Consider the following 62,641-nt stretch of genomic DNA (forward strand, 5'->3'; position numbering starts at 1 on the left):
TAATCATATGTCAAAATATACTTAATTTTAAAAATTTATATTATTTAATTAAGCATTTAGTGAAATCTAAAAAAATTACTTATATTAATACTAAAATAATAATCATATCATCATTATTGTTTTTGTATTTATTTCATCATATATAGGAGTCATAAGAGTTTTTTTTGATGACAGCAAAGGGCGTCAAAATGCTTTTCGTTTTAAATTGTTAGAACGAGATAAAATATTGATTCTTTTAATTTACAATACAAAATAAAATACTTACACTATGGTATACGAATAATTACTTCTGGTACAGACAACCTCGTTTTAAACTCTATAATACAGTGAAACGCCGAGCATAGACAAGATTATTTGTAACTAAATGCTATAAAGATACATTATCAATAGACCACTTTCTTCTCTTCAACATTTACACAGCTTTCTACATTTAATATGCTACTTACAAATTATACAGAACTGACATATTATATATTATGATGATAATAATCATAAGCGTAAAAAACAACAAAAGCTGAGAAAATAAAATATGTAAATAATAAAAAAAAACCAGCAAAAGCTGAGAGAATATAAAAAAAAAATAATAATCCAGAACAATTTCAATAACTTCATCTAATCTTAATCTAAGCAGAGCTGGTGTTATGGATACTGGAATTTATAGATATATTTAAATGCATAATCTTATATGTATATAAAATTCTCGTGTCACAATATTACTTACTCCTCTGAAACGGCTTGGCGATTTTTATGAAATTCTATATATATTCAGTAAGTCTGAGAATCGGCTACTATCTATTTTTCATACCCCTAAGTGATAAGGGTCCACCTCTAATATTATTTTTTTATATTTTGGGCAAAATTTGTATGTGTCATTAAAAATACATACAACCATAAATTTTCACCCTTCTATCACCAACCTCTATTTTTTATAGCATTATTAATTTATATCGCAAAACAACGTTTGCCGGGACAGCTAGTATACATATGAAACACCCAGACTGATACAATAAAACATCATATATACAAATGTTTATAACATGCGAGGAATCGAACCCGCGATCATCAGATGTAACGCGGTGTGCTAACCAGCGAGATTAATGAGGTTGTCTAAAATTAATATAATAATATATCTCAGGACAAACCACACAGCGCCATCTAATCTAAAGGAAAGCAGAGCTTGTGTTACGGGTACTAGACCACTGATTTAAATAGATAGATATATTTTCTTTAATGTATATAATTATACATATAAACACCCAGACTAATACTACCAATCATCATGAATACGCAAGTTTGTACCGTGCAAGGAAACAAACCCGCGATCATAGGACGTAAAGCGGTGAACTATACTACTAGACCATTGAGGCCGTCTAAAATTGAATACGTACATTAATTTTAATGATTTTGTATTAACTATTAAACATAAATTTCATGGCTCGCATTCACTGTAACCCGTACCAACAGACATAAGTAAGCATCTAGGCCATCTGCAGGCGTTAAATACCTGTATAGGAATTACAAATGTACTGGGAAACTCTAGATTTTAGATTAGGCCTTAATCACTGCAGTAAGCTGTGTCGTTTAGACTTCCTATTACTTTAGTTTTTCATTCAGTCTTTACCGTTATATAGAAAAGATGATCAGTATATAATATAGTTGAACTAGCTGCGGTCAGCGACGCTGCTCACATGGATATAGCCAATGACATTAAGGATGTGGTTAAGTGGCGAAATAAAAACAAATAGTATTTTCGAGTACAGATCATTCCAGAAGAAATTCCCTTATTTACAAAGAAAACCGTATCAACATTAAATGCCTGCGTTAGAAAAAGTGTTCGGACAAATAAATAGATTAAGAAAGGCAAATTTTACTTTCACTAGTTGGAGACTTATTGATTTTATAGGCATTAATATTGTAACAAACTATTGACCATTGATAAATATGTCTAACATTGATATATATGAAAATTATGTACCTCACAACAAAAGTTATAATTCTACATAATTACTCCACGCATTATAGTTATTCAATCGTTATTTTATCTTAGACGCATGTGTGTTTTTATATATATCTTAAATTTCCTTTAATTCCGTCCTATTGCATCAATTATAATATAAATTTACAATACCCATCTTATCCAGTTTAGATACAGCTTCACTTCCTTCTTCCTTCTTTCGATATATGAGTATATTAATATTCTTATAATCACAAGTCTCCAAAAAAATAACAGATCTTCTAACACTACAACTAATAACATACTAGTACTTTATTACACACTGTTTACAGGAACAATATTTCAAAGTAAAAAAATAACGGATTAATTAAAAGTCGAAAACAAAATACGTATAGGAGTTGTACACATAAAAAGTAATGAAATAGGTACACCTCAAGCTGAACAGCGTAGTAATATTAAAATTAGCAACGAAGTGAAAACAAGTGTCATAAAGGAATCTTATCAATGCATTTTACGTTGCAAACTTTGCGTTGCTTAACATAATATCCATTATAGAGCTGAATAATTTACTTGCATCTCTGTCGATTTCCCTACGCGAAACTGCCGACATTGGATAGTAACAGAGAAAGTTCAGTATTTAATATTTCCTTCGTCGTACAGATTTTGTTTGCATACATGTTTGTACAATTAGTAGTAGCATTAGAATATACATAGGTAACACATGTTGACACATATTTTATCGAATTGCTATTTTGCGGAAGTTCATTTTATTATATACTCTTTTAAACATTTTTTTACCCGTGATCATGGCGGTTGAAACACTGTCGAAATATCGGGAACTCAATAAAAATAAAACGTGGTAAGGTCCCGTGATTTTTACTAATTATCCCTTTTTCTAGCCTAGTGTAGACTGTTTGGCGACTATTCTGTCGCGGTTTGGTCGTCGAACAATCAACACTTGGCTTCCAAGCTACATCCGAACTCTGTTCAATGCCTAATGATGCCTCATCCAGAGACTAAACATGTATTATAATATGGGTATGAGCTCGATAAGGATCGGAATTTAATAATTATTAGAGAAGGGCCTAACGGTGCAAGTTTCCGCAATTGATATTTGTGGCCTCACACATCCTAATTGTAGCGAAATTAAACAAAATAATATAAATCTATCAACATGAAGAAACGTTATAACACTAACACCATTATTCATACCTTCACGACTATTATTCCGAACAGGGCAGGAATGTTAAAGGTAACACTCAATATGCCCATATTTCTCTAAGTATATATAAATATGTATTTATTTAAAGAAAATCATATAAATAAAAAGAAGTCATCTCAGCAAGTGTAAAATCCAGAATATCTAATCTTGCAAAAGCTTTCTACGAAATATTTGCTTATTATAAATTTGATAAAAATCTGCATTGGAAATTACCTCGCCATGGTATCGATGTCTTGAGATCAATTTGAGCATAAATCAATCGGCATAATCTAATAGATGCTTTAGTTTCCGCACTCTATCAACCTAGATCATGAATCTGTCTAATTTGATAATGTTTGTTTACAAAGTTTCTGTTGGCCTAATTAGTTTTAACATGCAATACTAATTTATGTCTTGTTAGTCAGTGAATTCATTTGGATCTAAATTTAAATGTGTATGAAAGATTTTTCATTGGCTACAAACTTTCACTACAAACTTTAATTTGTTAAGTCGTCATAATAAACCTTATAAAATTTAGTAATGTTCATATTAGTTTTCTTTTTTAATTATATTAATAAATACAGATATTCAATAATATTGTTTATCATTTTTTTATTTAGCTTTGTTTAATATTGGTTTTAAATGAATATTTTATATTTCATTCTCCCTTTAAATTTGAATATTGATTAATTCTAATTTATCCAATTTATTATTAATTAATTCTAACTTGCATTGTTATAGAGTCACAAGTTGCGAAACATATGTAAATTGCAGGTTTGTAATACGTTTTTATTATAATGACTTCTTTCATAATTACATTTGGGTAGCAAATGATATTAAAAAAAACACTAGCTTCGATTTTGTAGTATACTTGAAATTCAGAGTAATGGACTAAATCACAAATCAATTTGGCATCTTACAACTGGCTAATAAAATTATTTTCATATTGTAAATTTGTATTTAGAATTCTGATCCTAGACAATTTTGACTACGTTATTTCTTATTCATTCTCCAAATATTTTTCTTTTTTGTTACTTACCATAATAAATATCAGAAATTACAACACATTATATTGTTTTCCATCTTTGATGTCCACCATAATATAATCAATTTATACTTTTTTCTATGGCAATGTTATAGTAACGCTATATTCGAATTATTAAGAACATAAATAGTATTTCTATGACATTGCAGTTATTAAGGAAAATAACTCCACTGTCATAGAAACACTATTTGTGTCTTGAATAATTCCAATTGTATCATCATACACATTAAATAAATTAGCAAATAAAATAGTTTTCGATTTTCTAAAAAGATTAAAACAAGGCTTTGACTATAAAACATCTTAATCCATTATAAAACAGTAAAAATTTGACATAATGGTTATTTAACGTCAACTTAATAGCCCTTATGGATATAAATCAGCGGACTTCGTAATATAAGCATCATGTTCTTTCATAAAAATATAATATACAATATTTATTGGTGTACTTCTAGGGTTAATTCTAGGTCCCGATTTTGTAATACAGTCACTATTGGCTTAAGTACATCTTTTGTATTGTATTGTATTGAATGTAGAGTTATTATTCTATGTTAGCAATTCTAAATCTAAATACATAATGCGACCTTTTCCGCGTGTGTTGGTGGCCACACGCCATCTTTCATCCCGCGGTGTAATGTTTCATTGTGTGCAAGCGAGAAGTGAGAATGTGTAATGGACACGGCATAGTTAGATATTTGCTTGTGTTTATCTTTTACAAATTAATACAGAGACACTTAAAATATACCAACCGCATTAAATTGTTTTTACTTTAAGAACTTTTGCAGTATTTTCATCATTCCTTAGATGAATCATAATGAGAATATTTATAGATCACATATAAAACGTTCATTATATTAACTGGAAAGATGATATATATTATTCTCAATAAAATGTATGGCTGTTAAAGAAATGAAGACAGCAGATATTATTTATGGCGGCGTAATAAATAATTCAGTGTAATTTATTGTGAAATTTTTTCGCTGTAACCGTTATAAAACAATTAAAGTGAGTTACGCGTCCATCGGTATGTTTGTTGACATTAAGGAGATAATTTTCGATGTTCTGTAAAAAGTTGTATATCCAGTAATTGGTAAACTATGTAATGACATCAGGAATATAAATAAATATTATGACAATAGTGTTATTAATAATAATGATGAAGATCATATAGCTTTGTTTCTTGTAATATACATTGACAATATGCCGCATCATTTTATTAATACTCTGTTTTTCATCACAGCAATGCGCGAGCGCAACCCAGCTCATTCTAATTAAGCAGCCAGCTAAAGATTTATAAGATATGGAAGCATTAGCGAGATTTATACCTAGTACTGAATAATGAGATAACACTAATGGCTTGCTGTGTACTCGGATTCCAAGAGCTGCGATATTTGTTTAGAAATCCAGAAATGATAATTTCGTTATATATAATTAATTTGAATTATGAATTATGGAAATTGATAATATAGATTTTAAACTTTATAGACAAGTTAAATTATAATATAAATGTAATGTTGAACTAAATAAAATTGACAGTCTAAATCCGTTGCATACAAATTTGGCTATTAATAACACTAATAGAACCTCACTTGTCCAGGCAGATATTATGAAGATACCAATAAATATTACTACTTACATAATATTCCAATTACATTTAGAAACCACAGTTTATTATCACTTGCTATATTGAAGTGACAATTTAGAATAAAGGAAGTTGTTCATATTCAAATAAATCCCACACATTTACAATTATCTGGCTCTTAACTGGATACAGTTAGCTTCATATATGTAGATAGTAGCTTCAAGTATGATCTAAATTATTTTTGTGACTATAAATGTAATATTATACGTTGGTAGAATAACCGTATTGTTGTTACTATTCATAATTGTCAAATTAAGTTTATCTTTCAATCGTCTTGATGCGATAGTTTTCGATACTTCGTCGGTGAAATAATTGTTCGGATGACTTATTTAGATGTTTTCGATATAGATTCTTTACTATTAAATACATTATATTCAGTCTCTCTACCAACATCTTTAAATTAGGCTTTTCATGCACTATTTCGTTTGATTCTGTTTCTACAATCGAGTCAGTCGGACCTCAACTGTTCTCTTCCTGAGCCATTTTTCACGATCTAATTAATCAATTACCAATTGAATCTTATAAATTAAATTTGAAATATTCCTTTTTTCTTAATCAATAAGTAAATTATTGATTATTTAAAGCAATTTAATTAATACATAATAAATCATATTAAAACTGCTTGTTATCTAACTTCTGTTATTGACAATCCTGTAATCTAACTTCTTAGAACTGACTGTACCATTGGAAACCGAACAAGCAACGTCTGATTGCGCAACCCAGTAACCTGAAGCCGAGATATTATTTATGTGCACATATGAAGATTGTAAAAGCAAATAGATAGGAGGCGTTAATAGTATTTTGTTCTTTAGTATGTGTGTGATAATTGTTTGTAAGTGTGAAGACAAACAATTTAATATCCTCAGCTCAATGGCCCCTGGTTTATTAATGATGTATCTTTCAAATCACCTTGATATATTTCTTTAACTTTTATTTAAAATCTGGTTTTAAGTTGTCTATAAACAACTACAATACTATACTATAACTTTTGACTTAAATTTGTAGTATTTTAGAAAAATCTCGGAAGATCTACAATACTAAAAACTAGTTCTGTAATCTCAAAGAATCCGCAGCATAAAATTGAATTGTAGATGACGATTTACGAGCATTTTGTAAAGTATAGAGGGATAAACTTCCTGTTTATCGTAGTATCGGTGTATTGGCCGATACAAATGTTAGGGCATTTGTAATAGAGTCCAAATATCAGGAGCTTCAAAGTAATATTAGTATGTATAAATGTACCGTTTGTAGAATCTGTTCAATTGTAAACAACCACGAAAAAAGTTTAAAACAGTGTCAATGTAAAGTGTTAAAACACGATATAAAAATTGTAGCAACTAGTCAGTAATAAATGTCCGTTTTGATTCTAATCATTCCATTCAATCTCAGGATTGAATCATTACAATTTAAAAGGTCATCAGATGCTACAGTTCTGTTATAATAATACTCATTTCCATCTTATTTCTTATGCTAGGCATTACTTTAATAGACAATGTCCCACGTCACGAACTCGGCATGTGGTAAATTATTACATATATAAAAATCGTCGTGGGTGTACGTGTCAACAACAAATACTCCCATATCAGCCCGACCTAAATACAGACAACGGTTCTTTCTAGTTTTATGCGATTAACTAATAATCAGTATCACATTAGCGTCTCGTTTATAATTCCAAAGATTATTGGTTGCATCATACCCGTTCAGATCGGGAAATGTGGATTCTTGTTTGAGCTGGTCGATTGCAGCGAGCGTGTTTTGATTTACTAGGCTACATGTTATATTTTTCAAAATGAATGAGCATCTCAGTTGAATTATATTTCAATACTGTCTGTTATCCTATACTTCGCTTTTTTACTAGTAGTGTATTCTTGTCGTATTCTGAACTGATCAGTAATTAAATTTAAATCAATTTATTCTGTTGAATAACAGTTTTAATTATTTATTGAAAGTTTATTCCTCTTAGTATTTATGTTATCTTTTTTTTTCGGACTACATTAATGCTGTTGGCCGCAGCTGGCCTTTACAGCTTCACCGGACGTTAAGGGGCGAGTGCAGATGGTACTCCAAACCCGCGGAAGGACTTATGGAGCGGCTGAAGGCCAGCTTTAATGTGTTGGTATTTATATAATAAAATAAATTAATCCTAGCCATTTCTGGCGAGTTTACTCGCGTGCAACCCAAATTATCCAAATCTCTTCGAATCTTGACTTGCGTAAGTTAATCCGGATTAATTTGAAATCATAAATATATAAAATACCTTTCATATGGAGCAAAACAGACTGTAAATATCAGTGATGGATTTCTATAAGCAATGAGCACGTGAATAAGTCATAACTGCCATTCTGTCAGCGTGACAAAAATCATCTTTGATGCGCAACCTTTTAAATTGCATTTCCTATGAACGCTAAATCTTTGATCCTACACTATACATTCTAGGGCTATCGCACCGGTTGAGTCTTGTAAAGTTAGTTTTTATACTAAGTTGCTTCTATGATACAGTAGTACCTGTTATGAAAAACAGTGTTCTCCACGTAGGCTGGCTGACGATTTATCAGTCGGATTTCTTGATTTCTCACAGGATTGACGAGCACGGTGGTTTAGCAGTTTGGCACATCGCTTTACTTCCGATGAACGCGAGTTCGATTCCTCACACAGTGCAAACATTTGTATTCTTGAGTATGGTAATTTTTATCGGTCTGGGTGTTTTCTAAAAATTAATATAAGTTATCTAGTACCCATAATACTAGCTCTGCTTGCCATGGGACTAGATGGCTGGTTAACTGCCCAGGATTATTGATTTATTTAATTCAAAAAGTGCTTAGTATAAGATAAAAACCATCTGTAAATTGATAAATGTATTGATTTTCGACACGTTTTTATGTAATTGGAGTAATTAATAAGCTGACGGCTCACCCGATGGTAAGTGGTAACCGTCGCCTATATACATGAATAGCACTACGGATATCACGTTATCATGTGACACCCATGATACCACACGTTTGTTGCCATTCCAGAGAACTAAAATGTTATACATGTAATTTTATCATATAGTTTTTCTATCCTGTGAGTTATATTAGCAAGCATTAGTGAGTAATCTATATTGTTAATTTGTTAACGGTGTTTCCATCACCAGTTAGAGAAATCAGTTAGAAACATGAAATAACAGTTTTTTAAAGTCTGCCCGATTTGAACTTGCTACCGTTCAGTCTAAGTCGGTGAAGTAACCACTAAGTCTCAATGCTCTCTTTATGTTTAAAAGTTACTTCTGCATTTATTATTACTGAAATTTAGATACTCACTGTTGTAGTACTAATGGAAGTTTATTCTTATTGAGCGCGACACTTATAGTGACAGAAGAGAGGTAGGAACAGTAAGTGAACAAAGTAACAGTACTCATTCCATCTCTATTCTTAATCTACAACTGTTACATCTTAAATTTTATTCAGTGATACTACAAAATGTTATAAGTAGTTACATACCTGTTTAGTTTCGCAGCATGCCTTATTAATCTCTAGAATCCTGTCATCGATGACTAATCTAAGAACATAAGGAAAGAAAAAACAAATCACCGTTCATAGCATTTGCATATAAACAGTATTCAGTTTAGCGTTTTTATAATACTCTTAATCACTTTAGTATTAATTAATGCAGTTCTTTGACCTTTATTAACTGCTAATAAAGTAGTAATAAGAATAGGGATGTGGATGATATGGCGATTGGATAGGGATGTGGGCAATATAGTAAGACTGATGGTAAATAGAGAGTAAAAGATCTCGAGGCCGAAGTCCCATTCGATGGTCAGATCAGATATCCAGTCAGCTGCATATAACTGTCAGCGCCGTACTACACCAGCCGTTTGAGCATAACCGATGGCGACAGCTGCTCGACAAGATCATGTTGAGTCTCGATCCTCAGTAGTGAGGGAACAGTCTATAACGCCCCTGGTACTTCTTTCGTTTCATTAGACCATCGTCACAAATTCACCAGAAATTTTCAAGAAGGGTATATTAAGGTTTCTTAAGGGTCGGCAATGCGCACGTACCCCTGGTGTTTCAGGCGTCCATAGACTACAGTAACCATTTACCATCAGATGGGCCGTATGGTAGATTGCCACCATCTTAGTGTAAAAAAAACGATCATGAGACAATAGAATGGAAAAGAAAAATCTTTATTCAAACAAACTTACATTGACTATTTTAACTTTTCTAACTTACTTACTGATTACACTTTTGTCTTTAGTTTTTAAGCGATTTCACTCTCTCTCCCACTTCGACCGCATATAGATTAATTACATGCCCATTTTCAAATACGTGAAAGAACAGAATAGAAGAGAATTTTTTTTATTCAAATAATGTAAGTTATTGAAGCACATTTAATAATATAATAATAATTATTTATTTATTTGCTTGCTGCATGGCAGTTTCGGATCTTACTAATTAATTAAAGTACATGTCGTGCAGCATCCCTCAGTGGTATGCAAATATTCAAATTAAATTATATTCAATTTCACAAATACATTTAAATATCTATATTAATTAATTAATATTAATATTTACAGTTATTAATAAAAAAATATATAATGTCATCCATTTTGCATGTAAAATAATATTACACTGAGAAAAAACACTTATTTATCAACCATTTCATTAACTTGTCTTTGAACCATTTTAAACAGAAGTTTATAAATGTTATTACTTATTTTTTTAATTTAGTGCTCATTTTGAAAACTGTTTCATCACAATAATGAGAAAGAAACTGGCATGTTGCTCTTTTAAATAATTAGTTGTAACTTTACATTTTTAATTAAATATTGGAACACAATATAAATATATATATAAGTTATTGACATTGTTAACTTTTGCAACATCACCTCAGTTAAAAACCGTTAGTTAAAATATAAACATCAAAATTAGTTCTATATTGGTGGTGGTGGTATTGGTGATCGTATAACCATCAGATTACAATAAAAATGTATTAAAACCTTTTCAAAGTCGGTTGAAAAGAAAGCGACACACTGAGATGTATATTCGAGTTGTACCCACTCTTGTCCATCAATATGGGGCATTCTTTTGTGAACCGAAATTCAAAGGTCACGCCAAATTTCAATTTAATGTTACACAACTATAACGTTCGCCTGTACAGTTGTACGTTTGCTCTCACAGAGAACTGGTATCAACTCGGATGATAGGTGTAAATCTTGAACTTAAGCGGAAACTAAAATATATATATATAAATGTAGTGTATAACTATAGTTCATAATTATGATAAATGCCTGTAAAGGTTATAAGGAGTTAGCCCCTATAGGCTCTAGTGTAGGTTCAACATTTACATTAAATACATATGTCTGAAATTGTTAGCCCAGGCTAAAAGTTAAATCAAATCAAATCAAAATTATTAATGTAAAAGTCACTTATTATACGTCTTTATATAATTATGCATCAGATTTTAATGCAGTTATTAGCAATACATAGTGATTCAAGATGTAGGTTTATACCGTACGAAGCCGGGTGCGTAGCTAGTACATTATAAGTCTATTAAAAATATCATTTCACTTATAACTTAAACCGTAGAGTAACACAGTAATTTATGAAATGATAGCAGCGTCAATTAGCGGCCTGCGTACGGTCTCGTCACTTTTTGAGTTTCATTACATGGGCAATTCTGGCCGAGCCAACCCATCAGTGGTTGTGGTCGACCGTTAGACATATCCGTTGCAAATCGTGGGTTATTATTTTTTTTATGTATGACTGTATAATGTAATCCCCCCACGTTAATACTTTACGATTAGAAGATAGAATAGAAAATTCTTTATTCAAATAAAGTTACATTGAAGTATTTTTGCATTGTCATATTTATTTTTTTAATCTACCGCTCATTCGGGAAGCTGTCTCTTCACAAGAGGAATGGGCAACTTATCTTTTCAATCTTCAATTTTCGTCAACTGTACTATATATATATATATATATATATTTAAATGATATGTATGATGTGTATTTAACAAAAATGTAATAGTTTATAAGGAGAATAACTGTAACTACTTAAATGTCAATAAAATATATTATTATTATTATATATTTAATTTAAATCTCTCAAAGTTTCCAATTCCTTTTTTTCGTCAACTGCAACTCTCTTCATTTTTCTCATCAACTGTAACTCTAACTCTTAAGATTGCCTATTCTTTTTTTTTCGTCAACAGTACTAACTATCAAAATTATCAATCCCTTTTTTTCGTCAATTGTACTATCTCTCAAAATCGCCAATTCTTTTATTTCATCAACTGTACTATCTAAGCAGTGTATTTGATTTAAATCTCTCAAAATTTCCAATTCCTCTTTTTCGTCAACTGTAACTTTCTTCCTTTTTCTCGTCAACTGTGACTCTAACTCTCAAAATTGCCAGTTCCTTTTTTTCGTCAACCGTACTATCTAATCAAGGTATTTCATTTAAATCTCGCAAAATTACCAATTCCTTTTTTCTTCACACGGTAGATATATCGACGATTTCAAAGTTCAAACGTGTTATATCGTTAAATCATTCATCGGCGGTATTTGTGCATCGAAAATATCGAGTTACAGTCTCGGAGGTGTCAATGTTTAAAAAAAAAACTGAAGTAATGCCATCTTGTTGTTGTTGTAAAATATATTTAATTATATTTATGCCTCGATGGTTTAGCGGTCGGTTCGATTCCTCACGCGGTAAACTTTGAATTCATGAGTATAATTGTTTGTATCGATCTAGGCGTTTTCTATGTATATTATGTATGTATTTACAAAAAAACAGTACTCATAACACAAGCTCTTAGCTTGGGACTAGATGGCGTTTTGTTAATTATTCAGGAATGTAATTATTATTATATTTTGCTATTCCATATATATACATATATGGATTTTTATATGAGAAAAAAAAAACTCCGTACTCCCTTTTTTTCAATTACATTTACTTTTTTTTATTTCAGAATATTAGTATATATATATATTAATAAAATATTAAATACTTAATATAAATAAATATCTCTAGATTACAATAAGAAGAAAGCTTGGTTCTTACACATACTCGTACCTTGACACAAATGCACTGAACTTAATCTGTATGTAATATCTATATATAATTGATACCTTTCACTTAAATATGAACATAATGACTGTCAAATACAACGGTAACTTATATTTATATCTTTTATAATGTATGATTTATGATAACTTCGTATGGAGCTACTGTTATAGCCGCTAGCTATTTTGTTTAGAAGAGAGAATCTGGAAATATTTATCTAGTATTATTAAATTCACAAAAATGACAACTTTGTGTTCTTTATTTTGCTTTGCTCTGTATTATAATATTATAAAGAGAAAATAATTTATTGTTTGTTTATTTGCATTGAATAGGCTCTGAAACTACAGGACCGATTTGAAAATTCTTTTACTGTTTTTTTTTTATGGAGGGTTTTGGGATATTGTCAGGTGGACCTACATATATCTATTGTGCTCGCCCTTTTTAAAAATTCGCTGCCTAGACCCGTCAGGGACAAGAATTGAAGGATGTTCTTAGGAGCAATGGTTTATATCTTCTTAGGATAGAGTGCATACTTTCCAAAGGCGATATTCTTTCGTTTAAGCACAAGTGGGCTGCAACCACATAGGATGTGTTTCGCTATCACAATATTACATAAACAAATTTTAGGTGATTCATATTAAATTCGATGGGACTCTATGAAGTTAAAAAATGGTTGTTATTTTTATTGTGTTTGAAGTAAAACCAGCTAATTTCGTCGTCATTATAAAAGCTTGTGAAATTATATTTCAAATATTTTACATCTATAACTAACAAGACTTTCCGTTATTTTTTCCCTATAACTGTTTCTCACTTATGAATACCAAAAACACACAGTTAAATCAGTTCCTCATTAACACGGTCTTACCAAACAAACTATACATAATCGCATCTAATCCGCGGAAGAAAAAAACTGAACAAAAACAGGTATATGTGAAGCAAGGAAAGATTGAGACGGCCTCGGTGGTCTAGCGGTTTAGCATACCGCTTTACTTCTGATGGTCGCAGGTTCGATTCCTCGCATTATTGTTTGTATCAATCTGGGTGTTTACTATGTATAATATGTACGTATTTACAAAAAAAACTGTATCTATGAATTTGTACCTATAACTCAAGACTTGGATAGCTTTTAATGTTAATAATACCCTGCTAAAAAAAACACGTATATGTAAATTAATTAATATTTGTAGAAACAAGGAAAGATATTTACAGCTATTGAAATTGATCACTTTGACTATTCATGTATGAATATGCAAAATGATAAACAGTGTATATGATATTTGTAATGCATTTAATGTTAAATTTATTTGTCTATCTGTTTGTTCCGACTAATCTCTGAAATGGCTGAACCGATTTTGACGAAACATTTTTTGGCAGGTAGCTGTTGTAATAAGGAGTAACTAGGCTACTTTTATTTTAGAAAATTAAAGTTATATTCCACGCGAACGAAGTCGCGAGAACAGCTAGTTATAATTATAATCGAAGCTCAATGCGCGATTATTTCCCCGACGGTACCTAACCGCACTGTGACCGCACGCATCGTATCATATGTCCTTCCGCAAATAAGTACATTCACACTAGTCCTTCCAGTGCGTCGCTGGAAGGACATATATTTTTTTTTTTCTTTTTCATTTTGCACTGGAAGGCAGACGTGTTTTATTTTCTTTTATTTTGGTTTATTGTACATCAAACGTAACATTGACAATCCAATCGTACCTATCGAGCTAATAATCTGACGATTCTACATTGTTTTTCAACCGACTTTAAAAAAGTAGGAGAACCTCAACTTGACTGTATTTGATATATTTTTTTTAAATCTGTTTTTATCATCATCATCATCTGCTTCTTCCTTATTCCATTTATGTCCTGAACTCGGTATTATTATATAAGCGTAGAGCTATAAACAAACTGACGGCTCACCTGATGGTAAATAGCAAACTATTGACTGTATAAATGATATCATATTTCCAGCATTATGCTGAGTTATAGTCTCCATTTACTTTGTGTTGTAAACGTTGTTTTTATTACATTATTGTTAAATGTGTTAAGAGAATCAATAAATTCTATTCTATTAAAAAAAATGAGTATCTTATAATCCTAGTCAAACTATACCGTAGCTAAAAACTAGTCTTCACTAAATACCCAACCACTGAAGCCTTAAACAAACAAACAGTAAAACAAAGAGTTTCGAAGGCTAAAAATAAACAAACATAAATACTTTTTGCCTGGAAACTGGCCTATAAATTGGTAAATGAAATGAAAGCTTTAATGAACAAAAGCCAGCGAGAAGGTCAACTGTGCCATGCTGTGTACCATCAATTAAACGAAGTGATACCGCATATATAGGATTCTGCATTGGAATTGCCTTATTCTCCAATAGCTCACCGTATTCACATTATTCACGCGGTAATTAAAATAAAAGTATAATAAATTGTATTTAAAAATAGTATTAAATAGCATGCTTTTTTAGGTAGGTTTTGTGGTTATAGGGTTGTATTTAAAAATATTATTAAATAGCATGCTTTTACTAGTACATTTTGTGGTTTGAGGGATCAATAAATAAAGCACAATTTTAAACTGTCACATTCTTTTAAAAGTACAAGTTTCTTTTAGAAGTATTGCTTCATTGAGAACCTTGTTATAGTAAGAATTGATTGATGATAAGTAAAAATGTTCTATATTTGTTCATAATGGTATTGAGACACAGTAACATACAACAGAACAAAAAGTATATTATAATGGTATTTCTCTATGACTATTGTGCTAGATGGGGCATTTTCCACTTCCGGTGTTATAGTGAACGCCGTACTGGATGTTTGCGCATTCCCTCAGTATATTGGCATTTAGTATGGCAGAGGACACTATTTCTAGGTTTCAGTCGTTTTGTTAAAGATGTTTCAATCACCAGTGAGCTAGTCAGGAATGTAAATTGATATATTATTATAAAATTCTCTGGTGTCGAACAGATTCGAACTGGCAACTTTTGAAGTCGAAGTCGGGTATTTAACAGCTCTCAAAGAACAAACGTGGTTACATATATCGTAACTGTACTCGTATAGACGAGTTATGAAAATGGATGAAACGAGATAAAGTCTACAGAGGTCTTTGGCACTCCATACTCAGACTATATAAAAAAAGCTATTTATTGCTTTTGTGCATATCCGTAACCATAGACTAATGTTTAAGTAATGTTTTGATATTATCTGTTTACATTAATGTCTATGCCCAACTTAGGTAAGCACTATCATCTATAATGTGCTATGAAAGTACTTAAGTAGCCGTATTGGTTGACACTACAAAACGGTGATAAATTAATTTCACTTTGTTATTTAAAGTAGCATTTTTATTGCAATTTTGTAATTATTAGTTATTAGTGGGTAGTCCATTGGTCGAAACCATAGTTAATTTAATATTTAGGAAGACTATAGACAAATTATATTAAAGATAAACAATATTAAACTAGTCTCAATGTGAGAACAGACTTTAACAATAAAGAAAACAGTATCTCTGCGTGTGTCTGTAAAATGCATGATAGTCTGTGTTATTTCTTTTTTATTGATTTAATGTATTTTTTATGCACAATTAAAAACAAAATATTAGTATTTTGCACTACTTCTCTATATAAAGTATTAGTGTGGGAAATTTCCTACTCCTCCGTCCAAAGTTTTTGCTTCACGTTTTATTATAATATATAGATATACAGTTTACTCGCGACTTCATACGCTTTCACAGGATGGTTGTTGGTGGTTCAACTTTGTACAGAATTAAAAAAGTAGCTCAAAAACTTATTGTGGTAAATCTAAATATGATATTAGATATTATATAAATCATAATTAAATGTAGTAACCACTATTAAAAATATGGTCATTAATTCAAATTTGATTACTACATGTTAAAATGTAGTTATATATATGAGAATATAATAAAAGAAATAAAACGACGTAGTACTACAACATATTATCAGTACAAATACTTCAAATCTTTATATTCTATGTAAATATCGTTGCAACTGGGAAACTGTAGTTACAAAAATAAAACAAAACCGTTCCATTAACGGCCACAGTAAACCAGAATGACTGGTTAATTTGAGTGAGCACCTATTCAACAACCGAGTTTATCTAAAGAAAATATTTCAATACAAAGTCATCCAAAGGCTAGAGGGATATTTATTTGTAGATAAATTACTAATTGATAAAATACAACTACTACAAATTGTTAATATAAGAATTTGTAGTGAATCGAGAATAATTTTTCCAATTAATTATCCAAAATGCTTCACGGATGATAAACAACTTAAATGCGAAGCTATAAAGCGTATAATCTCCTGGCTATACCACATGACATTCAACTAATGGCTCTACTTCGGCCTACAAATCTCTCAGTCCGTCCCCTGGTATTGTGCGCCAAACTTTTATTTGCTCCTTATACCTCTGTCGCCTGATTCACCTTTTTCCTTTTAACTCGGACAATTTTTAAATGGCTTATGTTTGATACTATTATTGTGTGCCAATCAGCCTGAATTACAATGTCCTTTAACAACGGCCGAACTAAGAATTTTAGTTACAAATCATTTATTTTATCTTTTTGTTTCGGGTAAACAAGGCAGTTGTTCGCTTTATTTAGATGAGCACCGAGTTGAATGCAATTCTTGAATTTAAATAACTCGGGTCTTGAGAAACCGTGTAAAGGTATGCCCTTTTGAGAATAATAATATCTACCTGTATATTTTCGTCAACTGTCTTTCCGTTTAGTGACAGTTTGAGCGTGTATAAATATTCTTGTCGAGCACTCGTTTTGTTTTTGTTCATCTGATTTATGTTCATCATATCAAATATATTGTCATTTAAAGAACACACTTTAATGTTATCACTCATCATTCTCTATTCTAAAAAATACTGTATTGCATGTTGCATGTTCTCGTATTACATACAGATACGTGCTTGACCACATTTCGGAACTTTTTTGTTGATCACGAAATTGCTATCAATACATCAATTACAACCGTCAGGCCATCCGACTTTTAAAGTATTAGCGTCTCCATTAAAGTCACTAATTGAGATGTGCAGAAACGCTTAAATGTAACACTTTTATAAATTCTTTTTAAGTACCACAGTGTTAACCGGAGTATGCAATAAATCTCATTGTGACCACTCTTATCTGTTGTAAAGAGGTAGCCGATATAACCTGTGTCAACTTGCTTGAAATTTAAATATAAAACAACTTAACCAGTATCGTTTGAACCGGCCGTTTTGTCATTATCTACACTACTTATATTATCAAGTGCAAATAATATTATTCTTTAAATTTTCACTCTTGAAAAATATTTGTGTAATAAAATTTACCAAAATTTATAAGATCATAAATTCTTATCGAGATGGTGAAGTTTATAGTCGATTTCATTGCAGATTAAGCCTAATTAAATTTGACAAAAATCATTAAACGTATGCTAAACATAAGCACATCGTGTGTGGCACACAACTCTAAGTTGTTATCAAAAATCTCTTCATTAAAAACTAAAATACGGGGTCGTTGTAACGTCTGCAAGTTCTTTCCGATCGGAAAGATCCTTAATAAGGCTTGCAATGCTGGGACAATCTGGTTCTCTCGGGTTTGCATGCAAGTTAGTTATGTCGATGGTACATCAATCAAGACGACTGGGATCTCAGCCTCAATAATAATAAAGTAAGCCAAGATCTGATTCTGGCATTGTTTCAACAAATGTGTTTCTTGGAAAAAGGATTGCATTGCGTGCTACACTCCAATGAAGGACTTACAATTTTTCGTAAACACAAACCTGCTTACTTTGCCCGAGTTAATTCACAAAATATTTGGTTGGTACCTTTCTATAATAAATTTTTAAATCAGGTGGTTTTTATAAATAGTTGAGTTCCTTCTTTGACTGTAATTTCGATAATCTTGAATATTAGTTTAGATATATTACTACACTCTGTATTTTGATATCAATCTTTTAGACTTTTAGTATATTTTAGTCCTTATTCTTGGCTTTGATATCTGCAACAATATATTGTATACTATATATAATCGTATATCATTTAACAAATATACTGGTTTATCACTCTCGATGGTATAAATAATTAGTCCTTTTTATACACTTTTAAATAAATTATTATAGTGTTTCGTCCCACCAAAATTACGGTAACTCGACAGTAGTCCCGGTCTATTTTCAAGCTACCCTTTGCTCCTAAACAAACATCGCTACGCCCCGAACTTACAGCTCACGAAAATAAAACAATCATTGTCAAAACTTAAAAATGAAGACACAAGCTCTCAACGGAAATTACTAAAACTAACACCGTTAAACGTTTTTGTAGTTAAGCAACTTTCAATCATAAGGCTATTGGAATAAGTGGTAATATTGTAAAATTCTTGTTCATCGTTGCAAACCTCATTTATCTTTGCCTTAGAGGCCAGTGCAATTAATCAAGGGCTGTTGTCACGTCGGTAATATACAGCAGATAAAGTTGGAGAGATGATTTCAGGCTAATTATAAGAGTTGTTTCATGAACCTTCTTTTTGGGTCCACTTAACACCTACCGGGTCAATTTGTCGGTTGTTTTATTCGCAGTCGACCGATTTAGTGCATAAGTGGCTTGCACTGCAATAGCGTGAACAATGTTTGGCCTCGTTACTATTAAGGAGAATAAATATCTATATTTACTAGATCATCATGAATGTATGTAATGATTTCGTTAAAATAAGGCTGGAAAATTTCTGAAAGGTGATTTCTTTTAGCAAATCTTGTATACTTGTATATTATATTGCAAAAAATACAGCTGCATTATTAACTAGACTTATATATATATGAAATAGAGAGAAGAAAGTTTTAAGTATTAGTGAATAATTTAAAACTTAATAAAGTTTTTGTTTATTTCAATATACAAATAATATGTTATCTTAAATAAAAACAGAGTAACACGTGTTAAGTGTTTTTCTCTTTTTAATTAAACATCAATTTATATTATTTTTAAATATCGAGATACTATAATATATTTATTAGTGATAATAAAATAGCGCCGGTACAGATACAAACAGATTAATAATTTGTTCAACGGTAAGGTTAAAAGGTAAATGCTCTTAACCTAGAATTTTACGTGGTTTCCGAAACACGACTTTTCCCTTCATCGTAAAATCTTGATTATACATAATTATATGATATAATTTCTTTTTAATTAATTAATAGATACGGAGATTTTAACGCTGCACCGGCAAGTCCCATATTTGCGGGAAAACGGCTATAAAATGTTTAGTAAACCGGTTTAGTAAACTTTATAGCACGAAACCCACAATTTGAAGAACGAATTACACCTAGTTCTGGCGTTATATATTCAAATACATATTTTTTAAATACTGTACATTTTTTTTATGTGTATTTTAATACAATATCTCTGCAAAAACTGAATTGATATTAACGATTATTCTTGCAATCGACAGGATTTATTTTTTTATTGTGTGAACATTAAAATGGTCATATAAAAAATCGTAACACTATGATTTCTCTCAGATATATCATAATTTTCATGTATATTAAAAATAAAGCGTGTTTAAGTCTTATTATAGGTATAATATAGATAGATTTTTATTGTGAGTACATACTACATAATATAAAAATAATGACGATAATAATTTTATCAATTCTGGACAATCCATACGACGTCGTTTAGTCCTACACTTATGGATCCTAGACAACTGTTATAAATACTTCAAATTTTTTTGAAGTATTTACAACATACATACACAATATACATTTTATTCACAGATCATTACAAAGAATTATACTATGAATACGCACATTTGCACCAGGGATTGAACCCGCGACTATCGCAAAGTAAGGCGGTGTGCTAATCCCTAGTGGATTCAATTCAAAATTCAGATCATCAAGGATGCCATAGATAACATACATACAAGTATTTATGTTTTCCAGGAATCGAAACTACTACCAAAGTAACGATGACTCAATGTTTTAAAAATATATTAAATTAAAACGTCTTTACTTAGAAATTAAAGCATCTTCTCTTTTTTTCTAGATGTCAGCAATAGACCCTGACTGCGGAGTCAACGCCATCGTGAATTACACCCTGGGAGATGGAGCAGCTCGTCCCCAATTTACTGTCAAGCCTGACAGCGGAGAGCTCTGTGTGGCCGCACCATTGGACCATGAAATCAGTAGCGATTTTGAGTTTCCTGTGGTTGCTACAGATAGAGGTAGGTATCGAAGTAATGAAGGATAATATAGACATCCTAAAGCAAGTAATAAAAGACATAATATAATAATAAAAGATATATAAATATATAATTACAATCTCAACCCGTGATTTCATATCTGTATAAAGTCAAACTCACACTGAAAAACATTTACTCATGTAGGATAGTCCGGTGGCTCGCTAGTCATTTATATTATGTCAGGACAATGTACACAACGCCATCTAGTCCCACGTTAAGTTACTTAGAGCTTGTGTTATGGCTATTAGACTGATTCAAATATTTATAAACATTTTTTTGTAAATACATACATATTATACATAGAAAACATCTTTACAAACAATCATACTCATTTAGTTATGGTTATGGAAGTATACATTTTCTGATCAATAATAAAATCAATTTTCTACAGATTATAACTTTAAAGTCATACAAATGTATCAATAACAATAATAATAACTCTGAATAATGCACACAACGCCATCTAGTCCCAAGCTGAGCAACTTGTGTTATGGGTACTAAACAACTGATAGACATAGTTAAATACTTTTTTTGTAAATACAAATCAAATTAAAGCTAATTTAATTTTTTATATTAATATTTTTTCCCTACCTTTCAGTACAGTATACAGATTCTATTGAGAACAATACACTTATAAAAACCATCCAGATCAGTACAAACAATCGTAATCATAACCGTGCATAGAATGGAACCCGCGACTATAGGGAGTAAGACGGTCTGCTAGACCACCGAGACCGAAACACATAATTGCGAAAATTAATTTCCTATACATCAAATACAATTATTTCTTAACTTTCAACTAGTTCTCAAAACGAGTTTCATTTAAATATTCTGCCACCATGAGAGATAATTTTAATTACATATTATCACGATATATAACTGTGTTTTTTCATATATATTTAAATTGGTATTTCGTTGAAACATTGATTAATAATTCAACTATACATCTTTAATTACAATGAATATTAATTACTGTTACTGAAATAGAGAACTACTTTATAAATATTTCAGAACTAAAATAGTAGAATTTATATATTTCATATAATAAGTATACCCTTGGAAAATTCAGACAACGCCATCTAGTCCCAAGTTAAGCAAAGCTTGCGTTATGGATACTAGAGAACTGTTATAAATATTCAGATATTCTTTTGTAAATACATACATAGTATGCATAAAAAACATCCAGAACAAACAATCATAGTCATGAATACAAATATTTGTACCGTATGAGGAATCGAACCCACGACTATCGGAAATAAAGCGGTGTGCTAAACCGCTGTCATTGAGTCCGTCAATGATTTAAAAAATAAGTTTCATATTCTTTTTAATAACTATTATTTTATCAGATACCTAGTTAGCGATTTAGCTATGTTTGTAGATGAAACAATTTTGAGTTTTGCACAGACTAAAAACAAAATGTTTCCTTTCTATGATTGGATAAATAGAAAAATATAAATGCCTTTAAAATTTGTGTTCTAAATCCCCAAAATGTTTTTACAATTAAATCTCCACGCTGTAGCTCAAAAGTTCGGCGACTTGAATCCCAAACGAAATTCTGAATGTGTCCATCGGCCTGATTTATGGAGCGAAGAACAGCCAACTATTACCGCGGCTTTTTTTATTTCCAAGTCGCAGAGAGTTTGTTTCGTTACTCAGTCCAAACCGCAATTCAAATCAAAATATCTTTGTTCGTGTGTTCTTGTTGTTTGACTTATCATAACTGTCTGTAATAGACTTCTATTACAGACAGTTATGATAAGTCAAATCTACAGTCAGTTTCGAATTTAGTTTGTACTGACAAGAAACTTCTAAGTGCCTTTATTGTCAGTTCTAGGTTATGACTCTTCTCAAACGAATTTCCATATAGTTGAAGAATTTGTGAATATATTTAATGGAATTAGGTGTTATTTTGCGGAATTCATTTTATAATTGTAGGCGAATTAAATAAAATAATATAAATCCAATAGATAGTAACATTTAATAATATTTAGATTTAAAATTTATATAGGTACATAGTAGTAATTTATAAAAGGTGATAATATCAAATGAAATTTAGAATTGACTATTAAAATAATAATAATATTGCAGGACAATTCACACAACGCCATCTAGTCCCAAGCTAAGCAGAGCTGTATTATGGGTACTGGACAACTGTTACATAGATACATTTACATTTGTAAATTCATATTATACATAAAAATACCTAGACCGATGCAAAACAATAAGGCTCACCAATACAAATGCTTGTACCCTGCGAGGAATCGAACCCACGACCATCGAAAGTAATGGAGGTATGCTAAACCTCTAGAATCCGCTAGATTCGTACCTTTTTGATGAATAGATAAACACGTATAAATTAATTTTATTATTTCATTATGTTGTACATTTATGCATTTAAAATTGTATATACATTCTCGTTCTTTATTTGTGCATTAAATATTGTATATATATTCTCACGATTCTAATGCCAGATAGAGTAGTCAGAGACGGTGACAACTGTCGACGGTGTTGGAAAGTAACACTTGACTTGCGCGCGTTTTTTTTTACTCGCACGCATCTCACTGAGAATATCTTAATCCAATGTTTTGTCGATTATCCAATAATTCTATGAAATGAAATGCTTCTATGTTTATTTTATTCAATAAGGTAATAAACATTCTTGCGGCTCGTGTGATAGTATATTATAATACATCATTACATAGTAAAACAAAGTCGATGTCGCTGTCCGTCCCTATGGTTAAATCTTTAAAACTACGCAACGAATTTTTTATTTTTTATTTATTAGGTCTACAGAACTGGTCTTACATAGTACATAACTTAATACACAACAAATCCTTTTTTTTAATTTTTTGACACTATACAATAATAATTTGCATGAGAATTATGTTATACAGCTTCTTGTATTTCAAGAAAATTACAATTTAGTGTCCGTTTACTATTCCTGACTGATGCTCCGAAAATATCAAATATGTGTCTGACATTATTGTAATTCTCACACATTCGATATACACATAAAACAAACTATTTAAGTAACACATCCTTCTAGATGTAGACACAATATTATAAATGCGTAAGTTTATAAGTGTAGATAGATGAATGTTATAGATGTTTGTACCTCTTCACGCAAAAATTACTAACTGGATTTTAATGAAACTTTACAATAATGTAGATCATACATCAGGCTATAAATTTCACGCGGGTGAAACCGAAGGCACAGCTAGTAATACAATAATAATATCTCAGGACAACTGAAACAACGCCAACTAGTCCCATGATAAACAAAGCTTGTGTTATGGGTACAAACAACTGATACAATAAATAGATAGCTATTTTTTTTATATTAATAATATAGATACAAAATACCCAGACCGATAAAAACAATCATCTCATGAATAAAAATATTTGTACCGTGCAAGGAATCGAACCGGCGCTAAACCGCTATACCACCGAGGCCGTCATATGATATAGTATGAGGTCATTGTTGATCGTGAATGAAAACAAAAGCTATGGATCGGTAATGGTTCCGACCCAGATGAAAATAATTGTAAATGCGTATAATTTTGCTCATTATAAACCTAATTTTTTCTTATTCAACTTCCATTAAAACTACCAAATTTGGTATAACAACAACAATTATCCAATTACTATTTGAAACAAAAATTACAATTAACTCTTTCGGCTTTGCCAATATAATTATATTTATATGAAATAATTTTATTATAAATATAATAATTTCATTAATTGCTTCATCTATATTTGTCGTACCGAAGAATTAAAGTATATAGGGTAATTGCATTATACTAGACCTTGATATAACGTAAAAGGAATCTACAAGAAAGTATCCTCAAATAGGGTTGTATGTCTTTTATTATATGATGTCTTTACTTGTGTATGTTACATGTATCCAGTTTGTTACTTCGAAAAAGTAATGGTACTTATATTTTACATTAAATAATAAAATAACTAATCAAATGTTGTTATGATTGTTATCAACGATCAATCTTTGTGAAACTACGAATATGATTACAAGAAGCTAAATGAATTAGTGTATCTTTAAATGAAATTTCTACTTATTAAAAATGTTAGTTTACAATTTGATTGTATTTGATTTCTTAATTGAGTATATTATTTTGTATTATGACTTTTTGAAAATCCCGAGTTTTATCGAGTTTAGACTTTTGTTGAAATGATTGAAGTTAAATGGCAACCCTAGCCACAAAGTAAATATAACGATTATTTTATTATCACGAGCCTTGTCCGAGACGAAGCGTTGACAACGGCATAAATCAACTGGCTGTCAATTAAACATCGTATTACAACAATACACAATCAAGACACCAATTATTTATTCGCAGGGGGCCTGTCCACGACCGCTATGGTGAAGATCCAACTGCTTGATATAAATGACAATGTACCAACATTCGCCGTGACGGACTACAATGTCTCTTTGAAAGAAGGCAGGATATCATCGAATGATCCTATTGTAGCTGTGTCCGCCACAGATGCAGATTCGGGAAGATTTGGTACTGTCACGTATAGAATTGTAAACGGTAATGATAACGATGTGTTCAGAATTGATAGAGGAACAGGTGAAATTCTTGTTACGAAACCTGCTTTGATACAAGCTAATGGCAAATATGATTTGGAAGTGTCAGCATCTGATGGAGGCGGTCTCACTGCACCTCAAGGAGCTGTGGTGCACGTGAGTGTTATGCCAGCTGGCGTTGGTTCGGCGTTGTTCGATAAACCAAGATACAACTTTCGTGTAAGAGAAGACGCTAGAATTGGGGCTGTTGTTGGAAATTTGAAGGCTACTGTTGGTGATAGAGGTAAGTCTAATTTTATTATTTATAATGTTGAGATGCCTTTATTTTAAAAGGTTAAACATTTTTGTTTATGGTATTGGAATGGCAAACAAGCTGACTGACGAACTGATGGTATTCGCGAAAAAAAAACGAGTCGTCGGCAAAGAAGATTCCGGCTCTAAGAACCAAACCAATGCATTAGTCGACCAAGGAATTAAACACCGAATTTCATAAAAAACAAAGATACATTATAGTGTAAATATTCTATTTACACTAGACTAGACTCGACAAAGAATCAAAAAATGTTCATGCTGAACGAAATCGAAACTTTGTCGCGGTTGAATTTTTAACTAGCGTATTTAATTATATACCTCATCTATTGCCATTTTCCAAAAATGTTATTTTATTACGTAGAACTGGAAGATTTTTTCAATTTGTTGGCTAAAGGCGATGAATTTCATATAGTTATACCGTTGAAGCTTTGACGCAATAAACTCAAATATTATATTTTAAAAGTTAAGTGGTGTACCAAATAGTTTTAACGAAACCTATAACGCGTTAATAAAACATCTCTAATAGACATTCTTCGAAAGAAAGCGGCTTGTACAAACGTTTAGGGTTACCTTATATCGCAAGTTACTTAGCGAAAAGGTAAATATTAATGTTTAGGAAAGGTGAACTACCGTTGAGTCAAATTACCTTATGGCTTCATTTCGCTTTAACAAATTTATTGAATTCGTGCCACTGGTAGATTGCCCTAATTTACAGGCATTAGCGAAGTGTTTAATTGACTCTAACCTAAAAATATTGTTACGTTATTGAATTCTAGTATTAATATTTGTTAGCTAGTGATGTTACTCTTTTCAATTTGATTGTGATTGGAAATGATGCCGTGTAGAGTTTAGATAAAGACTTAGATTTAGTTACTATAACAATTATTAAACTGTCTATATGAAGTAATTATTCCTATTTATATTCAATTACGAAAACTAAATTAATTGGAGATTATAGCTTTTGGGAAGAAGTTTGTAAAAAATACAAATAATTTCAAACTGATATAAAATCTGAGTTCATATTATATTTTCGAATAATCATGATTTCATTGACGCTAGGTCTAGTAAATTAGGATACAGGTTTTTCGGTTGGTCTATTTATAGCATTCTGCTAAAGGAAATCTATTTTTATGCTTTTAAATTTATCACCGTACCTCTGTGTTTCAATCTTATTTACTTTCTTTATATTCTATTTTATTCGTTTGTATTTTACTAAATTTTTTATTATCAATCATAAAACACCGGCCTGACAACAAAATCTTAACTAACCGCAACGTAAATTACGTTTCATAACGTCCGCTTGTCGCTTGTAAATCAGACCAAACATCCAGACGTTTGTGTACCTATAGACAATACGTAATCGCCTATTGTCTAGTATGAAGATCACGACCAAGTGATCTGCGACCGCGGTTCCTTTCGGATGGACCAAGTCTTTTCTAAGTTTCTGTACCTGCCGTACTTTGAATAAATCATTTTAACTTTTATCTTAGAATATTCCTATGGAGACAGCTTTATTCAGACTATACTATGAAAAATAGTACTATTAAGGTGGATATCACGAAATATCAGGTATACTTTGTATGTTTGTTTGTACTAGGTAATCCAGTTCTACTGAACCGATTTTATAAATTATTTTATTGTTAGAAAGGTATTTTATCCCTAATGCTATATAACATCACGCTACGACTAATAGGAGCGTAGTAGCAGTGAAAATGTAGAGAAATATTTCGAGATCTTAGTTTTAATAAAAGAATAACCTCAAATATTGGGTCCGTGCGAAGCCGAAGCGGGTTACTAGTATTAGATATAGGTACATAGATATTTTAGTACTCAATTTAACCTCAAATATTGGGCCCAAGCAAACGACTACTAGCAGTAGATGTAGGTAGATTTAGTACTAAATTCCTTCGTATACCTGACATAAAGTTAGATAAATGAAATGTTCAATACTCGTTATTCTATCCATAACATTAGATATTCATATTTATATGCAATACAAGTATTATGACCGTTTGTTTCTTGTAAATCTCTTACACACCAATAAATGCGTAAATGTACTAATACAGCCGCTATTACGGAGTTGAAACCCGTACAATTCCTGTTGATACATCGTTGATAAATCAGGCGTTGGCCAATAAAGCATGGACTATCTTACTCGAACGCGGTGCGTTTCACTAATATTTATACTACAAGACTTTCCATAATGGATGCATTTACACCGTCTAGTAACTTCATTGTACTCGCATATTCGTAACATTTCGCTGACCGATGCGATAGCATATGCTTGCTGTGTGATCAATGCTCCCTCAAGCAATATTCCGACTTAAATCCTTAACAATTTATACACCGATGTGTTATAATTCCCAAACGGAAATTTATAAATAAATAACCCAGCGCCAACTAGTTCCACGGTAAGCATTGCTTGTGATATGGGTACTAGGCAACTGATATATATTTTTTTTTAAATACATATTAAACACCCAGACTGATACAGACAATCATACTCATGAATACAAATGTTTGTTGATGTCTTGTTTCCGAAAACCTCAGTGCAAGCACTTTTGAATAGTCATTCTGAAGCAGATTCATTACAAGAAGAAAGAGCAAGAAACTTGTGTGTTGCTCTTTTGAATAGATGTTTGATTTAATATCATTATCATTACTTAGTACAAAATAAAGTCAGTGTCGCTGTCTGTCCGTATGTATGCTTAAATCTTTAAATCTACGCAACGGATTTTGAAGCGGTTTTTTTAATAGAGTGAACTCGGGTGAAGCCGGGGCGAGTAGCTAGTAAATATATATTTGGTACAGGTCGGTGTATCAGGCGCCCGCTATGCAGTCCACTCCACGTTTATTTTGTTATAACTTCTAGCACTGTAAATCACTGAATTGCAAACTCTACCGTTACCGTACCCCGTGCACTTGTCTATGAGAATTCTGCACCATGACTGTACCATTGTTTAAGCGGAAAGATAGCGGCTATTTAACATTCATACTTTGAGGTATTGCTTATATTCTACTTCGTACTAAATTATTGCAAGAATTGAGTATTTGCTAAATATATCTTGCAGGGACTAATAAAATTTTATTAGAATATAGTTCGCATTTTATATATTACGGCGATAATAATGAAATGAAATGAAATGAAAATATTTATAGTACAAAATGTAGTGGTACATATTATATAAATAGATTAGATTAGAAATATCTAATGTTGTTAACTTGATGAGTTTGAATATTAGAAATTTTGATCTATGAATTTCTTTTTGAACGACTTCAACCCCAAAAGAGTTTAGTTTCTCTTATTCCTAATTGTTTATTTCATATTTCTTGCTACTTGTCGCTATCTTTTGATTGAGTGCTAAATTAGACCAGTTTAGCACAGTACTGGTTTCCCCCGAAACGGCTGATCCCTGAAGGTTGAACTCAGGTATTGAAATATTAACAAATATAATGTTAACGAGAACGGGAACCTCTTTTGCTAACCGGGGAGCGAAGAAAAATCTTAAAACTTGGTTAGCATGCCAATTAAACTTAGATACAAAATATCTTGTTGTTAAAGGACAACAAGAGTTTAAAGAAATCCTGGTGCAATAGCAACTAGTACTAACCCTTAACTACTAACTAGTACTAAGCATTTACTGAACTTACTAACTAGTACTAAGCATTTACTGAACTTAAGCGTTTAAGCATTTACGGTGGGCATTAAACAACTAACAATAGCGTTCCCAAGGAGGGTTGGTGTCAGGCAGGTGGCGGGCCGTAAAACACTTATGCCAAAAACCTTTGCAGTATGGAAAATACATACTTCGCCGACCCCGAATAATGGGATAAAGGCAACGCAATGAATAAAGTTAACGAGAATTCAAATATGTATATTTACATTTCTTACTACTGTTCGCTTAAACATTGATAATTCGAATGGTAAACAAGCTGACTGCCCTCCTGATGGTAGGCGGTAACCGTCGTCTACACACCTGAAAAAACGGGCAGAACATCGACGTCCATTCCAGCGAACTAACATGTCATGCCCCTGTACTTTCACTGCTATATTTCATTTTTCAACCGATACAGTTTTCAAAGCTAACTACTTGACACCTGAAATATTGAGTGGAGACAAGGGTAGTTCTATCTCTGTGATCTTTGTCTCGCAGAGCATTTAGTACAAAATTGCAATCTCGTTTTTATGATTTAGAAGTTTCTAGGATTAGGAAAACAAAAATTTTGTATGTTGTACTCTGTTATCCTCATCTAACCACATTTATGTGTGTAGAACTGAAACTATTACAGTAGTCAGCCAAGCTTCTCCCAGAAGCGCAAAAGTCTCCAGGTATCTTCACAGGCATCACGGAGAGACTTCACCGTTCCCAGGATATTTGCGTTATGTGGTCACTGCTACACTCTCCAGGATTACATGAGCTGCCATTTCTTCGGCTTCAAAGCAGCCCCGACCAAGAGGACTGTCTGTAGCACCTATTCTGTACAAGTGTTGGTTTAATGCTAGCGGCCTGTTATTGTAGCATTCATTATTTTAAGGTTTTCGTATTTCGGTTTAGAAGACGTTTTGGTAATCGTTTGTTTACTACTAGAATTGTCATTTTTAATTGTTTACAATCAGTTTGTGTCCTACAATAATGTTTATTACTCTATGTATTTACGATCCAAGCCATTACAAAGTTAGTAGATATTACTGGATTGAGACCGTACACGATGTTGAGTAGACCATTCAAAGCAAATAAGGATTGATACAATGTTGTTTCATGTTCTTTTTAGCGGTAATGTGCGAGCTATAGTAATTTTATACGATGTTCTCGTATATTTTATCTGATCGCTATAAACTGATTATTAGGAATTAAGCAGATTATTTCGACTTTGTGAACGGGCGAACTGCATTATTTTTATGCGCGGTTTCTTTGTGGGGATTTACGAGATCCCCGTTGCTTAGTTGTTGAGTACTCAAGTAATATTACAGATACAAAGTTTGTGAGTTCGAGTTTTTTATACACATAATATAGACTATATAAGAACTAAGTTATTTGAGAAAGGTTAAAGTCAAAAGAATAATAACATAAACAAATGTACTAGAGTTTCTTGCTAGTTCTTATCAACCGTTGTAGCTAGCCGAACTGGGTGGTTGGGATGGACATAAAAAAGTTACATGCTAACGCGGTAAAATGTGTATTATATACATATGTATATAGTTTTTGAGTTTGAGCTTGAAAAGTTAAATTAAAGTCACATTGTTTTAAGTTTGATGCGGTTATTATTTATAAGTATTAGTGAATGTGTTTTAGTAATATGACTTTATAAGTATAATTAGTAAATCACAGGATCTTACTATGTTTTATTTTTTTGAGTTCCCGATATTTCGGCAGTGTTTCAACGGCCATGAACGGCATCACGGCCGTAAACGTGGTAAGATCCCGTGATTTACTAATTATACCTATAAAGTCTTCTATATATATTACTAAAACACATTCACTAATGAAATAAAATTGAAATCTGAAATTAAATTTCGTACTTTGCATTCTTAATGAATATTAATAGTGAACTAGAACTATTTACAAAGCGTCATCTAATCCCAAGCTAAGTAGAGCTTGTGTTATAGGCACTAAATAACTAATACGAATACTTAAATATATTTTTTTGTAAATACATAGAAAACATTAATCTGTGACCAATACGAGCAACTATACTCATTAATACAAATCTTTATATCGCTTGAAGCATCGAACCGGCGACCATCGGAATTGAGGCGGTGTTGAACTGCTAGACCAGACTGCGAGGCTGTCGTTTGATCATAATGCGACCGCGCAATTTGTATAAAGGTTTAAACAACCTTTTAATTTTTCAAGTTATTTTTTTAGAATAGAATAGAATAGAATAATATTTATTACTATCACACATCACAATACAACAATGACGATGCTCACAGCAGCAAAATATATAATTTTAAATATTATTTAATTATTAAATCAATTGTCATCAGAATTATAAATACATATTATTATTATTAGAAATAATTTAAATACAATACAGCATATAAAATCATAAATAATAAGAAATAAAAAAAATGAAATAAAAAAGGAATTTTTAGGAATTTTTGGGCAAAAATCACACTAAGCTATGGGTTTTTTGCACTGCTGCAGTAGCATTCAGTAACATGCATCCATTATGTGACACTGGTGGCATACAATTGTTTATTTATAATTTACCGGTTACTATTTTTGTTACATATTTTTGTCTTTGAAGTCTATCCTTACGATGCAAACAATTTTATCATCGTTTTATCTAAAGTGGCTTATAAATCCCCACGGGTACGTCAATAGCAAAGGTGAAGCCGAGCAAAACAACTAGCTAATGCAGTGTAAGGGATTAAAATTGGCCTTTATGCAATTAAAATTGGCAAAGAACAAATGGGATGTGTTTTAATAAATTCCAAAGCAATTAGATTGCAACAGCAATATAGGAACGATACTGCAAATCAAATCTTTAGATTAAGGAGATACCGTTTAAAAATGAACTCACATTGTATTGTTGGTGTTTGGCCCAAAGCATACGATGTAGCGAATACTATACCCATAGTTGCAGGTATAATTACTTGATAAATAGTTACTGCTTATTATTTCAAAGTATTACAGTACAAAACTCTTTAAAAAGTTATTTTTTATTTGCTATAGGTACTTTTGATAAATATAGAGTACTTCTGGTTTTCCATCCTAGTGATGTACTAAAAAGATAATCTTACAAATTGGATAAATATAGCAAGACACGAAGCTATATAATATCTTAATTCTTATTCCCAAATGCCTTATACCTGACATATTTTTCTATACTAAATTGTCAAAAAGGCAAAATTACGATTTGAAAGTGTAAATACGAATTTGATATACCATTTTTTTGGAGGCCTTTGGCGAAACGAAATTGAATTTTTATAATAATGAGATTTTTAGATTTTGATATCATTGTATAACCACCAACCTACGAACCAACAGCTACGGTGCTCTAATCATTATGATATCTACAGAAAGAATCTTTTTCAATTTACATTTTTTCAGACTAGTCTAATGATGTTGGGCGCAGTTGGCCTTTACAGCTTCACCGGACGATTACTACAAACTCAATTTTTTTTTTTACAGCTTCACTGGACGATAGGGGGCAAGTGCAGATGGCACTCCAAACCCGCGGAAGGACTTATGGAGCGGCTGAAGGCCAACTCCCGCCTGACGGATACGACTTTAGTCTGAGGGCACTAGGGGTTCGAACCCCGGCTCAGGCCTTCGTAACATCGATCCCCGTTGAATTGGAAGGGGGATCGACCGGAGGAGTACAAACTCAAACGTAAAGAAAACTTTATCTGTTTTTACCAAAACGAAACCAAAGCGTGTTTTACGTTTATACCAACGCCATCTAGTATCATTTGTAAGAATTACATTTACCTTATATTTCTAACACTTTCGATTTCATCAAATCGCCCGTCGCTTACAACGCGTAACAACAACGCCAGTTAATTAGAAAGAGCTCCATAACATTTATGTTCAATGCTCAAATGCACGCCCCTATAGATTTATAGCCGGTTTGCCTCGAGATAAACAATCATTAATTAAAAAAATATAATATATTGATGAATTCGACAGACGGACCGTCGTATTTAAATTATAGTAATAGTTTTTTACCGTACCGATATTGCGCGACTTTTTGCTTTTTATGCGTCCATGTGAATCTGATTAAAAGTTATAGATTCTATAAAGGTAACGCCTGGGGATTAAATATACTATTTGAGTTGAGGTTCGGTCGGAGCCCATTAACACCTAGGTTTGTTTTTTATTTCTTTTATGTAACTGGAAGGATAAACAAACGGATGAACAAATTGTTGTCTGTTGACATGAACTGATAAACGAAATAAATAAATTGAAAATGCCATTTTATTTCTGGCTTCTATACAAAGTTATAGTGTTAGTAATTTACAATATTTTTTTACTCTACTTGTTAGTTCATTATTATTAATATTTTCAATTTCTTTTTATTACTGTATTTATTTCTTATAATAACTATTTGTTATTATATGTAACACCTGTACACAAATATACATATATATGAATATATTTATTTATACATATATACACACCCTATATAAATATACATCTACATTTATTTACTAGTCTACAAGAACCACATGATGAATAAAGGCCTCCAAAGATGTCCACTTATCTTTATTTTGTGCTACTGGTGTCTAGTTTGAGCCAGCTACGCGTTTAATACCATCGTCCCAGATAGTTACTATCATCCCAGCAAGTCAAAGGTCATCCTTTACTTGTCTTGCCTATCAACTTGAACTGATATCACAAAATATATTGTGACAATTGTGATAACTCCCAATTGTAAATTCTTTGTATTGAGTACTTTCAATGTTATATACTGCTCCTCAAACTACAATACAAAATAAAATAACATTTGGGCTAAACTGCCTCGGTGGTCTAGCGGTGTAGCTTACCGCCTGACTTCCGATGGTCGCGGGTTCGATTCCTAGCACGGCACAAATATTTGTATCATGAGTATTATTGTTTATATGTATGTATTAAAAACTATATTTATGTAGTAAATATAGTTCTCTAGTACCCATTACACAAGTTCTGCTTAGCTTGGGACTAGATGTATCTCTATCTAGTCCTCTATCTCTGGCTGTCGCCGTGCCGTTTACCATCGCTTTCTTACATCTCAACTGTCGTTTTATATATTTATATTCCATTATTAAATGTATCAAGTAATATTATATATTCGACCCATTATGGTAATGTTTTTATACATAAGTAGATACAATTTATATGTATTTATTCGACCCGCAGCAAAATTTTTCGTATTATCTTCATATATGGTTATGGATACAAAAAAAACAAATTTAGTTCGAAAAATTATACTTTTTTATTAAAATTGTAACCGTAATTGACCTTACACAAAATATTTTAATTTTGTAATGAAAATACGCTTATTATATAGGTTATTTATCGTTTTCTCCTGTACTGTTATGATTAATATTGTTATACAAAATAATTCAGTTTAAATTGTAAATAGTATAGGGTTCTTCGGGCCGAGTGAAACAAAACGTATTTCGATACTTTAATATATTTGAAAACAAAGGAACAATATTTATTATGATTATTTTATAACTTAAGATGCTGGCTACGATATACAGGAAAATCTCGGCATAGACTAATTAACACACAGAAAAAAAATTACTCATCGCACAGAGTACAAATGACATAACAAAGTAATTACAGATTATCGCGCAGGCGTAGAGGCAGCCTGCGCGTACGTGGAAAACGTGAAGTAGTGGGGTTGCCAGATGCTATAATAGTGATCCACCATAGCCTTTTTGTATGTACTTATAACATACTTATTTTACATTAGTAAAACATTCTAGAAATTATAATAAATGATATATTAAAACCTATTTGTGCACTTTACAAGATGTAAGCAAAACAGACAAACGAAAGCTTCTGATTTCGTTTGTCTGTTTGCACTATTTAGATACATACATAATTTTAAATGGTCCATTCAACCTGACCCTAGTAACAACGTGGAAATAATAATCGAATTTAAAAAAAAATCTTGAAATTAAAAAACTGTAAAATATTTATATTATTTCTTAAACTAAATGTCCTGGTTATGTAATTTGTATTTAATTACTAGCTGACCACGCGAATTCTGTTCCGCCTCATAATGAAATAATATGTCACAGGTTTTTAGAAGTTTAGTTACACAATAAATGTCTGACTGAATGCACCCTGCTTGACAGATACCAACAGTTTGTACAGGAAAATAAAGTTGTTTTTACTATTTACTATGCAATTACTTCATAATTTCTCACCACTTAAACCTTCCTTGAAGTTCTAGAAATAATTCAAAATGAGAATTAGCCAAATTAAATTTTAGCGAAACTAACAAACGTTATTTAAAAAGAAGAAGATAAAAATATTTAAATATGGAACAACACAGATACATATTTAAAAAAAAAGTCGAATCACAAATATTTGTCGCACTTTGGATTTGGATACAACAACAACGACAACACACAATGGACAATTTGGATAGTTAAATCAAAATGTCATATTACGTCATCCATAACCCTCATTATTTTTTAACGGTGAAAAAGCGGTTTTTTTATTTTGTTGCATTTTATAACAATTCACGCGTGCTGCCAATCTTATAGGTCTGAAAATTTGAAATTCGAATCCGGCGAAATTCAAGGATACGGTCGGATCGGAGAGCGGTTGCCGAAACCGAATAAATATAAGGCGGGGTTCAATAACCCGTGGTTTTTGTCGCATGCGTTTTATTTCTACGTTTTTTAAAAGCCACAATTATTTTCGTCTGTTCAGTTTTTATTCGGCATTACTTGGCCGAGTTACATCCGAATTTAACACGATTTATGTGTCAAAATGTTAAATGCAGTTGAAATTTTGATGGCCGCTCGTGACGTGGTAATGGTAAAGTCTATCACTGCACAAAAATTTCCACTTTGAGGGAATGCCACTGCACTGAAAAGAGTGTGAAAATTTCAAAAATTCCATTTCTACCCCAATATAACTTCTTGGAGCTTATTTTTCCCATTACTTCCATGGTACATCCCAATTAGGCAATTAAATTTTTATATAATATATTTTATTACAGATTTTTAACGTAGATCCTCTCTATTCATACTATTTATTGAGGTAGAGAATAAGAATAAAAAAATACATATAATAAAAGTCTGGTGGAATGTAGTGAATCTACACGAATAAATACGCGTTTAGTTTGTCTTTTGGTTTTTAAAAACATCAACATAAAAATATGAAAAAATCAATACATATTTCCGAGCACACATTCTGTTCTTTTTTTTTTTAATTTCGAAAATTTAAAAAGAACTATTAGGCAGTTGGAAGACCGTAATCAATAATCGTACTATCCGATTAAATTAATTCATTAATTTAAATCGAGAATCCACCATTCAGAGGGAAATCTTTACAACACTTAATTGAGCGGGCCTGTTCTCGTGAGCGAGATAATCTTAGCCATTAATGATTTCAATACAGAAGGCGGGATGCAAATTTATTTTGTAACGAGACGGTAAGGCACGGGAAACGAACCTGCACCTCTAATGAATGCGCCACCGAAATGTTGAAAAGATGCATCAGTGAATACAAGTGAGATGAGAGAGATGTCCGTCTCGATTTTACTGCACATATCTAAATCTAATTGGATAAAGTATTTAAAAGATTACTACTATTTTGAAAACAATTAATTTTATTAACACTAGTTGCTATCCGCGACTTCCTCTGCTTTATTGTTTATACATTGTGAATAAATATAACATATAGGTTAAATCTAAAATAAAAAAAAAACAGATTGATAATTTTTTATCATCTACAAACTAGAGCATTGTCTATAAAATAAAAATAGTCTCATATGAGGTAGTGAGAATGATTATCGTGATATCATAATCACATTTTACTAAATGTTGCCTGTCGAATTACTTTGTTTTTGGTGTTGCCAGAAATATAAATTTACAATGTTTATTTACGTAAATAAGTAACGTATATCTAAAGACTTCAAATATGAAGCGGCATGTACATATATTTAAAACTAAAACACCGGCCTTAAAGAATGCTGTAAAATCTACCGAAAATAAGATTAAACCGCCCGACTGCTTATGGTGAAAAGACAAAGGGCCGAAGGGGGGTAAACCGAGGGTCGGGGGAAGGGCCAAAGGACCAGTTACACAAACAAAGACTGCCGGGCATGTCCGCAAGTGGGACTGTATATCAATCCAAGCTGGTAGCGTCAAGCCGCCAAAATGAACATCGAAAAAGCGACAGCAAAAACTGCAGATAAAAAATTTCGACAAAGAGACTCTTAAATTGTTTTGGGAACTGCCAATTAAAAATTGATAGATATAGTATTTTCGGCTAATTGAAAAATGGTGTTAGGTATTCATAACAAATGGTAAAGGATTATATAAATTTATTGATTGCATTATGAAAATTTATTTAATGTTTATTAAATGCGACTTAATTATGGTAAGTACCTGAAAATTTTACGCGGAATTATGAAATGATTAATTAATATCTAAACTTTATAATTAACATAAAGAATTCTTATTAAATTCATCTCAAATATATACAATTTGTCTGTTGAGTCTCTATCTTTTCAACTATTTATTTAATTTTAAAGACACTCTTAAATTCTTGAGAAACTGCGTATTGAGGGCCAATTGGAAAATAGTATTACCCAGATATATAGTATTAATAAATTATAGAAGTTTATAAATAAATTTAAACTCACATCATTTATTCATTATGGTAATTTTAGTCACATATCCAAACCAATTTTTTTTATTCATACTTTTAAATTCAGGTTACAGTTTTAATATAAGTGTAACAATCATGTTTGTTTCTTGTTTTATCTCTTTGATACTATTTATTGAACTGAAATTATATTTCATTTTTAAAATGCATGCATTATTAAATAAAAACAAATTTAAATTTAAAATATTTATTCTATTCTCTTCTATTAGTATAGTACAAATATCACCAGATAGATACACGATGAACAGATAGTACTATAAGATATTTTATGTTTATATAAATAAGCAGCTAAAGGTATCACCCTAAAATATCTTATAGTACTATCTGTTTGTCTTATTCACTTAAATATTTTTATTATAGTACAGAAACTTACAAAACAATATCATATGAAATATAATAATGTATGTAAAAACATTATTATATAAACTATTATAATGTTTTTTATTTCAAATAGGACTAATTTATTCTTAAAACAATATATTTGTAATGCAGAAAAAAAAAACCTTGAAAAAGTTGTGGGAATTGCCAATTAAAATTGGTTTAGATATATTTTGGCTAATTGAAAATTGGTGTTAGGCATTAATAACAGTTTGCAATGGATTATATAAATTTATTATTTCAAATCGAATGCCTATGGTAGGTGGTAACCGTTAATCAAGGAAGTACCACGCAGCTTAATGATCAATTATCAAATGATTAATTAACTCCTATAATTACAAATACGAGCTAAAATTATGATATTGCGGCCCCGGTGGTCTAGCGGTTTACTTCCAATGGTCGCGGGTTCGATTTGCCGTACGGTAAAAAAAATTGTATTCATGAGTATGTGTGTTTATTTACAAAAATGTATGCGAGTATTTATTTCAGTTGTCAGTTGTTGTAGTACCCATAACACAAACTCTCATTGGACTAGATGGCGCTGTATGAATTGTCCTGATGTATCGTCTATTTTCAGTCATTTCATGCAATTTAATTTAGGTACAATAAGAATGAAACACATAAATCTTCTTTCTGGAGGAAAGGGATAGTTAGTAATGGGGAATTGTAACTCCATTACAAATTCGCTAAAAATTTCACTATTCAAGTCGATCATTACGCGGTTCTCTCCTTGAAACCATCGTGGTTAATTCCGAGTAAATTCGTTACGACGCTAACTGGCCTATCACCATGTTCATCCCATTATCCTGCAAATTATGTCACAGCCGAGGAGGACTTTTAAAGAAATTAATTTTCTTATAAAATATTTATTAATTACTACACCATTGGCAGCTCTGCGATGGAGGCCGGTTCTTACAATTCTGTCGAAATATCATTTTTAATTTAATAAAGTACTGCATCGTCAGCGAAAATGCACGTGGAAGAATTTTGTAGCTGACGGTGCAGTCTAGATTACTGTAAGGGTTATTATACACTATTGTATTATAATGGTTACAAATTATTGCTCTATATATAACACGTATATAACACGCACTGGTGCCCCACCAGCGTATACCGTTAGCACAGCGGGTGCACCATTATCATACATTTTCGAAATACATATCAAGTTAAATGATATCTTGTCAAGTGTTGCGTTCATAACGATGTTAACACGATAATGCCTCTGACTACCCCATCTATACTAATAGTCGTAAATGTATATGACTGTATTGATAAAACTATGTAACAGCTTCATAATATTGCAAATAGTTCCAAGCTGCCGCCCCATCTAGAATAAGTCTAGCCATCTTCAGAACTGCCATAACTCCTGAGACCCCGTTGAGGCGATGTAAAGAACACATAAATGCGCCTTCCCAGAATTAAGCATAGACAATTCAATGTCGAAAGTAAAATGATACCGATGCATAAATATTTATGGTCACCATAAATACAGTGCGGTCAATTTCGCTCGAATGCCCACAATCTGGGGAAAATTGAGACGAGTGGGCTCATATTTGGGACACAGTGGCGGAACGTTGGTATAGCCTTTAGAATGAATAAGAAATCTTAATAATATTAAAAAAATGGAGGTTGTGAGTGTGAATATATGGCTGTTTGTTAATCTTTCACGCAAAAACAACTGAATGGGTTTTAATGATAGTTTACAATATTATAGCTTACATAACACATAGAGTCTAAATTTCAAGCTGGTGAAACCCATGGCACAGCTAGTAACAATAATAACTTAGGACAATTCACACAGTAATATAGTTAATGCTAAGTAGATCTTGTTTTATATATATATATATTAAACAACTGATAGAAATATTTAAATACATTTTTTGTAAACACATAGACAACATCCAACAATTATATTCATGAACACAAATGTTTGCATCGAACCCGCTACTAACAGAAGTAAGTCGGCATGCTAAACCGCTGTGTTATTCCAATGTATAAGCTATATTACTGTAAAGTTACATCAAAATCCGTTCAATAGTTTTAGCGTGACAGAGCACTTTAAGTATGTATGTTTTTTTTATTCTTACATTTATTTAGGGACTTTTATCGTAATATGATAATGCCAGTCCCATCGTATCTTATTACTAATCTTATCTTCTACTGCACAATGAGAATAAAAATGTATGTATGTATGTAAGTATGTATGTTACATCCATCCATCTATCCAACCACAGTCACAAACTTTCGCGTTTATAATATTAGTAAGATTATTACTGGTTAACGTGATATTGCATGTCAATGGACAGATCTGTGTGTAGTCACAGTGGATTATTCAGAGGCGAGCGATGCTTTCAAGCATACGGCTATTTTGTAAACATGTTGCTTTGTGTTCTATGAAGCTATCCCAACAGATAGACGTTCAAGATAATGGGTGCACGATATCGGAGAATATCGTTAAACGATATAATAATTTGCACTAACCTACTTATATATATGTATATGTGTATACTAGCTGCAAAGCAAACGTTGTTTTGCCATAGAAATTAAAAACGCTATTAAAATATAGGAGTTGGTAACAGAAGGGTGAAAATTTGGGGTTGTATGTATTTTTTAAAGCCACATTATAAAAAATGTTCCAAAAATAAATGTTAGGGGTGGACAGTCCTTTATCACTTTGCAGTATGAAAAATAGTAGCCAATTCTCAGACCTATTGAATGTGTATGTAAAATTTCATAAAAATCGGACAAACCGTTTCGATGATGTGAAATTTCAATATTCAATATGTTATTCTGATGCATAAGCTATATTACTATATTCAAAATCCGTTCAGTAGATAGATAGATAGATAGATAGTTTCATCAAAATCAAACAATATAACAAAAGACACATGTATCGTTTTTGCGTAAAAAAGTTTTTGCGTAAAAGAGTAACAAACATAAATACTTGCAAACTTTCATGTATATAATATTATTAAGGTATATAGTCTACATAGTAGTATTTTTACTCGTAAACGATTATTTACCTTGTACGGCGTTAGTGGTTAAAACAAGGGATTTTATTGATAGTTAATACTAAATATATTTAAACATTTGTCATCAGGAAAACAACCGGTCCGGTACAGCATCGTCTCCGGAGACCCTGACCATCGGTTCACGATAGAACCCGTTTCGGGTTCCATCAGAACTGCAGCCCAGCTGGACAGAGAATCCACTGCATCTTACCTGCTCAACGTTCGAGCAACTACAGGAAACCCAAGCAGCTATGACCAAACTCAGGTTTGTGTTTTTTATTTAATTATAATGGCTAAATAGCTTACGACCCGCCTTATGGTAAGTAGCAACCATCGCGTATGTTAATACACGAGACATGAATATGAAAAGGTGTGCTATCTAATTGTTTTTTTTATTTGAATCTGTACACTGAACTGAACGAAGAGAAAATATATAAATACATAAACTTTACGTTCATAAGCGGCTAAAATGTCCAATATGAATAAATTATTTTTTATTTGATTTTGTATAATTGGCATATCAAATAGGCTGATGACTCATCTGATACTAAATGGCATCAGTATATAATGGTCCTGATATTTCTTTTCGTTTCGTTAGCCCATCGTGACAAAATTCACCAGGAATTTTCAAGAAGGGTATATTAAGGGTTCCCTAGGGTCGGCAACGCGCACGTGACACACCTGATGTTTCAGGCGTCCATAGGCTACGGTAACCATTTACCGTCAGATGGGCCGTATACTTTGTTTGCCACCATAATAGTATAAAAAAAATCACGAAGGTTTCCAGGGGAAACCGCACTTGATATGGTAAATTGTTAGCAAAGAGGTTATTGCTCCACATTACTATTAATCTCTTCCACCCTATGGATGTCATTACACCGACATTTCTCTCCCCGCAGGTTCAAATTACCCTTGACGATGTGAACGATAACGCCCCCGAGTTCGGCACCACTTCGGTGAGAGTGTCGGTCGCAGAATCCACAGCTGTCGGATCTGTGGTATACGCAGCTCGAGCTACTGATAATGATAGTGGGAGGAATGGACAGATAACATACACTCTGCTGTCGGCTACCGGCCCGCCGAACACTTTCGCCGTGAGCAGTCAGCACGGAATGGTCACTTTACTGAGGTAGGTACATTTACTCACATTGTACTCGAATAATTGAGTAATAAAGTAATCATTATTGAAATGAACTTAATGCCTAATGAGGCAAAACAAAATGGGATATTATATTCTAAACTGACAACCAATACATACCTATATTTATCGCAAATAAATTAGATTTGATTTGTATGATTTCAATATAAGCACTTTTGAACAGCAATCATTTTCAAATGATTCTTTCAAATCCGTCTTGTATTTCCAGAAATTAGAACTGTAGTAGCCAACTTCAAATATAAAAAAAAACTAGGATTTGTAATTGGCATAACCAGTATATTTTAGTTTAAAAACAGGACGCAGTAATAGAGTTGCAATTGTTACATTAATATGTAGTTAAAATAGATGAAAAGAAATTCAAGTAGTTAAAATAATAAAATCTTTTAGATATCTGAATAAAATATATATACTTTTTAATTTCAAATCAAATTTACAAATTTAAAAACTGGGTTTTTAAATGGGAAGGACGTTCCTTTAAAACTATTCAGGACATTCCAGGACCCAGTAAAACTAGGACAAGTCCTGTGAAAATAGGGTGGTGGCAATCCTAGTTTAGATCAACTCTTCAGCTTTACATATTAATATAGATTATTGTAATATTTGTCAAACAGACCGCTGGATTACGAGAACCTCGTTAGACACAGCCTAGTTATAACAGCGAGGGACGCTGGCGCGCCGTCTCTCAGCTCAAACCTGTCGCTGGCAGTCGATGTACAGGACGTGAATGATAATCCACCAGTATTTGAACATGACACATATACGGCCAACGTGTTGGAATCTGAACCTGTCAATACCAAGGTAAGAACTTCTTTTTAATTAAACAGGAATGATGAACAAGCTGACGGATCAACTGATGTTAATAACAGTATACCTAATACAATTGCAATATATTTAATGATGGTCTCGGTGGTTTAGCTGTTTAGCATACTGTCTGATTTCCGATGGTCGTGGATTCAAATTCTCGCATGGCACACACATTTGTATTCATGAGTATGATTATTTGTATCGGTCTAGGTGTAGTATGTGTATGTATTTGTAAGTTATCCATGTACGCTTAAAAAAATGTATAATATTTATATATACATACACAATAAATATAGAAAATATTATGTAAGAGACTAGATATATGCAGAATAACCGAAATAATTACAATATTATATATAACTGTATTTAAATACATACACAATAAACGTCTAAAGATAAAAGAAGTGTGTTAAACCAATACCATCAAGGTTGTCAATAATAATTCAATTAATTGGTTTTGATGGTCGAATGATATTATTGTACGACCAAACGATCCAAACATAGATATGCCATATATAGAGACAATCATCGACAATCGATAATCAACGGTGCTGATGGTTATCGATATTATTTGTAACAAACCACGAATTGACGTTTGATTAATAAACGATCCCAACCGTAGCGTCCGTTTTAACTATTGTGGATTTGTACATATCATTGCGTATAATAAATCTGTGGAAACCAGATTGCGCCCACGATATCTCTTGTAACACTTTTCAATGTTTCTATTTTTACAAGCTTATCTTGTGACTTTTTTATTTGTAGTATCACCTTGCCTATTTATGCTCGTAAATTGGCAATGTCTGCGCCAGTTTTATTTGCCTAAAACGTATTCTTATCTCGTTGATTTTTTATATACTGTAGCTTGTTAGGAAAAGGTTTTGTAAATCCAACATGATCACTAATTTCATCAGAAACAAGTAGTTTCTTTGTAATTTTGCTAGAAGATGCTATTAGTCAAATATGTATGTAAAAGTTATTATTTTCCCAATTTGTTTCAATATCGGAATGCGTAACAGAATTTTTCCTGCTCGAAGTACCAATTCCAATTCCCAAATATGGTACTTCTTCTTCTTATTCACTCAGGAAAGTCTCTTAAGTCAAACTCATTGGTATTCATTTTACTACAATAATAGATAATAAAAATTAATTACAATTTAATTATATTATACATAGAACAGATTAGTGGATATTCCCCCAGGTAATAGTAATGTATATCATATATAATATTTGTTTACAGATATTAGAAATCCAGGCTGTCGATAAAGATACAGGGAATAATGCTCGCATCACATACAGAATTGTATCAGATAACGCTACAGTCAATGATGAATATTTTAAAGTGGAACCTACTACAGGATGGGTGTACCTATCTAAACCACTTGATAGAGAAACTGTATCTAAACATAGAATGATTATAACAGCTACAGATAATGGTATTCCACCGCTATCTGCAACTGCTGTGCTTATTGCTAACGTTATGGATGCAAATGACAATGATCCTGTATTTTCAAAGGCTCGATATGAGTTTCATGTAGAGGAGAACCAGAAAGATGGAGCATTTGTGGGAAAGATAGCTGCGACTGACGCGGATATAGCAGAGAATTCAATCGTGAGATACAGCTTGTTTCCAATGAATACGAGTTTCATTATCAACCCAATCACAGGTAAGAAAATTATTTTCTATTAGTTTTGAACAGACACACTCTCATAAACACACTTTCTCTTTCACACATACACATAAAAGCTATATTAAATAATTAAATTGAAGTCGTAATCCTTGTTTTTGGGAAGGAACTGACTGCTGATATACAGTTTACGTGATAATTTGGGTGTCAAGACTGAAGACTTAATAATGATTAATATTAACATTATTATTTAGTTTAGTATTTTATTAAGTATGATTTGTCTATAGGTTAATTAGTAAATTAGATTTTTTGATACTTTAGTATATGTAACTGTTAATACTAATAAGAAATGTTATTTCTATAATATAACTAAGTTGCAAATTGTTAGTATAAACATGAGTAACATATAATGTTGCCTGCCTGTAAGTCGGAATAATTGGATATTTCATTTAATTCCACACTATTTTAGTGTTTAACAACGTAAACAGATTATAATTTACAAAACGGCTATTACATGTCATTGTTTAAAATAGTGCTGTAACGCCCTTTTAAAGTAGTCGATAATAAGTTATCCAACATTAGAATAATGCGATTTTACCGTAATACCAACCGGCGGGCCTCTGTTTGATCAAGTAAGGAATTATTTCACCCGGCCACCCGGCCACTCGTCTCTTTGTTTATCCTGCCGGCTCTTTGAAAGCTAAAACCCAAAGTGTGTTGTGTTTTAAGACTCATCGACTGGGCAAACAGTTTGAACAAACAAAACTATATTAATACCACAATTTAAAGGAATAGGGAGCAAACTGAAGTGCGTTTGTTTTTGATCTTCCCATGGGCATTAGGATCGCAATTTTTAGCTTTATTTGCATTATTCTCTTGGCAGTTTGCCGTAGACGGTGTGATCGTTTTGTTTTCAACTTCATTTTATTCTGAAATAAGTGCTGTTTATTCCACAACCTAATAACCAATTATGATAAATTTGTAGAAGTTAATAGTATACTGTGAAAGTAGCATCAAGGTCTATTAAGGTTTGATGGCAATATAAAAAAAACAAGAATTTTCATGTGTTAACAATCGAAAAATAGTCAAAATTCTAGTTATTTACTTTGATTTTAAGTACATATTTTACAATAGATTCATTATTCTATAATCTACATAGATATATATTGATATACTTGTTGACCAATTGATCGTGCGAGTTTTGTATAATTTCTACTCACAACACGATTTGATAGCCTGTCCTTTCGACCAGACGGTCAGCATATCGGATTAAGATCGTGCATTTTTATATTCATATGCATTGTACACAAGTTCAACCAATTTCAGTTAAGCTTATAGCGTTGCAGCGTGAAATCGGTCCGATCAATTGAATCGATCTGGTTTGAGAGTCAAGTTGACTCAAAACCGACATATCCAACTAGCTTCCTAACGTGCTTCTATATCAGGGTCCAACAGATCTTGCCCGACTGATCAGTTGCAAAATCGTGTCGTGTGTGGATGCTTTAAATTCTTAATATGGGCGTTCGCAAAAAAGGGGGTGGCACTTCGTTATCTCTTGGTAACTGACTGATGAATGGTCGATCTTTCTGTCTCAATTCGGTTTATCGGAAATCGGCACCCTGCGAGCTAGTTAGCGAATCCGTACAGCTTCCCCTTTACTTTCGAGGCGATATACGTAAATCATTCGAAATGACGTCTGTATATGGTGGCGATCTTCCGATAGAAGGCTTCAGTTTTGATCAAGCGGTAATACAATGTTCTCCACGAAAAGAAATGTGAACATAATCTTAAACGATTTATTCGTCGGCGTATCAAACATTTGGGAAACGCATTGTATTAATCAGAAACCGAATAATTCTCCAAGTTATTACACACTCCTATAATCTCGATCGCAACGATATCCAATGTATGTACTTGTATAACTTGATTCGCTTCATCTGGTCTTTAATTTCTCCGATCGGACTCTTCGCATAAGTGCTTATTTCCGCCATAGTCCGAGAGGCTTTAATTTAAAATTATTATCTTGATTATTAATCAATCCTTTATGGCAATTTTTATCCCAAAGGTCACACTACTAGTCCGACCAGATAACCGCTACGGGAGGCAGGCTGAAATGAATTTATGCGCGTCAATTGCAAGTTATAAACGTCGTCGCGCGCGCATATACCGTGACCCGCCATTAACTATTATTAAAATATTGCTATGTAGGAGCCTGGCTATTCTCTTCCATGTTTTATTACAAGCCTTACCCCGGCCAGATACTGTCGTCGAGTATTTAAAGCTCATACGTTACAAATGTACGTGTAGGACGTACCGCGGACCTACAACTCGTTTGGTTGACGGATACCTTTTATTTTCATCTGTTCTCAAATGAATTATAGGTGTAAAATGTAGCTGGCATTCGACTTGGGACTGTGTGACTATAAATTGTAATAATGATAACTAGTAAAGCATTGTTTGAGAAACTAAAAAGACTAATACAATTATAAAGACTTTATATATAGACTAGCTGTTTTTATAAGGTTTACAATTTGATTTTATTATAAGAGTACATATATAAGAAATGCGTTCGTAAAACGTCGTTCTTAAAACAAAAGTCAGTCTTGTGAGGGGAGAAAATAACGATGAACAGTTTTTTTCTAGAGTTCGGTTCACATCGCTCATTACGGCGGCCTCTGCCACATCTTATTATCTTCCGACAAGTTTAACTTATTTTTCACTAATATCGACTTTAACGTTAGTTGTCTAAAGTTCATTTTGTTACGCAACGATTTTATAAAATCACGTTTATCGTCCTTCCCCGTTTCTGTCATTACGATTTTTAGGTTCCCAATACGGAATGGAACCTTGGATAATCATAGGTATTCTGCCGCAGGCGATCACTTTTATGAATGCCTAATTTTGGGTTTGAACTTCATGATAATCGTTTTGAAATTGACAAAATTCTTAAGAGAATTATTGACTGAATTATAAGAGGAAATTTTGCTTAGTACGTGGATAGAATTGTTATTATATTTTGATGAAAATTTAATATTGTTAAATTATTATGTGTAAATATAATAATTACTATATTATAATTATAATTATTTTTTCTGTTCTTAATAGGAGTTTTATCTACGAAAGAAGCTTTGGACCGTGAACACAAATCATCGTACTCATTATTTGCGGAAGCAAGAGATCAAGGCAGTCTCCCGAGATCTAGTCGAGTACCAGTATCTATTAAAGTTACTGATGTCAATGACAACTCGCCAGAAATTATTGATCCAAGGGAGGATGTCATCAGTGTACGAGAGGAACAGCAGCCTGGAGCTGAAGTAGCTAGAGTAAAAGCTATAGATAGGGACAACGGCATCAATTCTTCAGTAACATATTCCATCTTAAATGATGGGGACATGGATGGTGTAGGAGTATTTGTCATTGATCCACATACTGGAGTCATAAAAACTAGTACAGGTAAAATAACTGCCAAATATATATTGCTGTAAAATTAAATTGTTTTGTTATACATTTTTCCATATGTTTTTGATATATATAATAATTATGGCATTACGATTTCAGTTCTTGATCATGAAGAAAGGTCAATATATCGTTTAACTGTTGCGGCTACTGATGGTGGCATTCCTCCCAGACAAACAGTGAGGCAACTGAAGGTTGAAGTGCTAGACCTTAATGATAATAGACCTACGTTTACAAGTTCAAGTCTCACCTTTAAAGTAAGTGCAAATTATATAAAAGTAGCATTTCTGTACATTTATAAATTACACACAAAGTATAAATTGTCAGAATTTGAAATATTTTATTAAAACGTAAAAAATTAGATATCTAAAATATTTTTTATTTATTTAGGTAAAAGAAGATGCTATAATTGGTCACGTAGTGGGTACAGTCGCCTGCTGTGATAGTGATGTTCAGGATAATCTAATAAATAACGATGAAGAAAAACAAATATCATATTTATTGATGCCGTTAACTACTGATCATTCACCTGGAACTTTTGAAATTGACAGACGTACTGGTTCTTTAGTAGTGGCTAGACAACTAGATAGAGAGATCCAGGAAGAATATAGGCTAGAAGTTAGAGCATTAGATACATCAGCAACTAATAACCCTCAAAGCAGTGCTGTGACAGTGAAAATAGAAATTGCAGATGTGAACGATAATGCTCCTCAGTGGCCTCATGATCCCATAAATATTGAAATATCTGAAGTTACTCCTATGGGTATGAACGTTTATAATTTTACTGCTAAAGATGCCGACGCTGGTGCCAATGGAGAACTAAATTTTCATATAGTTTCTTCATTACCTACAACAAAACATGTTTTTAATCTAGATCCTTTAACAGGATCTTTGACGCTCACGTCAAACCTAGACTTTGAGACGTTGAAAGAATATTGGATAGTCGTCGAAGCCACTGATTTAGCTTCTAATGTTTCTGAAAGAATGACAACATCTGCAACAGTTCACATATCAATCACAGACGCAAATGATAATATACCAACTTTTGTATCGGCAAATAGAGTATCGGTTTCCCTTAATACTTTAACGGGTACATTATATCAAGCCTTGGCTGTAGACGCAGATTCTGGTGATAATGGGAGAATATCGTATTATATTTCTAGTGGTAATGACCACGCCTATTTTTCTATGGAATATGATAATGGAAAATTAACTTTGTCAAAGAAGTATGCATCAGATATAAATAGAGTGCGTCCTGGTCAGTACATACTGAATTTAACTGCTTCAGACCATGGGATACCATTTCCAAGACAAAGTCATATGACACTTACATTAAATTTACAAGAATCTACTAATGTACCTCCTAGATTTACGGACTCCTTGTATAGGGCTAACATAAGTGAAGACATTCGACCCGGAAGTTTTGTAACAAGGTTAACAGCTAAATCTTCTAGAGGAAATACAGGTAATTATTAAAACAGTGACAAATCTTCTTTATAAGAAAAAATATTATTTCTACCTCGAAAAATTAATATACATATCACCTTTTTATAATAATTCTAAATATTAAGAAGAAATTTTAAGGTATAAACATGATTTCTGAATGTTCGGAAAAACTATAAATTTTTTCTTCAATATATTTCTATTTATATAGTACAAAAATATATGTTTCTAATTATTTATTTCATCATTGCAGGAAATTTGACTTACATGATACCGTCTGGAGTCGCTGACGATAAATTTACAATAGACCAACGTCTTGGCACTGTTACTGTAAAATCTAAAATTGACAGAGAACAAAAAGATCATTATGTATTTCCAGTATACGTAACAGATTCCAGTACATTCCAATCAACTACCAACTTCGATTTTGCTACTGTAACTATCAGTATTACAGACGTGAATGATAACCCACCAAGTTTCAAATTAGGGTCTTGTTATCCAATAACGGTTCCAGAAAATAACGAAGCAGAAGTTATTCACACTGTTGTAGCAACAGATATGGACATAGGAGCAAACGGCGTCATAACGTATAGCATAACATCTGGCAATAATGGAAACAAGTTTTCCATTGATTCGACTACAGGAAAGCTTACCGCCAAGACATTAGATCGTGAAACGCAGGCGAAATACCATTTGACAGTTACAGCTTTTGATCATGGCTCACCTATCGCTCTACAAGGTTCTTGCAATATAACTGTACTTGTCGAAGATCAAAACGATAATGATCCTGTATTTGATACGGGTCACTATTCAGCAGCAATATCCGAGGATGCTCCTATCGATACCTCAGTAATAAAAGTGAGAGCGACTGACGCTGATTTGGGATTCAATAAGCGTATCGTTTATTCATTGGCAAACGAAAGTCAAGGGCTGTTTAGAATCGATAATAAAACGGGAGTAATTTTTACTACTGGGTAAGTTGCACCTTTAAATATTTATTACTTTTAAGACATTTAGTTCAAATATCTTTGTGTTTTTATACATACTACTTTTACATATATAATAGCACGCAGCTTTACTTCCGATGGTTGCGGGTTCGATTTCTTCCACGGTATAAACATTTGTATTCATGAGTATAATTGTTTTGTAGTGGTCTAGGTATTTTCTATGTAAATTACTTATGTATTAAAAAAATGTATTTAAGTAGTATCAGTTGTCTAGTATATAGAATTGAATTGCCGTTGTTTATTAATGAATAATAAAATAACAAAAGTCATAATAAATTAGTTACAATCCTAGTTGGATAGTAAAATAAAAGTTAATATTATACGTAAAGGTATTCTTATAGTTAGCTGTTTACTTCAACTATCGTACACACAAATAACAGTTATATATTATTGTCTAATTTTCACTATATTTTATATAAAACTCGTAGTATAATAATCATTTAATATACTCGTAGATATCTAATAAAGATGAACACATGTTAACATAATATTATATATAATTACTTTTCTATCATTTTAGGTCGTTCGATAGGGAAAAAACAAACGTGTACCACTTCGAAGCTGTTGCTACGGATGAGGGTCGTTATGTTGCTCGATCTCAAAGGGTCTCAGTGGAAATTACTATTGATGACGTAAATGATAATAAACCGGTATTCACGAAGTATCCATTCAGAGAACAAGTGGCTACTTTAACGCAACCAGGCCAAATCCTTCTCCGTGTGTCTGCCACTGATTATGACATTGGTACCAATGCCGAAGTTCTTTATGAACTATTGGATACGTCCAATCATAAATTCCGCATTAACCCTACAACAGGAGTACTCACAGCAACCCAAAGTCTTGCTAGCGAAAACGGCAGACTGATTCATTTGAAAGTTCTGGCCAAAGATAAAGGAAACCCGCCTCAGAGCTCCATTGGCCTTATCGAGATCCGAGTCGGAAATTTTTCTGATCAAACGCCGACATTAAATTTTCAAAACACCACCTACAATGTCAGTATCGAGGAAAATATGCAATACGGCAAACATGTTCTACACGTAACAGCTGTGCGCAGCGACGGTCGCCGGCAAAGGATCTTTTATGAAATCGGAAATGGAAACGATCAATATGCCTTCGAAATCGACTCTAACACCGGCGTAATAAGGGTGAACAATTCGGCAAATTTGGATTACGAATCGTATCCGGGCCCTAAGCGGCAACTCGTTGTGGTCGCGCGAACAGAAGGCTCGCCGGTCTTATACGGTTATTGCGACGTAATAATAAATCTGCTCGACCAAAACGACCACGCGCCCAGATTTACACAACAACAGTACATAGCGAACGTTCTAGAGGGCAACGCTAAGGGCGAGTTTGTCGTGCAACTGGCGGCTAAGGACGGCGACCGCGGCGTGAACGCTCGGATTCTGTACCACATTGTCGACGGGAACCACGATAATGCGTTCGTCATTGAACCGGCTTTCTCGGGATCGGTTAAAACGAATATAGTGTTGGATCGCGAGATAAGGGAAACCTACAAGTTGACGGTTATTGCTACCGATGAGGGTAATCCGCAGATGACTGGCACAGCCACTCTGAGGATCAACGTAGTAGACGTTAACGATAACCAACCCACATTCCCGCCACCAAACCACATCTCGGTATCAGAAGGTAAGTTTTGCAAGTTTTTACACTGGTTTACGTATTCGGTTTTAAATTGCTGTAGCACGGCCTATCGACTTTTCGAAATAAATTGGTAGGACAAAAAGCGAGTCACAAAGAGGGGAGGCATTTTACATAATTTGTATTCCCGACTTCGGGACGGTTTACATTGCGACTTTCGATTCCAACGCTGAGATTAAATAAAAGCGACTCCTTTGGATCAATATTTATTGGACGGTATTACATTTTTTCCGAGTGCATGTTTTAGCGATGCCTCCCCAACTGTCCGCGGTCTTCCTATCTCTTTTTTTCTTTTGTTTTTATATCATTGTACGTCGACATTGGTTTTGTTTTAGTGTATTTTATTTTGCCGATCGTTAAAACGGCAGTCAAACGACTAGTAGTTTCATTTATTTGTCTTTTTACAGGAACGGAAATTGGGTCTGTTCTTACATCTGTCACGGCGAACGACGTGGATACGTATCCTCCACTTAAGTACTCGATATTACATGGAGACAATAGGTTTTCTATAGATCGATACAGCGGGAAGGTTGTTCTTAATAAACCATTGGATTTCGAAACAAAAAAGACGTATCAAGTAAACATAACAGCATCGGACAGCGAGCACGTCGCCAAAACTACGCTTACAATAAAAGTGACAGACGTAAATGACAATGCACCGGTGTTTGACGAAATTTCTTACAATAGAATATTACCCGGTAAGTAATTAATAACATATTAGATACTATTTGTTGTATGTTTAAGTGTATATATACTACAGTCATTTTCTGAAAATATTTAATAGAGGATACCGGTGGTTTAGCGGTTTAACTCACCGCCTTATTTCTAGTAGTTACGGATTCGATCCCCACACAATACACGATTTTTGCTTGTCTGTGGTCGACTGCCGAGAGTAAAAAATATTAAAGTACTAATATTGCTACTAAAAGTAGGGCTCGATTTTGAAGAGTGAAAATTTTGGGTTGTATGTATTTTTGAATAATAAATCATAGAAAAAGTTGTGTAATCGAAAAAACATTTTTGGTTAGTTCTAAATTAGTGGTATGTAAAATTATTTATGTTACTTGTAAATATAACGACTTAATGTTTTTGAAATAAGTACTTTTGAACTATATTCAGAGTAATAGAATTAAATTACATCTATAAATAAGATACAAAACATTATCAGTATAATAACTTATATTATGATTATAAAATGTCAATAAAAATTTTATTACTAAGATTAAAAAATATTTGTATGTATATTTGTAAATAAATTAATAACTAAACTAACTAAATTTATTTACAAATATACAATATATAAATGAAATTGTTATAGTTTTTTTGCAAATATAAATAGCCCGAGTTATTATTATCATGTTTTTCATTTGTAAAATGTTTTAATTAATTAGAATAATGAAGGTAGAATTTTGTGTCCAGCAATGATACAAAAATGTTTTATTTTGTGATAATTATAATATTTGACTATGTTATTCGTAAACTAACCAAAAGATTGGTAAACCGATCCAAAAACTCATGTCGAAGGAAGATTCTTACTGGAGCAAATGGATGAAAAGATTTATATTGCCCCGCAATAAATAACATCACCAATATGATAATAGCAATAATCCATGATTTGTAATTTTATAATGAACAACTAAATATTCTAAAATAGCATTTATTCACGTTTCAGAAGGCACCGGTACTCTAGAAATTGGGTCAGTCAACGCCAGAGACAAGGATAGTGGTGATAATGGCAAGATATCATATTCGATTCTCCGGCCGACTAATGGTTTCTACATCGATGCGACCTCTGGTGCTCTATTCGTCAACTATAGTACTCTACCTGCCAATCAGAGAGACACGCAGCTGGCTGTAGTAGCTACAGATCATGGGAAGCCTAACAAGAGTTCAGTGGCTGCAGTCAGGATTAATACTGGTGCTTCTTCAGAGATAAAGCCGTTTATTGGGCAGGATACCTATAGGTTAGTATTCATTTTATAGAATTTGAATAGTTAATAAACCACTTGTTCCCTGATAGACAATGATGAGTTGTCTATATTAATAAATTGACCTATCCTATATTGAAGAACATGTTATGACCATATTCATATTGGTTTCCGTGAATTAGATTAATCAATTACACTGATCTAAATAGGCAATAATGTCACAGCATAATCCGAAATTTTGAACTAAAATAGACCCATTATCATTGCTCTATTTTGTTTTTTTATCTAAATTTAAATATAGAGCATTACATTTAAAAATATTCCTTTCTTATATATCGAACTGATCCCGTGGTACCCGGACACGATAGTTTTCTATATTGTCATTAGTCAATTGCGGTTTCAAATTGTACGGAATTAAAAAAGTTTTGAATTGTTTTTTAATCGAGACATATGCTCTTTGATTATATGATGCTATTAAATCTACGAATTTCATTGATAACTTTTACGATGCTCAGAGTGAAGCTATTTTCGAATGTTCATGTTACGTACGAGTAATGTGTCCATAAATAGATGTACATTGTACGCTAGACATGACATTCTAAATTTATATTAGAAGTTTGTTGCCAATGGAAAGTCACATGAATTAGATCTAATTCGTAGCTGGGAAATTTTCATCAAATATTCCATTATTATTGTCATATACAGAATAAACTTCTGTGACCTTTTACTTTTCTTTTCTCATCCATATGACTAATTCAAGAAACATTTGCGTATCGTAATCAACAATTTGTAACCTTTCTTATATTTAATGTCAAGTGCTACTATTGCTACTTACGTACATTGTCAGATTCACTGAGAATTTCTCATTTCTTATTTCCAGGATCACCGTAAACGAAGACACAGGAAAAGGCTCTTCGCTTCTACAAATTGGCGGTATCAATGATGTTCTGAAGAAATATAACTTGGACTTTCACATAATATCTGGAAATGAAGGAAACACATTCGATGTCAACGCAGAAGGAGCACTTACCCTTATTAATAGGCTGGATAGAGAATCTCAAGATTCTTATATATTAGGATTAGCTGCAGTGGAACAAGGAAAAATACTTTCTAATAATCAAAATAAAACATCTGTTACGATTTTCGTGACAGTTACAGACTCTAATGATAATGCTCCTATCTTTTCTACTAATGATTTCGAATTAACAGTTAGCGAAGATGTTAAAATTGGATATACCTTAACTCAGTTATCTGCAACGGATGGTGATTTATATGGAACATTAAATTCTGCTGTGGTTTACAATATAACCTCGGGAGATGACAATAACTACTTTTATATTCATCCAATCACAGGCGTTTTAACTGTTAATAAGTCACTTGATTATGATGTTGGAAATACCGTATATAAACTTATAGTAGTAGCTTGTGATCAAGGAGTACCATCATTGTGTAATACAGCTTATGTAAAAGTTGATATTATCGACGAAAATGATAATGCACCGACATTCCCTGTTAATGAATATTTTGAGACTATTGGAGAGAATGAAAGAGTAGGCACTTCTGTTTTTACAGCAAGAGCAACAGATTTAGATAAAGGAAAATACGGAAAACTTAACTATTCGATTTTACCTGCATCTGCTAATTATAATAGGAATGAGGACTCATGGAAAATGTTCCAAATTGATTCATCATCTGGATTAGTAAATACCAACGCAGTTTTTGATTACGAGCAAAAGAATAAATATGAATTTACCATAAAAGCTTCAGATTTAGGTGGCAAAACTTCTACAGTAAAAGTAAGAATAGATGTGGAAAGTCGAGATGAATTTTATCCTCAATTTACACAAAAGACGTATAATTTTGGTATACCAAAATCAGGACCATTGCCATCTGGTTACGTTATAGGACAAGCTACTGCTACAGATAGAGATAAAGGAATAGATGGGCGGATAGTCTATCAGCTATCTACTTCCCATTCATTCTTTAAAATTAATAGGACAACTGGTGTTATAATTTTGAAGAAAAAAGTGGAATCTGTGTCAAGTCTTTTTAGATCTGACAAATCTGTTAGCTTAGTAGTTACTGCTAGTTCTGGAAGACAAGGTTCATTAACAAATAAGACTGCAGTTGAAATTCTACTAGATCCTCTCGCTGTAGTATCAGATAGTAATTCTTTAAACGATACAACTTCTGCTTCAAGCGGTGGACTATCTGATTGGGCTCTAGGATTGTTGATTGCATTTATATTTATTATAATAATATTTGCTGCCGCATTTTTATTTCTACACATGAAAAACAAAAGACATAAAAAAGTCAATAAGCCTGGCTTGAGTTCTGAAGGAGTAGGCGCTGCTAACAGTTACGTAGATCCAAGTGCCTTTGATACAATCCCTATCAGAAATACAGGAACTGTGTCAGGAAATCAATTTGCTCCACCAAAATATGATGAAATTCCTCCTTATGGTCCTCATACAGCGAGTTCTAATTCAGGAGCAGCAACCACTTCAGAACTTTCAGGATCTGATCAGTCAGGTTCCAGTGGTCGTGGTTCTGCTGAAGATGGTGAAGATGGCGAGGATGAAGAAATTAGAATGATCAACGAAGGTCCTCTCCAAAGAGAATCCGGTATGCATAGACAAACAAATGGAGTGGACGACGATAATTTGTCTGATGTCTCAGTTCATAATACTCAAGAATATTTGGCTAGGTTAGGAATAGTTGATACCGGTACTGGTGGAGGAGCCTCGACCTCTTCAAGAAGATGTTCTGAGAATGTGGGCAATAAAGACACAATGTTACATCATGGAGCTATAGACTCAATGCATATGTTTGATGAAGATGGCGGACATGAAAATGACATAACAAATCTTATATATGCCAAATTAAATGAAGTCACAGGTAGTGAAAGAGCCAGTAGTGCTGATGAAGCTAGTGCAGCTGTAGATAGAGCTATGGCATTAGGAGCCTTTCCTAATGCTCCAGGTGACAATACAGCAGTACCGACAGCTGGACCGTCAATGACTGGCAGTCTAAGTTCGATAGTACATTCCGAAGAAGAGCTTACGGGTAGTTATAATTGGGACTATCTCCTTGACTGGGGACCGCAATATCAGCCATTAGCTCATGTATTTTCGGAAATAGCTCGTTTGAAAGACGATGCAGTTTCACTTCAGAGCGTTAATAGTGGTGCATCTAGTGCTAAGAGTAAAGGTACATCAATATCTGGAGGAAAAAGTGTTCCACCTCCATTATTAACCACAGTAGCTCCTAGAAGCTGTCCGGCTCCTTCTTTGTCTTGCAGACAGCCTCAGCACCTATTACCTAGATCTCCTATAAGTCATGACGTACCTGGCGGTTTCTCAGCAGCTGCTGCTATGTCTCCATCTTTCTCTCCTTCACTCTCACCATTAGCAACGAGATCTCCTTCTATGTCGCCTCTAGTAGGCCCAGGTCTTCCGCCAGCTTCTACTAGTAGAAAACCTCCACATTCCACCATGAGGATATGAAAATATTGTAATGTTTCCTAGTATTTTGTACATATTGTAACGAATAGTATCTCATAAGTATTTTAATACTATTTATTGATTACCGATGTGATCGGTCTAGTATCATTTCTCATTTTGTGCATTGATATAGGACTGTCTTGAATGTGCTCAAAGTGATGTATTAAGCGCTTATTACCGATTTTTACGGTAAATGTATATAAAAATTTATTCGGGTTAACTTTATTGTTAATATTAGTCTATATATATACGTATTAGTGCCTTGTACAATTTAAAAGAAGACTGCCATGATTATAATTATAAAACAAACAGCTTTACTCTAAGCTATAAGAATATGCAATTTTTATGTAAGATTTATAGAGATGTATTTTTATAAAATGCATTCGAAAACTTTGAAGGAATTTTGTATTTCGTATCACAATATTATGTGATTTCTGGAAAATCTTTTATGTAAAGACGTTATTGTACTGTGATTTTCGTCTAAGTATCGAAAATATCGGAGGGTCTGTTAAGAATTACTTGGCAATGAGAATGTTGTTAGTTTTACTAAAGTGCCAAACAATTCTGAATGGATGTGTGATGTATATAATGTCTATATTATTATTTTTAAGTCCAGACTATCAGCGGAGTGTACGTGAACATTAATAAAATGTTTAAAAATTATGATATTGTTTTATTTAGTGACAACACTTGTGTATTGAAGAAGGATCTATTACAAATTATTATATCACAGTTAGCTCTAAATCTACTGAACCATTTAAAGCAAATCACAATTGATGCAATCGTAGTAATTATATAGATTAATACAATTTTTATAGAAAGATTTTGTAAAACATTACATGTTGCAATAGAAAACTTTATTATATTACATATAACATTCAATCGTCCGAACTTGATACATATCATCAGAAAGTCCAGATAGTGTAACATCAATTATTGAAATAGCAGCATATTATTACATTTAGAATATAACCTCTTAAGTGGTATGACGTTTAAGAAATTCACAAAAGTTAATTTAGCTTTAAAAAAGATATGTTTAAGCTACTGTAAAGTTGCTTCAAAATCAGTTCAGTAGTTTTTACGTGAAAGAGTAACAAACATCCATTCATACTCATAAACTTTCCCAAATATTAGTAAGATTCTATGGAAATATTAATAATATTAAGTCCGTCTGAAGTAAGATTTACTAGGAGAACATGTACCAACATCTCATAACATCTTAAGGATTGCATAAGTATTTCTTTTTCTTTTCATAAATTCGACTATCATATCGTTCTCACTTTTCCTCTTATTATTTTGCAATCCTTAACAAGTTATGCGATGTTCGTTCATGTCCTCCTAGTAGTGCATACATAAGTTCTATTTCAAATTCCATTTAGGTTAATGGGATTGTTAGTAATAGTGAACATTGCTAGTAACTGCTGCCTATTAGGTCAACCTCCACGCAGTCCTTCCTGGTGATTAATCCTAATAAATTTGTCACGATGGGTTAACTGACCTAACTTCATTCAACCAAAACAAATAGTCCTTCTCTGGCATCTCGCCAGCGTATATCGTTAGCGAAAGCAACTAACCTAAATACGATCTATAAAATAAAATTGAAGAGGCTTCTTGAGAAGCTTTTATTATGTTTAAACGAAATTTCCTATAAATCCCTTTTCGTCAATAGATGTAGTTATACATTAGCTGCCGCTTCGTAACTGGTGTCTAGCTTACATATATTCTTATCATTGAGCTTTTGTTGCAGTTACATATTTTGTTGTATGGAGAAAAACATTCTATATGTAATAATATATTTTTTAATAGTAATACAAGTATTATAATTTATTAGTTAATTCTCAGTAATAATTTCTACATAGATAGATAGATAAGAATTTTGTATTTGTATTTTAGTACACACATATAGGCTTAATCACAAAAACAGATTGTTTAAACCAATACAATACAATATGGATAAACCTGCATATGTGTGCCACAGCAATATATAATGGTACATAGCTTAGTGTGGAGAATCACTCTAAGAGCAAAATACAGATTTTCAGATATGTCCTGGAGGGTGAATATACTTTTTTGAAAATAAAATAAAAAAAACTGAATGAAACAACAAGTTTTCAATAGATAAATATTGAAAATCAGTCACAAACGCTTATGAAATTATGTGCTTAGATCTAAGATTATCAATATAGGTACACAATTATCAAATGGTGATTGTGGATAACATAGTATATATTATTAGTGAACACTTAATTCTAAATTAGTACTAAGTACTTAAGTAAAGTTCAGTACAATACAAATGACATTTTCCATTATCATATATTTCAGTAGGTAAAACATACAATTTGTAAAATCATGAACATTTTTTCCCAAGTCTTTTTTATGTAACGTTTAGGTAAACCAAACATAAATATACAGCTATCTTAAGTAACTATACTTCCTTCGATTTCTCCCAGTCTAGTGTTATTTTATCTATTACAGTAAAGCCTATAAAAAAAGTTATATTTCTCAGTAATTTGACACATAATTGTAATTTTAATATAGACAAAAACCGATACGTTTATGGAGCAAGTTACAAGCAAAAAGATAACTAATATTATAGTTGTTTAATATCAAAATTGTTTGCACATTATAAAGGGAGAATTTATTAATTGAGTATGTACATATACATTTATTTATGTGTTTGTTACACAGTGAAATACAGTTGTAAGAACGTTTGTGTAATTGTAATGTATTCTAGTATATATTTATAACAAGCTATCAATATATAATAAGCTATATAATGTATATAATATAATATATATAAGGCCTAAATATTGTCATTAACCAGTGCATCTATGAAGTAATAGAAAATCTTTAATTTTTTTTTAATATATAATGATGGTAAGTGGCAATCAGCGTTTATATACCACCATCAACAGCTTCAATGTTATTATGTGATACTCCAACAATTGTTGATAACAACTCCATGATGATTCACACAACGCCATCTAGTCCCAAACTAAGCAAAGCTTGACAACTGATATAAATACTTACATATTTTTTTCTAACATACAAAACACGCAGACCAATACAAACAATCATATTCACGAATACAAATGTTTATACCATGCGAGGAATCGAACCAGCGACATTAGAAGTAAGGTTCGATAAACCACTAGACCACTGAGACCGTCAACTATGCATTGCCAGATATCGTGCTTCGGAACTATTTTCCTGTTATTTTGCAGTTACCAAATATTTATCTATGGATATAAGAATGTTATTTTCGTGTATGTAAGATAAAAATGTTTCTTCATAATTATACCTATGCCTAATTTAGAATATTATCATTACATTACAACGGGGTTTAAGATGAATTATATAATGGTAAATAAAAGTATTTACCTCACTCGATGTTTTCACTTGGTTGCATGTTTACAGAAATAGTGTAAATATATATCTAGTGAAACGTGAAAGATTATATTTTTCAAATGTGTCAATAATATTATCATTAATCTTGTTATCGCTTAATTATAATTATGTATTGTTAGAAACTTTGCGACTAGCCCGTTCCGATATTGACTTCGGCTGTGTTTTAACGGACTACTCTAATGCGAACAGCTGGCCTTTAGAGTTTCACCAGACTATGGGGGGCGAGTGCAGATGGCACTCCAAACTAAATGAAGGGCTTAAGGAAGGAAGGAAGGAGCGGCTAAAGGCCAGCTCCCGCCTGACGGATACAACTTTAGTCTGAGAGCACCGCTAGGCCGTCGTAATTTCGAACCCTGTTTAAATTGGACGGGGGAACCCCGATTGGATTATATCGATCGGAGGGGTGTCCTCGGCTGTTTCTGTACCCATCTTTTGCCCCACCACTCCCGAAACACCGGAAGTGTTAACAGAACTAATATTTTTATTAAGACCGGGAATGTTTAGGAAATTATTTTAGATTGTTGTAATCTAAAATAATATACATATAGAAAATGTAGCTATCACAAAATGCTTGTCAATCATATGACGTACCGTCCACGCTTTGTCATTCCTGATGAATACTGTTACATACCCTGTAATATATGTATACTAATAGATGGTAATTCACTGTGATGAATTCCTGGTGAATTCGCCACGTAGTGCTGATCTTCTCATCCTCCGCTGATATCCCGCCCGTACCGAAAAGGTGCAGTATTTCATCATCATCCTTTTTTTTTGGACTACTGTAATGCTGTTGGCCGCAGCTGGCCTTTACAGCTTCACCGGACGTTAGGGGGCGAGCGCAGGTGGCACTCGAAACCCGCGGAAGCACTTATGGAGCGGCTGAAGGCCAACTCCATAAAAATGTCTTGAATGAAATAGATCCTGG

At 32.5% G+C, this 62,641-nt stretch overlaps 1 protein-coding gene across 1 annotated transcript; it reads left to right on the forward strand.

Moving 5' to 3' along the window:
* The first annotated feature begins 20,931 nt into the window (after window positions 1-20,931).
* LOC131849514 (protein dachsous-like) lies at window positions 20,932-58,939 on the forward strand. The gene is made up of 14 exons (XM_059199596.1): window positions 20,932-21,109; window positions 25,483-25,956; window positions 41,808-41,983; window positions 42,618-42,847; window positions 43,489-43,675; window positions 44,922-45,348; window positions 48,415-48,762; window positions 48,868-49,022; window positions 49,156-50,230; window positions 50,462-51,182; window positions 51,736-52,862; window positions 53,282-53,572; window positions 54,547-54,838; window positions 55,683-58,939. The coding sequence occupies exons 1-14, from the start codon at window positions 20,932-20,934 to the stop codon at window positions 58,306-58,308; spliced, it is 8,307 nt and encodes a 2,768-aa protein (XP_059055579.1). The 3' UTR covers window positions 58,309-58,939.
* The last annotated feature ends 3,702 nt before the right edge of the window (window positions 58,940-62,641 follow it).

This window comes from Achroia grisella, unplaced genomic scaffold (assembly GCF_030625045.1).
Source record: "Achroia grisella isolate CSIRO2021 unplaced genomic scaffold, CSIRO_AGI_Agris_v1 utg642, whole genome shotgun sequence".
Lineage (NCBI taxonomy): Eukaryota > Metazoa > Arthropoda > Insecta > Lepidoptera > Pyralidae > Achroia > Achroia grisella.

Bases quoted from the DNA above. Each gene is read 5' to 3' on its own strand.
- LOC131849514 (XM_059199596.1), top strand. From the start codon at position 20,932: ATGTCAGCAATAGACCCTGACTGCGGAGTCAACGCCATCGTGAATTAC. The intron at 21,110-25,482 runs GTAGGTATCGAA...ATTTATTCGCAG, and splicing joins TGTGGTTGCTACAGATAGAG to GGGGCCTGTCCACGACCGCT. The intron at 51,183-51,735 runs GTAAGTTGCACC...CTATCATTTTAG, and splicing joins GGAGTAATTTTTACTACTGG to GTCGTTCGATAGGGAAAAAA.